The following is a 66,715-nucleotide window of genomic DNA, read 5'->3' on the forward strand; positions in this document are numbered from 1 at the left end:
ACAAATATTTATCGAGACGCTTCTTGATCATTCCCAGAGACCTGGTTTCTTTTATGGTAGGTATGATTTCAGGACGGTGATTAAGGGCTGCTGTCGGGCAGGCCGGTTTTTGAGCTTCATAATTAGTACGGTTTTTGATTTTCGTGTATTTTGTGTGGCGCAAGTCATAAATGTGCTCTCTCGCAAGATATTGTGCGTAAAGCTGTCTTGTATTCTACATTTTATCCGATGTTTATAACGTAGTTCATTGACAATCTGCGATGAATATCTAGTATACATAATTTTACTGGTTGTTTATAGCGCAGTTACTTGCGAATTAGCTTGACCCAATTCATTCCACAAGTGCGTATTCTAATACAGAGAATAGTGATGTTGTAATCCAACATAACAAAGAAATATTATGAGCCACACGTGCTTATTGGACACAGTTCGAATATGAAGTATAGCACCCTTCTAGTCGAAAAGGAACAACTAGCCTCGCATTTCAAAACAGAGTCAAAGAGCTCACAACCACCGACCATACTTGTCATCGGGTATTTCTGACATTGCCATTACTCATGATAAAGCGAAGGAAAAAAAAAAGACGAAAGTTGGGTGAAATGCGTGTCACTCATATGCTGGCACTGAAAGGTGCGTGGAAAGCTGACAGGTGGCTTGGGTGTTCACAAAATGACCTTTCATTTCTCCATGCAGTGGGACCTTGTATGCGATCGGGCTTGGATGAGAGGCTTGGTGCAATTGGCTACGATGGTTGGAATGCTTGTTGGGACATCGCTTTCTTCCATCGCAGACAGGTCGACTCACTTTTCTAGATTGCTTTTTTTTGTTTATGAGTCTAGACAAAACCGAGTAACTATAGTAGTTTCTTCAAAAGTCATTTAAAAGTATTGCATTGTGGTGGCGAGATTACTTAGTACAGCTGTTTTTTTTTCTTTACAGCATGCCCGCCTTTTATTTGCCTTGACTTCATAGCCCTCATATGAGTGAAGCGTGGGTTTGCGGACAGACGCTTTTTCAGTGCACCGAATGCCATCGCAGTGTAATTTTCTGATGTTGTTCCTTAATCATTTTGTTCATCACCGTTATCAGCGTGACTATGTCTACTGCAGGATAAACATATTTCCGACACAGCCCCAATTGAGCCTGTCTTCTGCCAGCGGCTGCAACCTTATCCCCGCAAACATCTTAACCGCTTCCCCCCACCTAACTTTCTGACGCCGCTTGGTAGGCTTGCCTTCTCTTCGAATCTAGTCCACTAGCCTTGAGGACTATCGATTTTCTTGCCTTCGCGTTACAAGAGCTGCTAATGCCCTTTTGTTCATTTTAATTTAGGCTAGGATATCCATAACTTGCGTTTCTCTGTCACCTGATAGATAATATGAATATGGCCTATTGTTGAACATTTTTTTATGAAACTCTACTTGATGATTTGGTCAATTGAAGTATAAGGCTGTCCTGACTCTATTAGCCATTACCTTAGTAAATACCTCATAGGCAACGGACCGTAAGCTCATTCGTCTGTAATTTTCAGTATCCTCAATTTATCTCATATCCGAGCGCTTGTCCTCATATCCGATCACTGCAGAATCTCGTGGAGGTGTTCACTTCACTTCACTTCACTTCACTTCACTTCACTTCACTTCACTTCACTTCACTTCACTTCACTTCACTTCACTTTATTACCTTAAAGACCCCCACTTAGGGGGTATTACATAAGGAGTGGGTACAGATAAAATCAAACTTTATGTACAAAGATGTTATTCATTAAATATGGCTTTTATAGAATTCAAAAATGAGGATGGACAGGTGGTTGCAGCGACGTCGTGTGGAAGGCCGTTCCAGTCTTTGGCTGAGCGAGGAAAGAATGATGCAGCAAACGTTGTAGGTATGAGTCTGTGGGCGGGAAATTTGCAGAGGATGATCAAGGCGGAGTGAAATGCGTGCTGGAGGGCTAATGTAGGGTGTAATACGCAATGAGCTGTAAAAAAACCTATGAAATAAACACATACTGGCGATACGACGACGACCGGCAAGGTTTATTAGGCTCAACTCCGCTTTTAAAGATGATATGCTGATATCATATGAATAACATGAATGAATGAATCTAGTGGCTCGGTTCCGTAGCGATTCTAGTGATGTTAACAAATAGATTTGGTTCAGGGCTCGAAATGGGGGATGAATATTCTAGTTTTGTTCGAACGAGGGACTTGTAGGCAAGAAGCTTAACGTTTGGCGCTGCATGACGCAAATGACGTTTCAGGAAACCAAGGGTTTTGTTAGCTGATGATAGAATGTTAATGACATGCGCATTCCAGGTTACATCGGTGCTTAGGATTACACCCAAGTATTTATAGCAATTGGTCAATTCTACTGCGACGCCAGAGATTGCGTAAGGGAACAAAAGGGGCTTGCGTTTGCGGGGAAATGAGACGTGTTTGCATTTATTGGGGTTAAGCTCCGCGAGCCACTGGCTGCACCAGTATTCTATAACAGGTGTTCTATGGGATAATGGCGAGTGTAAAGTTCCTGTGCCACTTGTACACTCCCTTTTGCCCCTTCCTCTTCCAGGCTGGGACGCCGGCCTGTGAATATAGCCGGCTGGTGTTTGCCTCAGCTGGTGTTTGCCTCAATGGGCAACCCGCCTCAAAAATGTAAAAAAAGTCTCATGGGGAAGAATAATCAGTCGTCGCACACATACTTCGCAGCAACGGAAGTTACATCAGAAGACCGGGTGTGACAACTTTACTTTTCGACGTATCTTGATTGCCCGCATGTCACCACCTTTAGATGTCTTTAGGGAAACATCAAAGCCACCCGCTAGAGGACCTGAAGAGATGTATGGTTGTGCGCAGACAGGCGAGCAGGGGTCCGCAAACAGAGCCATTAATGAATGACACAAAACTCGGTATAAAAGCATCAACACTTTATTATGCTGACGCATTAGCAACAGATAGCGCAATCAGGTGTCCCTGTGAATTTTTTCAATGGGTCATATCTGCTTGAAAAGCGTGAACTTTATAACGGGAGTAGTGCGCACAAAAAAAAAAAATTCGCTGTGGCTTAGCTTGGTTAAGCCGGGTAATTGCGAAAGCAATATCCGTACCTACGCCATGGTACAGCTGGTAGTGTAGCTGGTGGTGGTGCTTGTGGTTAGGCCTGTGGTGATGCATCGGTTATACAATCCAATCCAAGCCAATTCAAACCAATCCAATCCAATCCAATCAAATTTCATCCAATCCAATCCAATACAATGCAATCCATTCCATTAAAATTCAATCCAATACAATACAATGCAATCGAATCCAATCCAATGTAATCTACTGTAATCCAATGTAATCTAATCTAATCTAATTCAATCCAATCAAATCCAATACGGTTCAGTCCAGTCCAGTCCAATCCAATCTAATGTAATCCAATGTAATCCAATCTAATCCAACTAATGTAATCAAGGTCAAATGAAGGTCAATGGTGGTCACCCCTGAAAGTGCAAGTAGTATTGCTTTCGCAATAAAAAACGAAGGGAAGATAACCGATGGTTACTCAAGGTAATGGAGTACAGTCCAAGAAGACAGTCGAGTGGGCGGTTGCGGAAGGGACAACGCGGAAGGGAAGTCTTTGTATAACAATTGACGGAGTGGGGTTAATGATCATGATGAGTGCCCACGTGTCACTGCTTTTGAGATATACACTGACGCGGAATCGGAAAAACTAGTGAAACCGGCGTCGCCGCAATGGAACACTGCGAAATTACACCTGAACTTTTGATCGAACTAGGACTAAAACACACCTTTCGACTATTACGCAGTGCAAACTGGTTGCACAAAAATTGGAATTTGGAGACCAGCTGAAGTTTTCATGAAACTCCTTAACAAAGACAAGGGTTTCTTTGTGTTGTGCAAGGGCAACATTTACACTGGGCCAGAAGGCGGTTGAGTGCATATACCGAGGATTGATGGGTGGCGACGAAAGTCCTCTGTACAGGTATTACAGGATCACAGCAAAGAAGCTCATAGTGCCGATAATCGAACAGCAACCACTCCGTGTGTTCCGAAGAGTTGCGGCCGTGCTGCACAAGTAAGTTACCAAGGGCTAGACTGCCACCTTAGAGGACCAGGATAGGGCTTCCAGGATAGGGCGAGAGGTCGATGGAGCATTACACAAGAGGATACATTTGAAGCAATCGACGATAAGTTATGAAAAATGGCATAAGTGGACCAAAGTAAGCATAATGACACTGATCGAGGAACCTACAGACAGTGAAATGTTCCCTACCAAGCAAAATATGTAAAATAGAATTATAACAAGCGTGATTAACAAAACAAAACCACTCCTCATTGGTACATCTATTAGATAACATTAGAAAATGCCAATAGATGTCTCATTGTGAAGAAAAAAAAATCTTGGACGACGCTTAACCAATTTTTAAGAGTACAATGTGACAACATAAGAGATACCTCCCACACAAGTAATCCTTCACTTTCACTTTGCACTTTACGACCGCTCCTGAGTGGTGTAGGGCAATAAAGAAAAAGAAAGCTCTTCAGTGGTGTAGAGTTAGCGCGTCCGGCTCGCGGCCCAAAGGGCAGCAGTTCTATTACCTCTCTACTGCTTTTTTTTCTTTTCGGAGAAAGGGCTTGTTTTTCTTCCGACACACTTCCAAAATGCTGGTTGACTGGCGTCATGACCCTCTCGGCCAATGAGAATTTCGCGACACGGACGCCAACACCGACGCCTGCTTTTCTCGAGAATGGGACTTCGAAAAAATTGGCGGGGGCTTAGCTTTGGTTAAGCCTGGTAGGTAGCGAAAGCAGATGTTTTATACTGCATATGCAACGCCTCTAGTGGGAAGAGCGCGGCGTGCCGTGCCAAGCGGCCGCCGTTACCCGTCGAGCCGAGTTGGTAGCCCGTCTCTCGCTGCTTGTATGACGTCACACCATAACGTCACTAGCACCTCTAGCGGGAGGAGCGCGGCGCGCCGTGCCAAGCGGCTGCCGTTACCCGACGAGCCATGTTGGTACCCCGTCTCTCGCTCCTGGTATGACGTCACGCTGGGACGTCACTAGGCAAGGTATGATGTTAGGGGCTATTCTAAAGGTCAAACGTGCCAAGCGGCTGCCGTTACCCGACGAGCCATGTTGGTAGCCCGTCTCTCGCTCCTGGTATGACGTCACGCTGGGACGTCACTAGGCAAGGTATGATGTTAGGGGCTATTCTAAAGGTCAAACGTGCCAAGTGGCTGCCTCTACGCGAAAAGCCGTGATTGGGAGTAGTATTGCTTTCGCAATAAAACTAATGCAGGGAACAAGGCTTGCATTACGAAGTTGAGTCGGAGAACGCACGAGGTGCATTTTTGAAGAAAAACTTTTAGCGCGAAAATGTTTCCTGGCAGTTGGCTGTGCACCTTAGGTCACCTGTTTTTTCTCATTTGGTGCTCTACTTTGCAGTAATGGAGGTGATAGGTCCCCAGAAGAGGACCACCGCAGCAGTGGTTTTGACCCTCGGGTATGCGGTGGGCCTCTTGGTTCTCCCTTTCTTTGCGTGGTTCATCCAGGACTGGAGGAGTCTTCAGGTTTCGCTCAGCTTTCCTTACCTGGTCCTTGTGGTTTGGGCGTGGTAAGGACAAACGTAAATGCGTGAGCACGATTAATCATTCTATTCTCACGAGTGGTGACGACAGTCAGCTAAGCAGGAAGGCAGAAGGAGGCTACCAAAACAATACGCTTCCACTGCAGTCGATGGACTCAGAAAAGCTGCCTTTCGGACGAGCTCCGTTGAAACATGACTCGGAATATTGTGGATAACGGGCCCACAGACCTGATCAAACTTGCCTGGAACGCTCGACGAGTGCTGTAAGGTGGAAACAGAGATAAATTCCAAACTATACGCTGACTTTCACTGATGACTTGCGCTCGAGCACAGTCGAACACACATGAGAACCGCAAAGCTACACGTACTTTGCTCCCATAGCAAAGCAGCTGCGATAAGATTTCCATTCTTTTGCTCCGTGGTAAAACGCTCAAGTGCTCAAGAAAAATGTGATCGAGTCTGTACATTTTCGTGAGAAGTCATTCAGGGAGTCATTGAGAGTCCAGAGAGATGTCCTTCAGTGAGTCGCTTTCATTCGAAGAGTGAGAGTAATTCAGCTCCCTGCGGGCGTTAGTCAGCCCATTAAATAGTTTCCTCTTGAAGCCCTGTCTGCCGTCATCCTGACTGCTTGGCTGCCGTCACGACTGCGGGAAAATATGAAAAAAAATGCGTTCATAAACTATTTTCAATTGAAAAATGTGCTTGTCCACAATTTCTGGGTATGTCTTTTGGACTGCATAGTGCCCGATTGCCAGTAATTGATTTGCGTGCTTCTTTTGCGCTAGCAAGCATCCGTACGGACGGAAATGAATGATCAGTGAGGAATGCTGCGCCAGAAGGAAGCGTTAGTGAGAAGTGAAATAAGGACAGGCAATTGTCGCTGCTCATGCATGTGCTCACCTCGTCGAAAATGGTTCAAATGTGACTGAAGAAGTTGAAGCTCAATAACTCGAAAAGTACAGACAGCGTGATGTGGTTTTCGCAAGAACACAGATAAAATTGTGGGAAATAATAACAACATTTCTTTTTTTTCCAGGATAGTTATATCCACTGCTAAAAAGTGGCAATTTAGCCTTCTACTCGTGTCATTATTTTGTTCAAGGGCTCTACGGTGCTACATTTAGGTGAAAAATGTGAACACAAAATTTGGATATTAAAAAATAAAGCATGTTTTTCTGTGCCCTTTTGCGAAAACTGCATCACGCTTCTGTCTATACTTCGTTTTCTTTTTTCGGGAATTTTGGGTGATCCTGTACAACACGGTGCATCGGAAGAGACTTTCCAGTGTAAAGTCTGTCAGAGTGCAGGCGGTAATTAAAAGCTTCTGGCGAATTGTTAGGTAAACGTCTCATAGATGTTTTTTTATTCTGAGTTCACGTGGTCGTGTATGGAAGACGAAAACTTACTAAAACTTCCTATCTTAGTTCGTTTATTGCAGGGAATGTCTTGCAGTCTTATATACGGGTTCGGGCTTCTTATCGCTAGCCTCGAATGCGATTCTAAGCCCAAAATCGCTGTCAGCGATCTACGTGTACATTGATAACATTAGTGCACCTACAACGATTTCAGACTGAATGATAATTCTGATTGCATATAACGTCAGGTTTCTCGAAATAATGATTACTTGCTTCGGATCGGCAGGTACCTGCCCGAATCTCCTCGATGGCTGATATCTACGGGAAGGATGTCGGCAGCTCGTCAAGTGATATCGAAAGCGTGCAAAGTCAGTGGACTACCCCTGCACGATGTGGACTCAGTAGTAGCGCATCTCCGGGGAAATATTTTAAAGGTAAGGAGCAGACCGTCCACAATACTGAGATATATTGATACCCAGCACCTCCACCAAATGATACGCGGTGGCAAGCCTAGGAAAAGGACGACATGATGACAGATGATAATATGGTTTAATGGCTGTGGGCCTAGCGCGAGCGCTCCGTCCCGCGCCACTGCCCTCTTCTTCATCTTCGTAAGAATATGATCAACATGCACTACAATGTTCGATTTTGAAATCAAATTCGCTTGCGCTTGATGTATCAAAAACAATTAATATGTATCACTTTTCACTTCGAAAATGCGATTCTGCGTAGCCAGACTTATGTTATTGCGCGATGAAATTTCTTTTCTGGTTTTAAGCGATTACGATCCAGAAATAATAATAAAAAACATCGCATCCGCATATGTAGTGGTGGCTAGAAAACGCGAGCGGCTAAGTTAGTAGCGAATGAACGGCAATGTAAGAGATTGCATAAACCCTGAATAAATGGATGTACAAAATTTAAAACTTCGTTCTTCATGACAAAAAGCGGAAATACAAAAATAATTGACGAGAATTAATTTCAAGCAAAGGGTGAAAACAGACAATAAAATGGCATAAATATTTTGTACTCAGGCATTCGCGGCCTTTCACCATACTGTTAGCATTTTTATATGAAAGATAAATTTTATAGCCAACTCTGCGACTTTGCTTATAAGAGAAATAGGTTGTACGCGGTATCTGAAAAATATAAACAAAACAACTTCAGCTGAAAAGAGCCGTGCTATTAAGACCTGAGAAGGGGCACCGTTATGTGCGTGCGAGTAGCGTGCATGGGTTGAGAGTTCTATGCGAATTAAGAGCTCAGAATTTTACATACGGACCAGACAGCAATAAGGACGTAGCAAGCTCCATAAGGGGATATTTTTAGCTCTCGTTTGAATTCCGTACTTCATCAATGTTTCCGCCAGGGGGGATTCGAAGTGGTGACAGGCTATATTGGTTATTGCTTGGCTTGAAGCAAGTCAGAGTACTTTGTACCGTTCAGGAGGAATACTGCGGATCTATGATGCAGCCAAACAGACGGACGATGCGTCAAAATAACTTCGAGCATGTGGGAAGGGTAGCTAAGGGAAATGACAGTATTTATTTATTGGAAATACCTGCAGCGCGTTTAGGCATCATTGCCGGGGGGGGGGGGGGGGGGTGAGGATACATAACAGAAGAATAGGCCAGAAAAAAAGAAAAAAAGGAAAAAAAAAGCAATACAACAAGGCATGACACAGCAAGTACAAAATGAATGAATATGAAGAAAATGAAGAAGTAGGTCAGCAGTAACAATGCACACGAATTCACTGCGGACACATCAATCAATGGATCAATACATCAGTGACTCTATGCAAAACATTAACAAGCCCGATGGCCATGCGACACTAATGAACAGGAAAACTACATGTTCTATACCATATTACAATTGTTGATCACCGTTAACTAAGGTCACAATTTTTCCCGCGAATTATAGCAAGAAGAGGATGCCAAGCATACAGCCAGCTGCCTGGACCTTATCAGAAGCCGAAAGATCTTCCTCTACACTTGCGTGCTGGTGCCAATCTCGTAAGTGACGCGATGCGCCACTACTTTATGACACAGAAGCTTCCTTCTTGTAGAGAGTTTCATTGTTCTTGCGTCTTGTGACACGGGTCTGAGATATGCACCACCACCTGTGGAAGTGTTTCTTGTTTAGTACTCCGAAAATGAATGTTACGTCAGGCTGGTTCTCTCATGATCTGACGAAAAAAATAGACAATGGCTTAGCATGGCTAAGCGCGGAATTTTGTGTAATAGCCCTTGCTACGCTGGGCACTTTATGTTTTTACGTGCTAAAGGCATTTGACCTAAAGGCATTTGCCACAAAGGCTTCCACCTAAAGGCCTTCATTCTAAATGCTTTTACAGGAAGGCATTTACCGCGAAGGCCTTCACCATAAAGGCCTTTATCGTAAAGCCCTTACCCCGGGCCTTTGATATGCCTGCGACATGCTAACTAAAGGCCTTTGATCTAAAGACTTACAGGCCTTTACCCTAAGGGAATTTGGGTTGAAGGTCTTCACCCTGAAAGCATTTATCTTGAAGGCTTTCACCAAGATGTACCCTTCACCCAGGTGAAGGTGTACACCTAGCAGGCTTTCCGCAACCCGGTGGGCAGCAGGGCCACCTGCCACAAAGCAGGCTTCAGGGGCGTACGCATGTCCGAAATCTGAAAATGCACCTAGTAGTGCTGCCGCATTGAAAAAGAAGAGGAGCTGGAAGAAACAGCCCATGAAGCGTCACTATTAAAAAGTGGCAGCACTGTTGTATGTCGCTTTTCTTTTCTGCGCCCTGGTTTTCAAGCGCTGTTCGCCATTTCCAAACGGGTGGATTAAAGGGACACTGAGGAGAAATTGAAGTTGGCTTGTATCGACAGAATACCAGCTCCTGATAACAAAAACGCCACTGACAACAAAGCTCTTGTAACGTAGAAAAGAGCAAGAACCAAGGTACAGGTATCGCCGCCACAGGCCAAACTCGCAAGTACAAGCGTGATGACGTCATAAGACAAAACAGTGTTGCTAGAACCGATGGTTCTAGCAACACTAGGACACGAGAAGCCACGAATCACTGAGGCGCAGCCAATGCATGCGCAAATCTCCTTGGCGTCGCCAGATGACACCACGTACCCGGCAGCTACGCGCGCGCCTGCAGCATCGGGACCAATCAGCGCCTGCTCACCGGCGGTAGGCGGGCTCCCGGTATTCCACTAACGGTAACAAGGTACACGGTATGCGAAATGTGTCTATTTGCGAGAACTTCGTTGACGACTTCGAGAGCGGGATCCTTCGTAACGCTGGCAAAACGCCGCTGCAAACGTAAACGAAGCGACGGTAGCGACGGCCGAAATAGCCGATAGATGCCTTCAATGTGCGGCCGGCGGTAGCTTTCTTTTCGGCTGCTGCTAGGCCGCACTGCTGGCCGCCAGAAATCACAGAGTCTGCGTTACGCTGTGTGCACGTCATGTTTCACGTCACTTAGTCCTGTGTCGTCATAAGAGAATCCCAATTTTGAATCAGAGCGGCGGGAAAAACTTTTTCAACTTCGAATCCAAATTTCTTAGAAATAAATGCATCTTTCGCTGCTGGCCACGTGGCAACAAAGCCATGAAATGCCGAACTATCGGATTTTGCTTAAAAAATATTTATAGAGCTCTCCTCACTGTCCCTTTAATAGGACAAAGAAAAAGGCGTCACCAAATGCAGCCCCCTGTCGCATGCACTAGAGGCCCATGATAGCAAATTCAAAAGCTTTTCTTGCGCAGTACCGCCGGCGGCATGGTCTTCTACGGCCTGCAGCTGTCTGTGACGTACTTGGGCGGTGACCCGTACCTGACCTTCGTGATCGCTGCGGTCGCCCATTTTCCTGTGGCGATCATCGGTTACGCGGTTACCCGCTGGTGCCGGAGGCGGCCAACTGTGTTCTTCACGTACGCTGCCACCGGTGCATGCGCGCTAGGCGCCTCCCTCCTGTCACCAGGTACCATCACGTGACGCTGCTTAGTTAGTAACCTGGAAAATGATTGTCAGTTATTTCTGTTCACCCCGAGTGCATTTGCCACTTGCTGCGCCTGTTCACTGCTTTTACAGCGTCTAACAGCAGCTAGGTTGCAATAGCCAGCACAGCGGCAGGACTAATCCTTACGGGAGATGGCGCTGGTGTTCCAACAGGGCGGCACGCTGGTTTAAGAGGGCGACCCAAAGTTCCATTATCTTGCTGTCGGCAACCTGTACGGCAGATTGAGCGCTGCCTTAAATAGCCGCTGGAGGGGTCGTATTGAGGCAACATATGTGCACTGTGCGAATCAGGGGCATGCTTTAAAACCTCGTCCTCCAATTGAGGAACTAGCAATCAGGCAGAAAGGGGCAAGTTAGAAAATTAAGGGCGCAGGACGAATGGTGGACTAACTAATCTCCTGTGCCCTTTCAATTTTGTATTGCTCCTATCTGTCTGGTTTGCCCTGTCCAGCATGCCTGACCTATTGGTCCATCATTCCTACTTGCGGCTACGATAGAGTGCATGCGTCTTCCACAAAGAGAGTAGGAGTAGGTAGTAGACATGAAGGTAAAAAGCGCTGAGGACACGGTAATGGGGAGGGAGACAAAGGCACCGCTGCCAAAATACACGTAATTTAACTCCACAGTGAACACAGTACTGCTAACAGATCAATATCGCCGCCTCTGTTTTTACTTTTCCGGTTCTCTGCGGTGTTTCCCGTCATGTATGTTGCATAAAGTGGCCCAATTAGCCTGTTTATGAAATGGTCGTTAAGTTCTGTGTAGGGTGGTGCATCGTCAAAACTTGCGCAGCATGGGTGGTCGCACGCCAGGCGTGCGTAATCACTGGCAAGATGCTGGCGGCCGTCTCGCTGACGACGGGGTGGATCTTCGCAGCAGAGGTCTTCCCGACGCTGTACCGAACTGTGGGTGTCAGCTCCTGCTTCATCGGCACCCGTGTTGGAACGTCGGCAGTCCCATTTTTACTGGAGCTGGTATGCAGAAACGGCCAAATCATAAGCCTTTTTCGTCGCGGAGCCGTCATATTTGAGGGGCGTGCTTGTCTGCGCAGACTTCTGTGTCCATAATAATGCTGCTTTAGTGTACAGTTTAGAACGCGGAGGGCGCACTCCACGCATCAGGTAAACTCCACAGGAGACGCGGAAGGCCGTAACAAGAATATTTTCGAGTGGAGCTAAGAAAATCACACCATAAGGAAGAATTTGACTAGGCCTTTAGAAATGTTTACACTGCGAAACACGTTGATTACTTAGAACATAATGGACACGAAAGCTGTTTAGTAGCGTAATAGCTTGACAGCGAAAGCAACAAGAATGTGCCGGTCCGTAAAAAATTTCTGCTTTAGAAAAGGCGATCCTTATGGGAAGAAAGGTGGCTACCATGGTACTCCATTTTAAACTCCTGTCATGTAAGATAACAGCAAAGGGCAATTATATAATGTTATCAATGAATCAGAACCTAGCTAGTCTACGATGGGTTACAAATAACCGGAGAGGTCTCATTAACTGACATTACCTGCGCTTCGTATTTTATAGCCGCTGTTCTTTATTTGGGTGCCTTCGAACAGGGTCCTTAAATTGAGGGCAACGCAGCTGGCTGTGGAAATGAAAATGATAGGTGTAACGTTAAGAAACAGGAAGAGGGCAGAGTGGGTGAGGGAACAAGCGCGGATTAGTGACATCCTAGTCAAAATCAAAAGGAAGAAGTGGTCTTCGGCAGGGAATGTAATGCGAAGGAAAGATAACTAATGGTCGCTAAGGGTAACGGAGTGGATACCGAGAGAACGCAAGCGTAGCAGGGGGCGCCAGAAAGTTAGGCGGGCGGATGAGATCAAGAAGTTTGCGGAGATAAGGTGGGTGTGGCTGGCGCAGAATAGGGTTAATCAGAGAGATATAGGAGAAGCCTTTGTCCTGCAGCGTGCATAGTCAGGCTGATGATGATGATGAGAGCAGTAGGCTAATGCGCGCAGTATAAGGGGATGATTTGCGGCGCATTGAAGAATGCCTGTCTTGCAGAAAGCCTACCTTTCTGATTCGGTGAGCATGGGCAGCTTGGCCGGCATGGCGATCCTGGCAGCTGTGCTGGTTCTGCTACTGCCTGAAACGCACAAAGCAACCCTGCCAGACACGATACCCGAATCCAAGGATCTGGGGAATTCGAGGTGAGCAACGTAGTTATCAAGAAACACACGCGAGATCAACACGAATAAAATAGAATTCAGTTCCACATTCGGTACAATCTGCACACCGCTTACTCCCATGCCCACATAACCGTTATGACCTAGGTGGAACTGGTTAAGATGTGGAGCAAGTATTCTTGCACAGCTATCTTTGTAACGGAGTAAACGCGGCGGACTCTCGTTTATTCGAAATGAATAAATGAAAATTGACCCCTCGGTTAGATTAACATGCGGAGTACGGAAAGCTGGAAGAGTCTGTTATGAATTGCCGCGCTGAAAAACAGCGCGAAAAACGAGAGAAGATCCAAGGCAAACATAGCGCTGAATAACTGATTTCTTTATTGAGAAGGCACTGTATTTATAAGCGAGACACAACTGTGCATACGCAGCAAATCCCGGAAGTTAAATTAATAAAAAATATAAGCCCTCTGTTTGTCGAGGCTGCATACGTTAAAGGGGTGGAGACACCAAATTTGTGGTTCGCGCGTTCTTAGTTTCAAACGTTTCTTATGGCTCCAGGAAGCATGATACACACTCAAAGATTCATATATTCACAGTGAATAATTTATTATCGCATTTTTAGGTGAACGATTTTCGGTTTCGGTTTCGGAACGCCGAGTTGTACAGTGACCTCACAGAGGGGGAAGATCAATGCTTCGCTTGGTCACGTGGGCCCACAAAAGTTGTGACGCACCTACTGCTGCATCGTCTGCTTTCCCACACACTTGCTGACCAGCGCATGAAAACAAACAACTGCACGTCTAGTCCCAGCAGCTCGGATTCTGACAGATCTGATTCCAATGAGTGAGGACATCTACTTTTTTTTTATTCGCACGCTAATATCGCCTTCGCGGGTTCGCGTGAGGATGCGAAACACTTCGCAAAATGCCACTAAGCATCGCTGCGCCGCTCTACCGAAGCTGCGCCCACAACCGGTGTCACACTTCGCTGCCGTGCAGCACTACCTGAGCGCTGCTTGGGATGGTGTACAAATGTCACAAAGACAAGATCGCCTTGTTATCAGAACTGCCAGCTATACTCGAGCAGCGACAAAGCATGTCTGCTTATGTTGGGAGCTTTCGGCAACGGCACCGCTCGCGGGCGCTCCGGGCGACGAGCTCTGCTGCTGCCTGGCTGCCGTGGTCGTCGCTAGGCCTATAGCCTGTTTAGCAAGCGGCCGGTGCTTCGGAAGTCGCCTGCGCTATAATAAAAGGCCTATTTTTCACAAATAGCTTTAGTGTCAACAGCATCATCTCACAATAAAATAATAGTATGGTCAATCTCCTCGACGCCTTCGGCAGCGGAGCTAGCGGGCGCCAGGCGAGCCGGACCCCAACGTCGCGCCACCGGCAGCTGCTAGGCGCGGTTGTGAGAAATTTGCTCATATCACAGTTGTTACCTCTACTAGCAGCTCAGTATTGGTCAGCGATCCTCAAAAATGACACTTTTTTCACATTTCTTGTCCCATGGTTTATTATTTACGTCAAGAACACTCTTTAGCTCGCTTTTATGACGTCGGCAGACGGTATCCAGGCTGACCTACCGGCCGGCAGACTCGGCGTACTTCACGTCCGCACAAGAAAATACAAAACAGCCATGCTACCAGAAAGGATGCTTTCTAGATTCGAGATACGACAACATGACTGTGCTAAAAGTGGATCTTTCGGCAGCGACACTGCCTGCGGCAACGCCGGCCGACGACCTGCGCGCTGGTCCCAGACTGCCCTAGTCGTCGCTAGGCCTAGCTGCTTTCGCATATCGGCTCCACAGCTGAGGGCGCTTCGGGACTGGCCAGCGCTCAGAAACGTGCTCCGCTCGGCACCCCTTTACTGTGAACTCGTCCCATAATAAAAGATATGTTCGATTTCCACGACGTCTTCAGCAACAGAGCTAGCAGATGGCAGGCGAACCGCCCCAGGTAGCAGCAGCACAAAACCGGCTGATGAAATTTGCTTGCATCGCAGTCATCACTTCTACCAGGAACTCGGTATTTGCCAACGATAGTCAGAAACGATGCATTTTTGATATTCATATATCCCAGGGTTTGCTATGAACGTGAACAAACAATACTATCGCGTTCTTCAGATGCCGGCGTTCGTCATGAAGACTGGCGCAGACCGCCCGGCTCCAAGGAGTGCGCCCTATGTCATCATGACGCTGCCGCTCTCCGCGCTCGCATTGGCTGCCGCTTCCCGTCGTTGTTGCCGCGAGCGGCCCGCCGTTGACATCTAGCAGGCCGGACGCAGGCAACGAGCTGCAATCGGACGTTGCGACGCTGTTCGCAACGGCGCGCCGCAAACCGAGCGAGTGGCGGTTAGCAGCAAACGCGGCTCGCTGGTGCGTCGACTGCGCTCACGCGGCTGTGCCCCGCACATCGTACGTCACTGTATTTTGGTATGACGTCACTAAAACTTTAATTTTTCTACACCCCTTGCGACGTCATGGTTGATGGCGCTAGCGATGGGTCTAGATCGTGAGAGTGAGCATTTAGGTAATCTTTGGAACCGAATTAAAATATTTTTTAAACGTTTGTTGCGTCCAACACCTGGCTGTGAGTGCCCTTGCATACATAGGAATCCCATAGCAGGCTTTTTATAGCTTCAAAATTTGGTGTCTCCACCCTTTTAACCTTTTTATTTTAATTTTTTAACTTCCGGGATTTAATGCTTAGGCACGGTTTTATCCTGCTTATAAATGCAGTGCGTTCTGAATAAAGAATTCAATTGTTAGTAAGCGCTGCGTTTGTCTCGCCGCTTTTCGTCCGTCGTCTTTGGCGCTGTTTTTAAATATGCCGGTTAACATTAAGGTTATTAAAAAGGGTCGCGGCAATTCAAATTCCGCGCAGTTTGAAGGTTTCGGTCATTAGCTGGGAATTAACAAGTTTGGTTGTACTTCATAAAACAGAACGTCATCGACACCATGGTGACGGCATACTCATTCCTCAACTGGCCCTTTTTTAAAATCTACAATAAGACAAGATTACGAATACAAGTGCAATGTTTAGGTCACTATGTGGGCAACAAATGCAATTCCGTGTGCTGCGAGGGTTCAACTTGATTATTGTTGTGGGTACTCTTATTCTTATAGTATAGAAGTTCGGGCACAACCTATTAATACACTCTCGCGCTTCCTGCAAATGTATTGCTTGAGATTCTCGTTCAGACCGCAAGCCTTACGATATTTTCACAGGCAACAGCGGAAGCAGGGGACTTCAAACAGAACGGAAACAGACCCGGAACGGCACCTTCCCTTGACTGACGTCACACCTGTCGATGGCGACATGAGGCTCCGTATCACATGACTGCTGCCACTAACTTGCAGAGGATGCTGTCGGCTTGCATTACTAGATGGTTATATCACCTGAAAGCATTTGAACATGGATTTGCTGAATGTGTTCAGTAAATTACGGGTCGTTCGCGACATGGCCAAAAAGGCAATGAGGACAGTGTAAACACAGACACGCTTAAATTGCGCCGCGCGACGTGTTTTGACAGTTGCAGAAGTAATTTTCACAGAATATAAGTTTGGGGCCATAATGAGCTAATTTAAAGGTGTTATTAATCATTGGCGGCCAATAAATGTTAACGGCGAAAACAACAAGGAAAGGCGAAAAATATCGGCTGGTGAAGTGAAAACTGTCTAGAATGCCATGAAAATGATTGCAGAATAAGAATGTCGCAACAAAAAACTAAAAATGTACTGATCTGGATTGTGCAGCTTGTCGTCGAATAAATATTCCGGGTAAGAAGATGTACCCAAAAAACCTTATTAATGCTATGACTATTTGGCCCTTTGAAGAAGGAGGGATACGTTACGACTGTCGTCATTTTCTTGATCCCAGAAAATCGGGCAGCATTTCCTTTCAAACGCAAAAAGACCATAGCCTAACTTCAGTGTTATCAATGCAAGGCCAAATGCGTACCGAACGGTAACCGCACTGGTATTAATGACATTTTCGGGCTGACAACTTTGAAGATTGCAACTATAGGGCGGATTGTTCATCAAGCCTGCAGAGAACGCCCTGTACACTGCCTCTTTAACGCAAGTCTTCAATAAAATGGAGAAATGGAGGAAACGTGTCGTGATCATAAAGAAAATGAGGCACCTGAGGATGCCTTTATACGGGGCAACAGCGTAAGCCGGTTGAGATAAGATAAAAACTTGTAAACGTTGCCCCTATTAACGGCCACCTGGAAGGCTGTTGACTTGACACTAATACGAAGCCCGCGCACGAGTTCTGATATGGTTTTTTTCAGCTGTAGAAGCTTAAGGAAAGCACAGAGGCTTGCACGAAAGCTGGATGACGTGGTGTGTTGGCGTCACAACTCGGCAAAGCTGACTCTGGACACAGGTGCAGAGCTTGACAGGGATTCGGCTGACTGTAAAAACAGGTTTGTAACGTGCGGAATGGCTGAGCTGGACGGAGTAAAAATTGACCAAAATTTAGACACTGCAACGGCGAAGATGCGACCTTAATTGAATCACGTAGACTTTGCCCTCTGTATGGGATCAATACACTGTATTACAAGACACCAGAGCCTTAAGTGAAGTTGCAGAAGAGTTTCTGAGCTGGAAAGCACTGTCATCAGGTCACGTGCAGCGGTTTGTTCGTAACGGAGAATATTTTCAACAAACACTACTGCCAATGACAGTACAAGCACACAGTTGCACACAGTAGCACAGCGTACAGTATTGTTGTATGCGGCTGGACATGGAGCCATGCCAAGTTGACATGGGAGCCCAACGCAGACTTTTCCCTCTGTATGTGATCAATACACTGTACTACAAGACACAGGAGTCTTAAGTGAAGTTGCAGTTCTGAGCTGGAGAGCACTGTCATTAGGTCACGCGTGGCTGTTTGTTCTTAACGGCGAATGTGTTCTACAAACACTACTGCCAATGGGAGTACAAGCACACAGTAGCACACAATAGCACAGCGTACAGTATTTTTGTATCCGGCTGGACATGGAGCCATGCCAAGTTGAACGCAGACTGACGGCTTTGCCTGGACTGAGAGGAGAGCAACTCTGCTACGTTTCTTTCGTACTTGAAAAAGACGTTTTGGAGCCGCTGCTCCTCCTGACCTTGTTTTCGTATACCACCGCCTTCGAGTGGAAGACCGGCAGAGTCTGACCTGAGAGAAGGGAAGCCAGATTGAGAGAGAGTGTAGGTTGACCTCCCCGGGTTGCCCGTTTCCTGATTCTCCTTAAGTGATACAAAGGGCCCGTAAGAGATCTCGGTTCGGAGAGTGTTTTCCGCACATCTAGGTCGCTAGCCGGTGAGGAAAAAGACGCCGCAGGGTGGTGGAACTAATGATCTTCCATGTCACGATACGACTAAATCTTTCTAATGCGACACGGGCTTGTTTTCCTGAAGGAAGTGCAATAATCGTTCTGTTATGACGCAGCAGAGCGAGGGGCAGATCAAGATAACAACGAGAGAGCGTGAATTTAACGCAAAAGCAGTTCCGATGTTAAGAATACAAACAAATTGCAGCCTGCTTGGACGGAGATTGCTGGTTTGCGCTGAGAGGCGGAGTGGTGTAAAGGGCCTATTCTTCCGCATATAGTGGTTTCGAGCCGAGATTTAGGATAAACACTCTGGGATGGCGGCTGAAACCTGTGGGTAGCTCCAGACTGCCCGGCTGTTACCGGCGCAGCCTTCGGATCTGGTGTGTGCACAACAACATGGACGTGACAAGTGTGATCGGGGAGGACGGAAAGTTTCAGCGGAATGTTTACCTATTCTTCCTCTTCCGAGAAGTACCGAGTGGCCTTCATCTCGTCATTTACAGCTTCTTCCTCCCGGCTCTTGAGCACTGGTGTGCTAGGCCTGAAGACATCGCAGCGGCGATCGTAACCGCCCAACAGTGGAAAGATCTTGTGCTGCCCAATTCAGCGTTGGACGCAGATTCTTCGGCGTTTCGCTTTAGTCAGTGTCACGCCCCTGTTCCCGAGGTGACCGGAAGTGGCACGTTCGCTTTCGGGAACGTGACGGTGCCCTGCAAACAATGGGAATACGGCCACAGCTACTACAGGAATTCTCTGGTGCAGGAAGTGAGTATAAAGTCATCCTGCGGTTCTTTTTCATGAATCGATGGATGTTTTACTTACTGGTGTGTTTATTACTAGCCGCAACTGGTTGTACTCCTATGCAGTATTTGCTACCTCAGCAGACACTTCGTACACTTTCTGGAACTTCCATAAAGATGTAACCTAACAACACTATAGGGCTCCGAGCTGCTGACCGATTCTGCTTAACCCTTGGTTTGGTTTGGTTTATGGGGTTTAACGTCCCAAAGCAAATCAGGCTATGAGAGACGCCGTAGTGAAGGGCTCCGGAAATTTCGACCACCTGGAGTTCTTTAACGTGCACTGACAGCGCACAGTGCGCGGGCCTCTAGAATTTTGCCTCCAAAGAAATTGAACCGCCGCGGCCGGGATCGAACCCAAGTCTTTCGGGTCAGCAGCCGAGCACCATAACCACTGAGCCATCGCGGCGGCTGTTTAACTCTTCCATTCGCCATGCAAAACATTTCTCTGGCAGTTAGATCAACGGGCCTAGTCTTGCGGTGGATGGGGGCCCGTTGCCAGGACTATGCCTGCAATTTTTTTGAATTACGAATGACTGTTAGAAATATATCGATTTTTCTCTGGCTGCAAGGCTGTCCTAAGGAAAATGTTAATTACAATAATTGCTTCAGCAGTAATTCCACAGAGCGCCATCTCTACGCTGAATGTGTCCAGCTAAACATTTGTGGAAGATACAAGCTTTCAAGTTCCGCCAGCGTCATATGAAAAGAAACGAGTGAAATAAACAAATTCAAAAATTAAAAGAGAGTAACCAGGCATTAAAAGGGAAAAGAAACACTGCTTGTAAAATTAAGACTCTCGTTGTATCCGTGCAATGCGCACGTTTTCAAAAACATGCTTTTACCTGCCTTAACCAGATCTGGCCTGCGACCTCAACATGTATTGCAGATTGTTTTGACCATCTGCGCTTCTTAGCATGCAGCAAACACATGAACGTACGTACACATGCCATTGAACATTTCGTGTCGAACGAAACTTACCTGGCATTCGCAGACAGCGGACCCTAGACTTTTTGCTGGGGAGTAGAGCACCACAGCCAGAAAGCCACCATTGTGCATGGGACTTTCAGGTGTAGAGGACTGATCCATAAGAAAGAAGATGACACAAATTCAAGGTTTAGAGCAACATAAATAAGAACAACAATAATAACTGCAGTAATAATATGATATCAGCAGTGTAGTAAAGGTTGTCCGACGAGACACTACTTCGAAATCTTTTGTCAGAACGGCCTGCGATCATTAGAGTTCCCAAAAACACACATGAGCGCCGAATCGTTCAAACGGTTATCAAGGCCTTCTCCCTTAAGTGTCAGACGCTGGATGTTGCGGACCCAAAGGTTCGTCTTACAAGTATAACAACACTGTGCGCAAATTACCATTCAATATCTTGCATACGACATTGTGGACTTTGTTTATGCACGATTCCTTGCCCACTAGGCCTAATTGCATCGTCGCGTACTCGTCAGAACACCTTGAGTTGCCACTGTACTGGGTAAACGGTACTGTACTGGTGCTGCCATTCAGCATGAGTAAGAACTACAGTGCGTAACACTTCGTAATCATGCACAATGATGAGAAAAACAGGATACATCTAAGCACCATGTGCGTACCTCATAGCTGGTTAAAATGAACTGGTCAAAAGATACTTTAAGACAGATTGAGGCAATTTATACTCATCCATCGTATTTATTTTCGCGTGGGCTTCAGCCGTTGTCTTGTACCAGCATACAGCGGGGAAGGAATACAAGCAGAGGCGGAAGGTTCCTGAGTAACGTTGGGTTCACTTGCTGAAACTGAAAAGGGTGGAGTGGTGACAAGAGGGTTGTGTGCTGATGCCGTGACATTTGAATCCCGTACGCAGTGGGACCTCGTATGCGATCGGGCTTGGATGCGAAGCCTGGTGCAAACTGTCACGATGGTTGGAATGCTTATTGGGACATTGGTGTCTTCCATCGCAGACAGGTCAGACCTGCTTTGTTGGAGTTGGCGTTTGTTAAGTTCATAGCTGCAGGCAGAGCCTAGTACCTGCAACGCATGTTAAAAAGTTGCTTAAAGGTATTTAATTTTGCTGATGAAAAGTTTTCGTGCCAATGGTTACAAATCAGTTTATTTCCTTCACTTTTCGTGATTGCACACCTCTGTGTTAGATACGCACGTGGATGCAAAACGGCTGTTAATGTGAAAGTATTAGGAGGGCCGTGGAGGCGAGAACAGTTGGGTGTCGACACCTGTGTGAAGCCTCCAAGTGCCAGCAGTGGCAGGTGGAGAAAGAGAGAGAGAGAACCTCCTCTCCACTTGAGTGAGAGTGCAGGGAGAAGATGGATTAAAAATGATTGAGCAGAAATGTGAATGACTAAATAGGACCCAGCAAATATGAATAACAAAAGCAATTAGGAATAAAAATTGTGTAAAACTAGAATGAAAACTGGAATAGAATCTGAGTTGGAATACATTGACTAGCGAAAGAAAAAGTCAATCATATTATCTCCGCATGAATCCAATTGATCGCCGCGAAATTTTTTTGTCGAACCAGATGTGGCTTTTACATGATTCTTTGTCGAATATTTCATGACTGAACACAAGAAAAGAAAATTTTTTTGCTTTCATTTTATCAAGGCCATCTGAGACAAACAATTTATCTGCAGTGCTGGTCAATTAAAATGGTTGATCATGAAGCTATTGAAACTGAATAATGCACAGGCCTCTAACCACGCCGACTTGAAAACTAGAAATCGTCAAATTTTTTTTGTGCATCCTGTTCTTTACCGAAAGGCAATTTGGTCCTCTTTGATCACGACAAAAAATGACCACGTATCATAATAAGCTGAGCCCTTGAGGCCGTCGACCAGCGTGGCATCATAACTGCAGACACCAAAGGGAACGCTAAAACAGCTTTTCAACAGCCATGCAACTTCATGGCATCATCGACTTTTAGAATAGGGTGACCCTATCGCTTAGGGGAATAGGGCAATAACGGGGCGTCAGCGCGCATGCGTAGAACGCTAGCCTAAATTGCGTAAGCATTCTGCGCATTCGTACTTCCATAACGAAAAAAACTTATTAGATGAAATCCAGACATACTGATATAATTGGTCCTTGCACCTGGATACTGGGGATACGTGATCTCTGATTTCCTGCCACGGACCTTTGAGGTTATCCGACACTGCCATCCACTCTAAAACAGTGGTCAGGGTGTCCTTGGTTTAGCCGTGAGGAGCTTGGATCCAGTGAAGGCTTTGTTATTTTGTGAAGGATTTGCGAATTTTGCAACCCAATAATTTTCCAACCCATCAGTTCGTCTTTTCTTGCCCGACAAAGATCAACACAACAAAGAGGAGGCATACAATCAAATTTTGCTAACGGCAAAAACTGAATGCATTTGTCGTCAGTATCCATTTAAACATATGTGCATACGTTCGGGTGTTCATACCACCGCAGGTTGGGGCGCCGACCTGTGCTGATAGCTGGCTTTATGACAAGCCTTGTCGGCAGCTTGTGCGTGGCGGTGTCCCCGTGGTTCTTGTTACTGCTGGTCTCCAGAGGACTTCTGGGCGTGGGTCTCGGTCTGGGCCAGTCTGCATCCTTCTGCCTCTGTGAGTTCCCCCGTGCGACAACTCTGGACGAGCCATTAGCTTGCACGCGCTTCACTAGACAATGCGCATTACATGTACTGCTCAAATATACTTGAAAACGCAAACTTTACGAAGAGAATAGTAATATGTAGTAGCACTGAACATACGAGGCAGAAACATGTAAACACATTTAAAAAACAAAACTGCTGCTCGAGGAGGCATCATGCACGAAAAATATGTGGATGCATGAAACATTTCCAGCAATAATGCAAATAGTAAGCGAGATTATACAATCTGGTGCTTTGCAAAGGAAGTAAAATGAATATATCATGGAGAAAACAGCAAAGAAAGGTGCGAATTGTGTTCAGGAAGAAGAACTTCTCCGTTAGCGTGGCGGAATACTGGGGTTACGTGCTGAGCAAGTCACCCATTAGCTGGTTTCTGCTCATTCTTTACCCTTCGCTCTGCAGTGATGGAGGTGATTGGCCCCCAGAAGAGAACCACCGCTGCCCTGGTTCTGACGCTGGGCTTCGCTGTGGGCATCATGATGCTCCCTGGCTTTGCGTGGCTCCTCCAGGACTGGAGGACACTGCAAGGAGTGCTCAGCGTTCCTCTCCTGGTCCTTGTAGTTTGGGCGTGGTAAAGTCAAACTGAAATGCATTAGTGCATTGTATGGCTGCAGAGTCAAGAGTGGCGAGGGCAATCAAGTAAGGCAAGAACTCAGAAGGAGGTTTCCAAAGCAAGACGCACACTTGGTAGTCGACGGAATCGCAATGCCTATCTGCAGGCCGAGCTCATGTAGCGTGACGCAGATCATCCTGAATAACTGGCACACGGGTGTAGACCCTCGCGAAGAAGTCTCAAAAGGAGCGGAATACAGTAGCGTCTAACAGCCAGGGAAATGGTTCACGTGGCGGACAGAAGAATGATAATGCCATCCGCAGGAGGCGAGAAAGAATTTACACCGCTCAAAAAGTGAACAGACAAAAACTGGTACAGTATATGCCGTGATGTTCAGGATGCATGGCCTATTCCATGAGATTCAACACCTCTGTGACAGGTGTTTCAGAATGCCGGCATAGTGGAACAAAACTACAAATTTCAATTTACGACCGCGCGCTGACGTGTCCTCTACAACGTGCATTTCAACACAACATCGTTATTAAGAATTTATGTGTGCTCTCTAGGAAATAAAACTATTCTCGGCCGCATGCATGGAAGCAGTTATGGCCAGAAAGAAATGCCAACGATTATTTTTCTGTACGTTCTATTCAGTTACAATCACCCGCCGGGCAGGTTGTGGGTTAAAGAATAAATTTATTTTCACAGACCTATACAGCGTTTTCGAAAGGGTACATGGGAAAAAACCTGCATAACTATACCTTGCATAGGCCAACACATCCAATGTACAGGAGCAGTTGTGACTCCGTGAATGAAAAGCGGTGAAGCAAGACAATCTATCATAAGGATAAGCCACTCCTACTAAAAAAAGCAAAATTAAGCCATGAATGCAGAACACAAAGAAAAAATACAAAAAATGTATAAGTACACATATTGTTAAAACAAGTGGAAAAAGGACTCGCATAGCTTAGGATCGAATTTTAACGGGAACATCCCGAAAAATAACCGTATAAAATAAAAGAAAATATTGAAAACCGAAATGCGCATCTCATTACAGTGCATCATTTGCCATTGATAATTGATAATAATTCATGTTATACATCATTACAAGGGTGATTTATTTATTCGGCTGTTCGCAATAAATGAAGAGGAAAACAGAGTTACAGACAACAAAAGCGTAGGTATAGTATGAAGTCATTTAATAGACAAATGAAATGTCTGCAATGCTTTGCTGCAGTTGTTTAAAGCCTAATATTGACAGTAAGCTTATGTTAATTTAATATTGATAGAAGTTTATGACCAAGACTGCAATTTGCAGTTAATACAGAAGCTGGGGATGATCCTTTATTCGGTACAACTCGTGCATACTGAACGACCTATTGACCTAAGAGACGAGGCACCCCTCAAGAAATCTTGAAAGAAGCCTGTCGAAATTTACAAGAGCACAATATTCTTGAATCGTACATATGGTGAAGTGCGATGGCACTGCTACTTTCAGCCAACGACGAAGCTTAGAGAGAATCAAGAAGGAAGAAAATTAAAGTATAATGTTTACACCACCCGGTGCTAGAAAAAAATTCTGGCTGTATGTTTTTACTTACGCTGTGCGCGGTTTTCCACAGGCTCTTTCATATGCATGTGTTATGTGGATAGTCATCGGTACTGAAGAGAAAGGATCATCCCCAACCAACTCAGATCGAAAAAACAGTCCCTAAGAATGAAGAAAATTAAGTGTGGGTCACTATCATTGCTCACAAACTCCCTGTTCTCTGATATTCGAGCTCGGAGCTAAAGCAGACCTAGTAGCAGAAAAAGGCACACGACTGCTACCCGTCGACTGTGTATGAAGTTTTTAAAGAAGGCATGCGATACAAAAGCACGATGCTGCCAGGAAGTATCCCACGTGAACAGTCCTTCAAAAGTTTAATAATTATTAACCATATCTGATGAAGGTGTAAGGAAGACAGTTGAGATAATTTATCACGGGATATGACTCGCCTCTAAGAATACAGCCGAAGATTACAGATGATTTCCTTTTCGTCAACCTCCTGGACAGCTGCGTTGCCAAAATAAATTCAACTTCAACTTCACGATTCGTAACGTTCGGATGCACTCTGATTGGGTGGGCTAACAATCGATGTGCACGTTATTAACTGACATGTGCGTGCCATGTACATGTTTAAACAATAAAGTATGGCCTTCAGCAATGTCGCCTACTAATAACTTGTTGATTAAAAATTGTGCCTCGCATTCACAGGTACCTGCCCGAGTCTCCTCGTTGGCTCATAGCCACTGGAAGGATGTCTGCTGCCCGTAAGGTGATACTGAAAGCGTGCGCGGACAACGGACTACCGCTAGACGACCCGGATTTAGTACTAGCGCAGCTCCGGAAAAAGATCTTGCAGGTATGCTGCAGCTTTCCCCTTACACTTGCATATATAGCATGCTCATGCAGCAATGCTTAATTTTGGAATCAAGGTGGCTTTCGTGCTAACTGAACTAAGTTTAGTAAGACTGAAAGTTCCATACCAGGTATATTGGACGACTAGTATTCATTGCATTGATTTAATTTAGAACTTGGTTTTGACTACGTGAGATAAACGTTATTTTTGATGTTTGTTTTACGATTCGGGAAAACAACCACATCGCTGTTCCCAAAATTATGCTGTGGCTAAGGTAATGATGAATAAATTAGAATATAAGGGAATGACTAGGCACGTGAATAAATTCTTTTGAATAACACAGATTTTTTTCTGCATGATATACAAGGGAAATATAAATTTGCAATGGGAGCATTACAGCGCTAAATTAAAGAATGCTGGTAAAAAGTATACGCGAATCTTTGTTCTAGAACATGTCCAATTTCTTCAATTTTTGGTCTTGTGATTGTACGTGTTACCTTAGTAGTTACCTTGTTTTTCTGATTCATCTAGATGTATGCAAAGTGTTTTTATTTTCGTTTTATTATTTTGCATGAGTCACTGCCTACTGCCTTGTTGCACGGTTCCGGGCGCCGCTAGGGTGTCAGAAAGAACGTTTTCCTTGCAACCTATCAGAATTACTCCGTGAAATGCAGTAAATTGAATTGAACAAAGCAGCAATGAATTTTGTGTAGCCCTGCCGACGTGTTGGCATTCACGGCGCAGGTGGTGCAGGATAGTTGCTTTCTTTCAGGATAGGCCCCTCTTATCGAGTGGAGGGTTGAGCCGGTCGAAGCGAAGTGTTGTGTCGCAGCCTACTTTGCAAAAATATCACCCCTTGGGACTGTCAATGATGGTACGTGTGACTGAGCTTCGTAAGCAAGAGAATCCGCTACCATGTTACGAGCGACTCCAATTTGAACGCCGACGCACAGAAAGCAACCCGTGAATCGTTTATGTTTGAGTTTCCTTAACCAGAATAACGACTGAGAGCTGAATTTGTCGAAGGGAGTACGACGTTGGCGACCATCTAGAGCTTACTTTCAATCTGTTAGAATCATTACACTTTCAGGGTCATACGGCGGAAGCCGTCTAAGAGCCTCGGCAAAGGCCACAGATTCTGCCACTGCAGACTACACCACTCGGTGAAGTCTACTTTCCCAAGATATCGCAAAACTATATTAATCATAAATGCGGAATGGCATGGTTACTCATGTTTGCTCGCTGATCCATCAGTGTATGCTTACAGACGGGTTCCATAATCATCGTTGAGGTGCTAAAACCCCACGTGGCTTGTCTCCACCACGGGAGGGAACTGTTTTGAGCGTAGCTCTGGGATAATTTGACGGAATTTTTAATTTTCTCACCACCTTGGAAGATCCTGCTCACACTTGTTCATAACAGGAGACCACCTTAGGGCGCTTATGGTGCGAATGATAGTATAGAAATGACTACCGTGCAGAGTAATTCCAGATCACACTCATTTTAACAGCATCCTATGCGAGGACTGCCGTCGTAACAGAAACAAAAGGCTTTATTCAGGACCTTGCGAGAAATGCCTTGGTTCGGGACACCCATTTGCTATCTAAGACCCTTTCTGCGGGTGATTTTGGGGCAACATAATTGTAGATTGGGAAGAGCCATAAATGGCAATGCGTAGAGAATTGCGCTGGTCCTGGTGTCTGAGTGCACCCCAAATAATGCTTCAAAATTTTTTTATGTCCTGAACTCCTATGTCATCGGTGCGCACCTTTACTGAGCGCCTCAATTTTGCTCACGACTCTTAGCAAGAAGAAGAAGCCAAGAAAAGGGCCAACTGTTTGGACCTGGTCCGTAGCCGAAAGGTTTTCCTCTACACTTGCGTGCTGGTCTACGCCTCGTAAGTGATGCAGTATAATGCTAGATGTTGCGCTTCCTGGTGTGCGCTATGCATGGCTTCATGTCCTTTTGCGCACATGGGGTTTCATGACGCATGCGCGGCTTTAGGCAGCTACGGTTTCTCCTGCTGTGCTAAGCGTGTCCTCTCAGTTCGGTCAAGGATTACAAGCTGCTCTTCGGCGTGGAGCCCATGAACAACTGGTCGCAGAAATTCGACAACTACATAACTCTGCCACCAACAAAGGACATGCCATTATCTACAAATGGTTACCAGGGTACAGCGGCTTAGCAGGCAATCACAGCGCGGATGAGGTCGCACGAACTGCTCACCACGATGGTGATTTTGTGTCGATCCCCCTTTAGAGATCAGCCGCAGCGGGCAGGCTTCGCGCACTTGCGCGGGACATCACGCTTGCCGCGTGGAATTCCGAACAATTCTATAATTCACGTCTAAAATCCTTGGACCCAGATCTGAAGTTCCGGCTTCCATCAGGGCTACCACGACGTGAAGAAACTTTGCTGTGTCGCCTCTGCCTTGGTGTGGCTTTCACCAACCATTACTCTTTCTTAATTAGTATGGCTGATAGCGCTGCATGTGCCATCTGCGGGTATGATGAAACTATAACCCACATTCTTTGTGACTGCCCTGCCTACAGCACCGAAAGGCAATCCCTCAGCCGTGCGCTGGACCGCCTAGATCCACGCCCACTGAAGGAAAGGAAGATTCTCGGCCACTGGCCGCGGCGATCGTCGGCGGTGAAAGCCTCCAAGGCACTGCTAACTTTCTTGCGGACTTCTGGCCTGCACGATAGGTTGTGACTTCACCGAACGCTGACTTTTTAGTGTGTCTTCAATTTTCTGTTACTCTCTTTTCTCTTTCATTTTTTATCCCCCCACCCCCTTCCCCTCGTGTAGGGTAGCAAACCGATTATTCTTTCGGTTAACCTCCCTGCCTTTCCTCTTCTATCTCCTCCTCCTTCTCAGTTCGGTCTACAACAATGTATAGGTGAACGTTTTTCTCAGGAGCTGTTGGTCCACAGTGTAGCTTTGGAAATGCTTTATAAATAACTCTTGCTCCCCTGCTGCGGCGTTAGGAAGGAAGACATGAAGAAATAGAACGCTACTACCACGTTCCGCAAGTCTTGGCTTCTGTTGGCATGTTTCTTGGTTCTTGGCATGTTTCGACCTCATCGCCTTCAGCTGACATATGAGAACGGGCTCACTGCGTAGTAGTGAAGTAGGGGCACTCGACGCCATAAGCGCTGTGAGGAGTGGTGCGGTCTATTCGGGCTTGCCTTGCAGCACACTGCAGCAATATGCTGCCTTAGAAAGGTCGCTTCCTGCGCTTTCTTTCACTGTCTATTACGTACCGCCTTTGTCAAAAGCAACCGGGCACAGGTGGTTTGTTTCTCAGCCGTGTAGCGAAGCACTTACGGCAGCCATTGAGCTATGAGTCTGTGTAGAGTAAGGCGAACCCTTGTCCTCAAGTTCTGACATCTTTCGGTCCTGAGGGGTGCCATAAAGGCTCCGTTATACGGTTGAGAAGCAAAAACCTGCTGCTCGGTTACTTTTGACAAAGGGGGTACATATCGGTTGAGCTTACTAAGAGCTTACTGATTGATCGTTGCGTTCATAATAAATGACACTTTATACAACAGTCTGCCTTCAATAGATTAGGAGCCTCATGCTTTGTCAACCTGAACTTTATTTAAAGAGATACTTGAAGAAAAATGGGAGGCTTGACGAGGTTTTTGTTTTGAAACTCGAGCTTTTTGGAGGAGCTGAGGAGCGACAGTTACAATTAAACAGCCCCAATTCATACCGTAGCACTTGTTTCGTGGACAGCACTATAGTCGGATATAACTAAAAAACTAAGGGCCAGATGCCTCTCAAAGAAGGCCCGCCAACGAATGAATTTGGCGATTGTCATGACGTCGTGGTCAATCCCATTAGGCTACGGTTAATCTCATTTAATCTTCAGTCGCCTACAGTGTCACGTTAGCAGGTCCGAGGGTATTAAAGGTGCAGTGAAGAGGAATCTGAACTCGTCTTTCTGCCGCGGGAACTCAATCTACACGTTCCGAGCATTCTTAGAAACTTCAACTTATTGCCCTGTGTGGCCGATTTCCCTAATTAAATCGGATTAACGTCCGGACCCCGCCTTTTTTTTTTAAATTCTCCTCGTACGGTGGGCGGAGTTGACCAACGCGTGGAGTGCCTTTCAGCCAGCTCCGTGGAGGCTTGCCGCTCTGGTATCAAACAAACGAGGGGGGTTGCGATGCAAAGACGCCCTGCGGCTGGCCAATGCATTCGTAACCAGTCGAATCCTGTATTCGGCACCGTACCTCCACCTGCGCAAATGCGATGAGAACGCTTTCGAAGTGATTTTCCGAAAACTCTATAAGAGAGCTCTCGACCTCCCAATTGCAACATCCAACCAACGTCTCCTCGGCCTGGGGATGACGAACACCTTTGGGGAGCTGCGCGAGGCTCATCTCAGCAATCAATACTTGCGGTTAAGCAAAACACGTGCGGGTAGCCACCTACTGACCCGCCTCCACATCAATTACACAACCCAAGAGGAGAAGCGGGTATCCATGCCCGAGGCCTGGCGCTTCGCACTAAAAGTTCGCCCCCTCCACAATAACATGACAAAAGATGCCCATGATGGCCGCCGCCTCGCGCGAGCGGAGGCCATTTCCAAGCAGTATGGTGCTCGACCAGGGGTATTTTACATGGACGCGGCAGGTCCACACCATGGAGGTTGGTACACGGCTGCCGTTGTCCACCAAAACAACCCAGTTCAGGGCCTCACCTTCCGTGCCCCCAACATTACATTCGCGGAGAAAGTTGCTATCGCAATTGCAGCTGCGGATACAGCGTCCCGAGTCATTATCACCGACTCAAGAGAAGCTTGCCGCAATTTTGAACAGGGCCAAATTCCAGATCGTGCTTTCCAAATTTTACACACATGTGAGTACCGGGATTTCCCAACCCGGCGCACCATCATCTGGGCCCCAGCACATGCGGGGATAGAGGGAAATAAGGTAGCGGACACTACCGCCCGCGCGCTTAACCACCGGGCATCGCCTCTCTCGCCGCCTGATCCGGCTACTGATTTTAATCCGGCTATTACTTTTCGGGAGATCTCTCTCCTGTATCAAAACGCTCACGGCCGATACCCACCCCCCTGTAAAGGCCTCAATAAGTCAGAGGAGCGTTGGCTACTTCGCCTCTACACCAACACGGTACTGTGCCCGGCAGTGCTCAAACATTTCAATTCGGCCTTTTCGGGCGAGTGTCCACACTGTGGGGAAGTGTTTACGGACACGTATCACATGGTGTGGGCATGCCCTGCCAATCCTGCTTTCCCACCCCACCCCCACCCCACCCGAGAGGACTGGGAGGCTGCCCTGCTCGGCTGCTCAACTCTCCAGGACCAACGAGCCCTGGTGAGAAGAGCCCGGGCCGCCGCGGAGGCCACAGGGGTCCCGGACTAGGGATCCCTCCTAGTGATTGTGAGGGCCGGGCCCTTCAGGCACGGTCCAAGCAATACCTCTGTATATAGTACAAATAAATATTTTACACCACCACCACTGCCATCGGTGGAGTAATACGTAGTAATACGCGAAAGCAAATAGTCCGCGCGTATTTTTATTTCTGCGAGCTTGTTTTGCGGCTATATTATCTGCGAAAGAAACTATTTATTCACGGAAACCTAAAAAACAAAATAAAGAGAAAGCAAAGCCTCCACGGAGCTGGCTGAAAGGCACTCCATGCGTTGGTTGACTCCGCCCACCGTACGGGCAGAATTAAAAAAAAAAAAAAGGTGGGAGCCGGTCGTTAATCCGATTTAATTAGGGAAATGGGCTACACAGGGTAATAAGTCGAAGTTTCTAAGAATGCTCGGAACGTGTAGATCGAGTTCCCGCGGCAAAAAGACGAGTTAAGATTCCTCTTCAGTGCACCTTTAACCACGGAGTCATGAGAATCGGTTGACGCCATTGGCTGCAGGCCTCTTTGAGGGGCATTTTCCGCTTTGTTCTTCAGTTGTATCCGACTTTAACATCAGACAGCATTCACGACGGGCCTGCGAGTATAAATTCAAAACCTTTCCTGCTAGGGCCGCCGGCGGCATGATCTTCTACGGCCTGCAGCTGTCGGTGACCAACTTGGGCGGCGACCCGTACCTGACCTTCGTGATTGCCGCCGCAGCCGAGTTCCCCGTGGCGGTCATCTGCTACGCAGCTGTTCGCTGGTGCCGAAGGAGGCCCATCGTGGTGTTGGTGTACGCAGTCACCGGCGCATGCGCACTCGGCGTATCCCTCCTGCCGCCAGGTACAGCCTCCCCTACTAAGTCGGCGGGTTTGGTGGAGGAGGATTTGATTGTAAGCAGAAAAAGGTGGGTAAAAGAATGAGGAGGACTTAGCCGCGATGCTTACCTTCCTCCATAGATGGAATAACCTCCCCGAACACATTGTCATTGAGGCTAATCCTTCCAGATTCAGACAGCTCCTAATCGACCATCTCAACGCAAGATAATTTTCCTGCACCCTACGTCAGCTTCCAAGCTCTGCAAACAGACCAGCCTGTTCTACTTCCAAAGTTGTAATCTTATTTTGTTTATATTTCTGGCACAGACTTGATTATTTGAACTTGTTACTCTTGACTTTTTTCTTCTTGCTATACCTGTTTTTTTATACCTATATTTTATTCTATATTTCTATGTTCTCTATTTTACATTATTCTATTCTATGTTCTATATTTTCTATATTTTCCTGTATTTCTATATTTATTCTATATTTATATTCATGTATGATTGCTGAACAGCCCTGTACCACCTCCCACCCTTATCTAATGTCCCTAACGGGACCTTTAAGGGTTAGTAAATGATGATGATGCCCGGACGATTAATATGGAGGAAAAAAAATCTGAAACAACTCCCACATGCGGCCACAAGCGAGGCCTCTCCCCTTTAACTTTCCGCTCCTTGGGCACGCCAATGTCGACTCCAAGCGAAGGCTGCGCCCTTGTCCTGGCCAGTAAAACGCACCACAGGCTCTCACGTGAAGCCGACTTTCTCCCTTTTATTTTTTTACTAGGATTCAAAATTACCGCACGACTTTCCCTCCTGTCTTTTTCTTTAGATTATTTTATAGATTTAGATTTTCTTAAGGCGTCTTTGATACTATTTAATGAGGTATATCTTTTCAATTTTGTGGTGGTGAAGAAATTGAAATTGTTCACGAACACACCATACTAGGTGTAACTTTTTTTTCCCACCTTACATGGGATTCGCATGTTGAGAAGATAATAAAAAACCTCTCGTTGGTAACAGGTGAAATTGCTCGTTGCCGCGCGTTCCTTCCTGGTAGAATAAAGCTACAAATATATAATGCATTATTTGTCTCGCAAATAAGCTATTGCTCATTAGTCTGGTTGACAACAACTAAGGCCAACCTAGAAAAAATTTATCTTCTGCAAAAGAAAGCTATACGTCACATTGCAAATCTTGATTACCTAAGCCACATACGGCAAGCTTTTGAAACATTCAGTGTGTAAAAAATTCAAAGTATGTATGAATTCCGAATATTGCTTTCATTTCATCTGTCGTCATCCTTTAGGTCTATGATAGAAGGCAGTGCGCTATTGAAACAGAACGATCACACAGTTAATACTCTCAACACAGACACCTGGTTTGTTCCCCATTTTCGCACTGACTATAAGTTCCAAGCATTACAGCACAATCTTCCAGTAATTTTAAATAGATATAAAGACATAAATAACCCTACTAAGAAAGCATTGCGTGAATTATTTCTTCAAAAATAATTCCTGACGTATAATTCGCGCCCAAGTACAGCTGCTCCCTTGTATCTTATGCAAAGATGTTTTCTGTATTTCCCTATTGTAATTTATTGATGATTTTGTGCTTTCTGGATGTCCTGTTTTTGTGAAACCTGTAACCTGACTATGTGTTCGTTTTTATTTTTTTGTGTGTATGTCAATGTTCTGAACAAAGTCTGCTCCTATGCCTTGTAACGGCTGCCTGGGCCTCGTCAAGCTGTATACCTACAGCTTTTAGTCCAGGCAGCCGCCAGAATTTTCTGGAAAATAAATGAAATTGAAATTGAAATTGAAATTCGCGCAGTGTGGGTGGTCCCTCGCCAGGCGTGCGCAATCACGGGCAAGATGTTGGGATCCGCCTCGCTTTCGATGGGATGGATCTTCGCAGCGGAGGTGTTCCCAACGCTCTACCGGTCCGTTGGTGTCAGCGCCTGCTTCGTCGGTACCCGTGTTGGATCATCGGCGGTCCCCTTCTTGCTGGAGATGGTATGGAGAAAAATTGGCGGGATCGTGAGCGTGCCACCGGTCGAGCCTATAATGCATGTTGGATGCTGGTGTCGAGCAGTTCCTGACTTCGTTCGAGATTCCACTGAGTGGAGAATGTGGCGTGGAATTGAGACATAAGCCATTGCGCAGTTACAAGTATTCTTGTCACTTATGCTCTCTTCGTCGCAGTGGCGGAATATTTGAGGGGCCCTACTCTTCCGTGTTGCTACTAAGCTTCTTGGTCCGATCAACGTGAAAGCTTGTGCAAAATTTGAGTGTAAATATTTGTAGTGTCGTATACCACATTCGTTTTTAACAAGAGTTCTTTAGAGATTGTAGTCAGAAAATCGCTCAAACACTTCATGCGTAGTACACAAGGAGGCCGCCAGCTTTCGCAATCTTCGTCTTCTCTATGCTGCTGCCAGAACTGAGCCTCGAGTTAGTACGGGTGAGCACGGGACAGTGCCAGGTCCAGGGACATGGATCATGTGATTGCCGTTGGCGCATCTTCTAGGGCACCCCTTTCTCTAGTACACACGTTCCTAATGGCTTAAGTCTGCCTGAACAGGATTATGTTTTGCTAGCAACAGACCGCTGTAGTTTCGATGCATGACGGGAGCGAATGAAACCAGTTCGGAAAGTGAGCTAATGGTTGCCGTAGAAGAGTTTTGCAAAGAAATAGACAATGTCCTGTCTTGCAGAAAGCCTACCTTTCTGACTCGGTCACCATGGGCACCTTGGCCGGCATTGCATTCCTGGCGGCTGTGCTGGTTCTGCTGCTGCCTGAAACGTACAGGGTGACGCTGCCGGACACGATACGCGAATCCAAGCAGCTGGGGAATTCGAGGTGAGCGTGCCACTGAACAGAGAGCATTAATCTGTGATAACCTCGAAGCAAATAAATTTGGGCACTCACGGTGCTACGATAAAATTCCAGGAGAGTCCGGCACCTAGTTAGATTCTTAGGTCTCTATAGCTTCACTTCTGCAAGCAATGGCCATAGAAGCTCATTCAGGGCACCTTTCCCGTCAGGAGTAAATAAAACGTTTGTAAAGATACGATGAAATGAGTAGAGACGCAAAACAATGATAAGAACGCTTTTCCCCATCTCTCTGAAAAAATTAAGCGATTTTGGTGCCCGTATCGGACTCCCTACAGAAAGTTTCGATAACACGAGAGCCATAATTTTATTTGTTTCTGTATAGATTATATTCTGTCAATATGGTGCTTATGGTTTCGATATGGGCTGTATGAAAGCGCATATAGAAATTTATGGACACCATATGACGTCGTGCACATAATATGAAAGTAATATAGAAGTTATATGAAAAGTTCATGGACTCCGTACAGAAAACATGATTTTCCATATATTTTTTTATACCTCATAGACTCCATATTTTCATTATTCCTTAAGAGATATTCATATTCAACGTTTCTTTAGGGTTTGCATGAAAGCCACTGCGCCCTTCTCACACACGCAACATTGCTACTGAGAAACCTGCCCAAGAATGTCACCTCTTGGATCCTCATGTCTCTTTCCGTACAAATATGCATGAATCAAATTAAGATATTTGGCACATCCCAAAGATAGCTAACTTCCTTACACACGTGACGCTTGTAAATATTGCACACAACGATGCCATTCTTAGTTTTCATAGTGACGAACTTTACCGTAGAGGGACCTTGCTGCGCTGTTATAAGAAAAAATACTTCATCATTTAAAATGTCGGAGTCACCATGCCGGCGATGTACTCAAAGCTTCTCCACTGTTTTGAAGCCATCAGTAGGACTGCCAGTGTTGATATAAGTGGACGTCTCAGAACATCACATGGCACGGCGCTCCAGCAGTTTTGAGATGTTTAAGAATTTCGCTTTTTTTTCGCTGTGTCAGAGCGCTTGGACAGTGGTATGCCAGAAGAAGCGTGCGTCCTGTCAACTTATTTCTTTGTGTCTTGCAGCTGCTCAGCCTGCGTTTTTCTCGCTAAATATTTATTGACTTGAGCGTTCACGTTTTCACGGCGTTGTCGGACATATTGCTCTAAATGGACAAAGTGTATACTGGGACGAGCAAAAGGATTAGAAAATAGAATGTTTCTTCCCATGGCTCGAAGGATACAAACAGAATACATGGCTTATGCTTCTTTTGTAGGCGAAAGGTGAAAGAAAGTCCTCCAAAGCATGCTGGGATGGACCGTGAGCACCAACTTCCATTGACTGCCGGGCCCCCTGCCGACAGCGACTTGAAGCTCTGTGTGGCCTGACTGCGGCAACATCACCAGATGCTGAAGCGACCACTCTGTCTCACATGACAACTACTGTTGTTGGCGGCACTTGAACATGCACGTTTTGGCAGTGTGCCAGAGCGGTTGAACCATGCCAGGGTTAAAAATGTGAAAATTCACGTAAAAAAAGATTAGCATTATTTGGTTATATACGTCATATGATAGCCAGCGTCCTGAAAAGCCTTCAAGTTCAAAGCTCCCAGTCACCAGCGTCGGTTGCCTCCTCTCATGCTCGGGGCATTTAGTGGAATGTGACGCTCCAGAAAGAATTTTCAGGACGTCTCTGCTCCTTTGCCAGTGCAGAATTATGCCATATTTAAGAAAAACAGATTCCTCTAAGATCAGGACAATCGTAGCCGTCTACAAATGAGTGCTTTCTGGCACCCGAGAACTTCGGATAGCACGAATAATAAAGATTACAAGAAAAATTTAGTGAACGACTCGTGCTCTGGGTAACTGAAACTGCTTGTTTTCTTTCTTCCTCTACGTTTTCAAGTAAAGTAAATTGTCCTACCCTTTACTCGCGTAAAGGTGAATAAGTGAAGGAAAGAAAATATGCGGTGATAACTTCATTGGTAAGCGAATGATCAGCGCCAGCTGATCCACACCTCGCTTTTCGTATTGTTAATGAAGGCGAAATTCCAGAGGTCCGTGTACTGTGCGATGTCAGTGCACGTTAAAGATCCCCAGGTGGTCGAAATTTCCGGAGCCCTTCACTAAGGCGTCCCTCATAGCCTGAGTTGCTTTGGGACGTTAAACCCCAATACACCAACACCTTTTCCTATTGTTAGATATGCTTTAAAGGCTTCTGCTACGCATGAGTATGTGTGGATTGTGCTTCCATTTTGCGAGGGCTAAAACAAGTGCTTTAGAGTGACAGAAATGTGTTGGCGCGGATTTGAGCAAGTTGTTTTGCAGCGCGTTCACAGGCAGCGTCCGTGAGATTTCGTTCTCCGTAGATTCCTGGCGAATTTGTGGTTTCGGCCTCCCTCACACGAAAAGCGTTGTGTGCTCGAGCCGACTAATGGGCCACGTCGCCACAGGCGGCTTTATCATAAGTGCAGCGGCCGCTACTGTGCGTGCGCACAGGGTGCCAAGCCATCCAATCTTTTCAGGATGTTTTCTTTCGCGGCACTTCAAGGCGCATTCGCGGTGCCTTATTACGGTCCTGCGCCCCACCTGGTGACGGCGATGTTAGCGCGGGCTCCGAGGTACCGTGTTTACGGGATCGGAGACGCTCAGTTCTCGCCGCCATTACCAAAGCCATCGCCGCCGATGCTGACGCAGCTGAGCACAGTGGTGGGAAAACATCGCTTTAACAGCTAGCGCTGTGAAATCACTGAAAATGTATTAGACGGGTATATGGGCTGCCTACTACGAAATAACGTTTTGGTAAAGGCTGAAAATGAAACATTTTACTTGCATATTCAAGACCAGGGTGTCCACATTGCTAAGGAGAGGACTGAGTCGGGCTGGTTGGTTCATGTTGAATGGTACGACGAAACAGCGCTGACGAACGGGACGGATCATCACCAGATCACCACCACATTGCTTTCAGCACATGTCTTTGTGATACCAAACGTGATGCAGTGTCACGTTCGATTCACTTGTGCGAAAAGACATTATATGTTTAACTCTCTCCGTCGACCTCTCAGTGGCTCTGAAGTTTAGACGTTCGAACACAAATCGTGCTAAAATCAGAGAAAGAAAAGTCTTAATAAATCACAAATTCAAGCAGTAAGAACCACACATACCAGATTGTGACAAGCACTCTGACCATGAGCTTACCATAGTATTGAAATGTGCCGTAATACTGAAATAAAAATGCACAGGCGATCACGCAATGTGATGCGACAGATCTGCGGTGGCAGTGTTGGTTGCGCACTTAGCTTCCAGAATGATCTTCTTCACGTTACGCCTTTGATTGGTATTTCGTCGTTGCTTTTAATGTGAAAGCATTATTTGGCTGATCGGCAACGAAAACCGGCGTTGCTGTCCAGACGACACGCTCCGAAAACCCCCATGACGTCATCAGTACAGCTGCTATAGCAAGAGAGTCAACAGAGGGTTTAATGTATACACCGACGCCGAATAGCCTTTAAGTCCAATGCCTCTAGGGTAAATGCATTTAAGTCAGGCGCCTTTAATTCAAAGGTAGTTAGGGTGTAAGCCTTTAGGGTAAACACCTTTGACGTAAAGGCCTTCACCCTTGATGCCTTATCGGCTGCTGACCCGAAAGACGTGGGTTTCGTCCCGCCCGCGGCAGTCGAATTTCGATGGGGGCGCAATTCTAGAGGGCCTTGTAGTGTGCGATATCAGTGCACGTTAAAGAACCCCAGGCGGTCGAAATTTCCGGAACCCTTCACTACGGCGTCCCTCATAGCCTGAGTCGCTAAAATAAACTAAGCCTTAATGCCTTTGCCCTAAAAGCCTTTCACCTAACGGCCTTTACCGTTAAGGTGTTGAACCTGCAGGTCTTTGACCAAAAGACCTTCACTCTGAATGTTTTTGAGGAAAAGGTCTACAACTGAAGGCTTTTCCGTAAAGATCTTTAACCTAAAGGCTCTTGAGGCATTAGTACTGGTTACTAACTTGTACTGACTAGTGAACAAATATACTTTAGTAGCCCACAATCAGACAAATGCTTCTGCATTCGCAACACCTAACCACTTGTGTGTGCTCTCCGTAATTTTTCTTTTCAGTGTTGCCTGGGCTTCTCGTGAGTGTAGGCGTGTGGAGGGGGATTGTGAGTGAATGAGTGGGGGTAGGGATTTCTGGAGGATGGAGGTGGGTGATTGCAGTTGGGTGATGCTTCTGCAGGGTGAAGGTGGGTTTTTTGGTGTAGGGTGAGATTTTTGAGGGAGGTAATGGGTAGAGAGGAAAGTTGGGTAAGAAGCGGACGGAGTCATTTTGAGATTTTGTGAAGATGAAGGTAGTAGTGCTTACGCATTGAAAAGTTAAAAAAAAATGACACTCATAGTGAGCTGTATTAAATACCTAAAGCCAGAGTCGATATATAATCCATATATTTTGCAGACATTACGATGCAAGCTATGACCTACGAAACCCTTAGCGTCGTGAGGAGTGTGCGAAACTCGGTGCCAGCTGAATTAAAACTTTTTATTTGTGCTTCTACTTCACTCGACCATTTTGCACTCGTTTCTCGGAAAACGGGACCCTGGTGGATGTTTTCTCAGAGAAGCTCTCCGAGCGGGATGTCCACCGTCCGCTAGGCGTCGCTGTCCATTGAGACGTGACGTCATTGCCAGATTCTGCTTCCGATCTTGACTGGTAGGGTGTTGTTGACCAAGGCTCCAAAGAGAACACATCGCTGGGTGTCTTAAAAAAAAAGACAAAACAAGGAAATGCAGGCATCAAGTTGGAACCGTTTCAAATGCAAAGTTGGGGGCACAAAAACATGTACTGCAGCTAAATGAATTATGTTATCACTGCAAGTACCGACGCTAGCCGATTGAGCCCGTGCCTTTTAAGAATCAAAACTACCTCATCGCTGCAAGCAGGGAAATTGGCAGCGACCTCCGAAAGACCCTCATCTTACAGTAGCATCCCACTAAGTTTCTTTAGAGGAGCTACAAAATGATTGTGAAACACCGAGCTGCCGTGGTGGCTCAGTGGTTATGGCGCTCGGCTGCTGACCCGAAAGACGTGGGTTCGGTTCTCGTTGTGGCGATCGAATTTCGACGGAGGTGAAGTTCTGGACGCCCGTATACTGTGCGATGTCAGTGCACGTTAAAGAACTCCACGTGGTGAAAACATCCGGAGCCCTTCACTACGGCGTCTCTTATAGACTGGGTCGCTTTGGGACGTTAGACCCCTAAGAAACAAAAAAAAAAACACAATTTCGAAACACGCAAACTGAAATAACCACAGTTGATTAGGAGGCAATGTAGGCCTCTGCCAGCACTTACAACTGGAGACTCGAATGGATGAGATTGCCAAGTCTCTGCGGACAGGCGTTCTGTGGGCTCATCTCTGAGCACGGGAGGCGGTGGCATTACAGGAGGCGCGCCCCCATCGTCCCTGGCAGGCTTGTAGACCGGAGGTTCCGGCACCAAAGATCGCCGTGGCAACATCCGGGTGTCGCGAAGGATGCTGACCGACGCAGGGTCTTCAAGTCGCGTGCTTATCAGGAGGCTAGGAGAAACCAGTCGCAGGAATTGCGGCTCGACCGGTTGCTCAAGGTCGGTATCCTGCGCAAGTAGGCGGTACATCATCATCACCGCGAACAGGTAGCTGGGCTCGCATTATGCTATCTACAACGGAGAGAGAACTGTTCAATTATTGTTCCAAATTTCTTTAATGCAGCTTCCTGGCAAGATTGCGCCACCAAGTTGCGGTTCTTGTCTGGAGTCGCCCGACTGCTTCACGTCTTTGTACAGCACACCTTGAGGGTGATGGGAGGAACACTGCGTCCCCGTATTCGTCGGCTACTGAGCCGGAGTACACGGGTTCGCACCCGGACACTGCGGCCGATTTTCTATGGAGGCGCTGTGCGATGTCAGTGCACGTTAAAGATCCCCAGGTGGTCGAAATTGCGGAGACCTCCACTACGGCACCTCTGTCTTCTTTCACTCCCAAGTTTTCCATTCTTCCGTCAGGCGGTTGAGGTGTTCACCCAGAAGTAAGCCAAGTTAATGCTCTATTTCCTTTTCATGAAACTTTTTTCACGGGCCTATGGTAATAAAAAAAAGTCCAGGGGGCACTTTGGCACACTAAACTGCTTCAAGGCGGAAGCCTTTCCTGGAGCACTGTTAGGCATTGACTGAGAGACTGTTTGTTATTGACTAGTGTTTTATTTGGCTGTGTACTTTAACTGCGCATTAAAACTACACACTTTCAGAGGTGCGTTTCACTTCTCCCCTAGTGCGTCTCTCTATCTGCTTCTTCGACTTCGGCTGTATCCACGACTTCCGCAAAGTTTAGGTCGGGGGAGATTTCCGTAGATGGCTCATGCCCGGTGAATTCTTTATGTTTGATCGGGTCTACGTCGACTACTACCGCCTTGTGGTCACTGAAGTGGAGTGATATGTAGTCTAGATCTTTAACGCTGGGGTGGGTTCTGAAGACCAAATCCAAGCAGCTTCCGTACTTGGTGGTAGCTTTGTCCCGTGGAGTAGACAGGTGCAGACCCAGAGATTTCTGCATTCCATCTAGGAAGTCTTGATGCGTTCTGGCATCCTGGTTGAAGTCTCCTACCACTATCATTGGGCCAAACTTGAACCAGCTTGGTAGCACTCGTCCCATCAATTCATGGCCAGCCCGTTGGGATATGTGAGGTGACAAGTAGACGCACACCACGTTGAGTCCACTTTCGAGCTTGACACCGCACACTTCCCCCCCATCAAAGTGAAAGTCGTCAAACTGTAGCGGTGTTAGGTTGACGTCTGGGTGCGCGTAAATGGCAACTCCCGCTGCTTGGTTGGAAGCACGACTTGCTCCTGTAACGTAGTGAAAGCCTTTGATCTCAACTGGTGCCACCAAGGGATTCATCCATGTTTCAGTTAGACAGAGAACCTTGCACCGAGCCAAGACATGGTCATGTGCGACGTCTTGACCGTGTAGCGACCGTGAACGTACATTCACACAAGCTAGTGGAAGCTGTGATGCTTCCATGATCGCATTGCACCGCTGGGTGATTGTAGTCAAGCGATGCTCGTTTAGACGCCTGAACTCGTCCATGAGGCTGCGGTTTGGGTTGCTAGTCAAGCCGTGGCGGAACTTGGCCGTGCTCGTCGGCAAATTTGTTTTTGAGGAAAGGAAATGAATCTGTCTCGCATATCTCGGTGACACCTGAACCTCACCGGAAGAAGGGAGGGACATGAGAGTGAACGAAGATACCGTATTCAGTACACGCGGCTTTGAAAATGGTTTTTTGAGGAAAGGAAATGTATCTGTCTCTCATATCTCGGTGTACACCTAAACCTCGCCGTAACGGGAAGGGAGAAAGACGGGAGTGAACGAAGACACCGCAATCACTAGACGCGCCTTTGTTCATTCCAAATCATCGAGCTGGCGTGGCGAAGTGGTAGCGTGCTCGTCTCGCACTCCGGAGACCGGGGTTCGATTCTCAACCTCTGAAAATTTCCTACTTTGTTTTATTTGTTTATCTGGTCTGACTAGAAAGGCTAATTGGTTAAGTAAGTCCCACTAACTTGGAGCATCACTATACGATCCCTTTAATTGGTTGCATGGTTAGTAGCCAAAGTACAATTGCCCCCGATTGAAATTCGCGCACTGTGACGTGACGACCGTTTCGACCAACTGAAAAGCGTGACATTTTCTGTCGACAACTTCTGCTTACAACGATGAGGCATTAAAGGCTTCCGCCTTAATAATTGGTTATAGGGAAAGAAAGATGCAGTAACTGACTCACCTCTCACTGGACACATTAGTCGAGTAGGGGAAGAGGTCATTAAGAAAGCGAAAGAAACCAGAGCAAGATGGGCTGCACTGAAGGGCTCCGGATTAATTTTGAAGATCAGTAGCACGTTCTGCTGGGCGAGTTGATTCATCTTGGTAATGTAAAGGCTTTTAGCGCAAAACGACTAAGAAAGGACAGGGATAGAACACAGACACAGTCTGTGTTCTAGAACACAGTCTGTGTTCTATCCCCGTCCTTTCTTAGTCGTTTTGCGCTAAAAGCCTTTACATTACTAATTTTGAAGAGCTTCACCATGCGCTTACATCGCACAACACATGCGCGCCTTTGTCATAAGTAGCTGACAGCTTAGCATTTTCGTCATTTGTCTTCCTTGTTTTAATCCCCTTTCATTTTTGTTCCTTTTCCCTTTGTAGTCGAGTAATTTATTAATTTTATTTGCTGAATTTGAATATTTGCTTTTTATAATTTGAAAATATTTAGACAAGATCTCATGATTTTTTTCGGCGTGCTGCACTACTGCTGTAAAGAGAGCTATGTATAACCACTTCCTGATGCTCTTCGTGTTGGTGGCAGCATGTTGGGGTTAAGCGAACTTCTAAAACATTCTCATCTGAAACCCTGCTGCGTCCATTGCAACTTTGTTTCTAGGGAAAGAATTTTAGCCTACGGCTACTCTCAATTTAGCTAACATTTTGGGAAATTATTTGTCTAATATGTTACTACTGCGTCACAGTGCCCCATTTCAGCAAACTTGTATTAATTTTCGCCCTCTAAACTTCGCGCGTTGCAACTGCGAAGCTGCGCAGTTTGCGAAAATCCACGACGCCATGCTTCCAAATCTTTCGGGAATCCATTTCTGCTTCAATTTTGTATGGCAACTCCGCTGGCTGACAGCTTTAAGTTGGGCCCTTCGTCTTCGTGTAAGACCCTGTTAAAGTAGTTACTTGCGCCGGAAACAGATATCTAAAAGTCAAGTGAAAACCGACCACTACCCAGATATGCGCCTTCCAGATCGCCCCCCCCCCCCCCCCCCCCCCCTACAGTCCGGTGAAAACAAAGGCCGGAAAAGAAGGGCGCCACTGATAAATTATAGCTTCTCGTTGTAGCAGCACATGCGGGCTCTTACTTTTGACTACTGTGCTTTTTGACAGGCAAACCTAGACGTGTGTTCATAACGCGACTGCGTGCACTATGCGAACAAATACGGTATTTCAGCGCTTACATTGACTTTGATCGTCAAAATGAGTTGATGCGTGCGCATTTCAAGTTAGCGAACTTTTACATTAGAGGGCATTTCCTCAGGGTACTGTGGAGTTTCTTCATGTGGTTCTTGCATTGTAGCGGCTTGTCACGGATTGATAAAACGTTCACCCTCGCCACTTTCCCGAGGAACTAAAGTGCACACGTCATCCCAGGTCGTTCAAGCTTGAAATATTAGGAACGTGGCGAGGCGCATTACCAAGCGTTTAACATGCTACGCGGGGCATTTTCTAAGCCGCCAGCGCTAGCCCTACAGTCTTGCGTGAAACAAGAAAACAAAGGATGACGAAAAGGAGCAGTGAGAAGGGGGTATGAGGAACGGGGACGTTGTCCCTATAGGTATGGCGAAAACCGGTGCACTACTTGGAGGGTACGAGCCTTCACATTTACTCAGGCCCACTCTATCTTTACGCTCCACCTGTTCCCTTTCTAGGGCTCAGTGTTTGCAGCTCTCTTCAGGCGGATGTCCTCCGATTCTGTTGAGAGGTGGAAGTGCGCCAATGCCTTCTTCTCTGTAGCAAGTCCTAAGTGGCGAAATACTCCTAGTGTCGCAGAGGTAATCTGTTACTTTCTGTTTTCGTTCGGCTTGTCAGAGCATCGGAATAGAGAAGGAGTCTCCATCAGTGTGGAGAGGAGGGATACGTATCTAAACTCAACGATCCTATCCTGCTCCTACCGTTTGGGGCATATTCACGCGTCTTGCAAGCGTTGCTCAGTGTCTATAGATATCCACGACTTCTTCTGTATACAGGTGCACTCGAGAGTTCGGCAAACACACTGCACCGAAGCGGATACTCCTTTCCCTGGGCAACAACAACGAAAGGACGGGGTCGGGGCGTTTGCCCTCTCTGTTGCGTCGGCTGACCTTTTCCACAGGTAGACGACGGGTAAACACAGGCGAAAGGAATCGCGCAAATGACAAACAAAATTGAGTGCTTCTCCGAACGATGGAGTCGCTAGGTTTCCCTACGCGTGTTAAGATGCTCTTCGAGGAAAAAAAAAAAAAAGACATCATTCAGATCACACTTGGATGACGCGTAGAGCGTGAATGTCGTCATCCGTACCGATTCCGGGTGTCGATAGGATTGGCGCAGGGAACGTGCAGATTATTAGAGGCATTGTAGCAGTGTTAGGAAACTTTTTGTTAGTCTGCATGGCGGCCGCAGCTATGCTACTTGTATCCAAAAGCGGCCTTGTTCATGGAGGTGTGCGAAAAGTAGATTCCAGCTCCTGCCATTTGTTTTGTGCATATAATCAATCAGGGTTATCGTTAACTCATGCGACTGGCGCATACTTCCACAGCATCTCTTTGAGACTGAAATGACAATAGCGCTACAGCGAGACATACACAAGAAAGACTGACGGGATTCGAACTGTGGTCCTCTTGCACGTGCAGCGGATGCTCGACCGCGTGGCTCCGATCCTGGCACCCTGGCGCCGAGCGAGCCGCCATTGGAAACTGAAGCTGGCAACGTTTAACACTAGAAGCTTACCCTCTCAGGCTAGCCTAGCAGTCCTCTTTGAGGAACTAGAGGGTATTAAATAGGTTTTCATAGGGGCTTAATGAGGTTAGGATTAGGTGCGGAAATCTCTAAAGTTTGTCCAAGTTTCGCATCGAGTAGTTAAGACTGCCATAAAAAAAAAAAAAAAAAAACGAGTGGGGGAGGTTCTTGACGATAGCATACAAGTTAATGGCAAAAAATGCAAGCCTGCCGACTGGAGATATGCGGATATATTCATTGTTACAATGCAATCTGACGATATATGAAAAAAATTGGTTTCATAATGCAATGTTTGGCTACAATTCCGCAGCACACGAGAGCACGGGCGAATCGCCATTCTTTCTTCTCTACGGCCGAGACCCGGACCAGCCTAGTGAAGTGCCAGAGGGCCCCCGTCGTGTCCCATACGCTTCACTGGACGACTATAAGGTTGAGCTAGAATCGCGCTTGCAAGTGGCGAGGGACATCGCAAAGGAGGCCTTAAAGAAAGCGGTGAGGCGCAGGAAGGAGGTGCACGATCGCGGTGCTAGAGACGCGCCGTTTGATGTGGGGGACAGCGTGTACATCGAAAACTGCCAAAGACAGATCGGGTTGGCTCGTAAGTTCCAGACGAGGTGGAGAGGACCGTGCGAGGTTGTCGAGAAGCTTTCTCCGGTAAACTTCAGGGTCCGAGACGTGAACCGCCGCTTGATAAGGATACACGCAAATCGCCTCAAGTCGGCACCGGTTCAGTATTCACGAAATGAGGAGGGGGAAAGCGCAGATTTTGATGGGGACCGAAGTGAAGCGGAGCGCGCAGATTGTTCGCAAGAAACGCCCTCTCCTGCATTTGTTCGGCAAGCGCCAGAGGTTACGGCAGGAATGCCACCGGATTTACTTCATGCATTGCTGGAGGAAGGAGCGCGCGAGGTTGCCGCGCATATAACGCCAAGAACAACTACCGGTTAAAAAATGCACTTGACCAGAATTTCTGGCTATATTTTGCTGTTGCGGCACGCTTGCTGCGGGTTTGGCATGCTCCCTTTTTTTTATTTACGAGATTCGCTGGCGCATGTCGTTTTTTTATTGTCTTGACAAATTAGTTCTCTGCTATGCTCATTGTTTTTGTTTCTACATTTTTGTAGGTTGTTTTTTGTATGGTGTGCCACTAGCAAAATCGTAGGATTGTTCTGGGTACCTGGAATAGGAATCGATCAGTTCGTTTATTTATTGAGTGATTACTGTTATTATTAAATTGGCGCCTGAATAAGGGCTCCTGCCTACTTTTCACACACGCGATACGGCGTATGCTGTACGGACGCAAGAAAATGATCTCCATCAAATAGCATTGGTCATCTTAGCTTGCTGTTTTATTTATTACTTGGCAGCGCACTGTTTTTCTCATCATCGGAACAAACTGCTCCGCCGAGGCCCCGCTGGCATTTACCGAGAGAATCAACACCACCACTTCTACGCTTTCACGGCCGCACAACCTGCGGAATCTCGTTACCTATGCAGCAGTTCTCGCGAGTGAAACGCGATCCTGCGAGAAGCCATAGCGAGGAGAGCAATATACGAGGCGAACAACGTGAATGTTTTATCGTGCGTTTAGCATGCAGAAGCGAAGTGCGTTAAGAGATATATGTAGAGAAACGAGAAATAAAACGGCTAGAAACAAGTGTTTTGGTCTTATCAAAATAAGAAGCAGCCAAAAACGATGCCTTCCTTTCTGCTCGGGGCGTCCATGGTCCACGGTAACGCGGGAGAAATTTCATCAACCACCGTGGTGTTGCCGGATAGCGTCGATACGAGATGGTCTGTTCCGCTGCGCGCAGGAGGCGGCGAGAATGCTTTATTCATTCAAGCTGCTGTTCTCTGAAGCACAACTGTACGCGGAATAGGGCTTCTGACGGTCTTTCGTCCATGCGTGTGGTATATGAATGGAAACAGAATTTTTTTCTCTGCCGCCGGGTCCAATTTTTTTACGGAGGAGGGAGGAAGGAGTGGCACGAAAAACAACATTCTGAATAATGGGCCCGTATGCGAGCGCTTGGTTTCCCATATGTGGCGAAAATTGGGGTCTAGAAGACTAAAGTGAAGACAATGATGTCAGCAGAACCAGAACAGTGTAACATTTCCTTCTCCGGTTTGTTTATATTTCATTTCTAGCAATACGAGAAACGGGTTCAGTTGATTATGCGTTGTGGCCTGAATGCATCTAATACAGACCGAATGTACGAAGGCATACTGAATTATGCAACGAGCCGTAACCGCAATTGACAGCTGAGTTATTATTTTACAAAGGGATATTTAAAGGCTAATAGTATATGGGCGCAGCCACTGGAAATGCGCCTGCATGCCAAATTTTTTCCTTCTAGGCCCCTGTGCCTAGCTGCCTTCTTATGAACGTATACTCATCTGTAGTAAACGTTAATGATGGCTTGCTAATTTAACTTTCTCTGTTGCTGGCGATAAAGTATGACTCCTTCTTTGTCTGTCTTTAGACAGTACACAGGTTCTTTCAAAAAAGGGTGTGCAGTTTTGGAATCTTCTACCTACAGCGATCAGCAAGTGTTCGTGATACGCTTATCTGTTGCGAGGCGATGCAGTGCTCGCGCCCCCTTTGTTTTGGTCAATGACAGGACTGCACCACAAAAGTGAAACAGCAAAAAAAAAAGAAATATGAAGCAGCAAGCAACCTCCACCTAACAAACGTTTGTGTGTATCGCACACCGCAATATGCGTCGTCACTCGCACGTTTGCCACTGTTGCTTACCTTCCTAGGCATTGGTTAACAGAATTACTTTCCACGTGCCAAACAGGCCAGATCAGGAGTCCTTGAAGCTCTTATAAGAGAAAACTAGAAAGCAACCAAGACGACAGGACCAATATACTTTGGTCATTTCTTAAGCAATCAAACTGCGCACCTTAATGAAGTAAGTCGAAAATCGGCATAGCCGGCTGGCTGTATTCTAGGCTCTAAAAAAATTGAAGACAGTTGTATATCTAAACAACAATTGTAAGCGTAAGGCTGGAGATGGTTCGTGCGGAGTGCCGTACATGTTATTCCAACGAGCGGTTGTTTACTGCATCCCTTTATCTTCTAATTCCAGGTTCGTGGGGTGAGCTGGCCGCTGCCTTAACTAAAGGTTGCGTCAGCACTTCAACACCTGGAAACTAATGAACGCGCCACGAACAGTTCAAGACAGCTGCAGAAGAATTAGAAAGTGTGCGCCACGATTTGAAAGAATGCATGAAGAGGGTGGAAAGGATGAAGAAGCTGTGAAATATCGGAGGCACACTTAATCGCCAGCAACAGAGAAAGTTGTATTAGCCGGCCGGCAGCAGCGATGATTCCTGGTGAAGTTAGGATCATACGAAAACGGCTAGGCGCAGGTGAATAGAAGGGAAAAAAATGCCACACATGCGCGTTTCCAATGCTAGCACTTAAGTTCCATTTGCCATCTCTTTTTGTAGAATAAAAATGCAGATGAGAATTGCGTTACGTATCGCAGTGCTATTCCTTACCTCTTTGTCCATTCGATTTTTAGTGAGCGCATTCATGTTGCAATTGCATTCTATTAAGCGTTTATAGGGCGGGTGTTTAATGGCTAGTGCTCCCATCCACAAATGTAATATTTCCGCAATTATATATTTCAGGCATTCTTAGTAAACAGACAAGAGTGGACAGTGAGCCACGGGTTGGTATGGACGAGTCATAAAATTTAAGAAAAGAAAGAAAACCTGCACCTTAATCAGGGTCGAAGATATGACGATGCGCTGTGCATGATAATCACCATGTGTAAGTAAATATCAAGACAAAGGCGTCTGCTCTGGTGCTGCAAGTCGGCGCATAATTTACCTTAACAATGCCTGTGGCCGTAATTCCCAGCAGCAAATCCCTCTTTGCCTTCGGATTTGTGTGTCTTATTGAAGCCACTATTTCAGCAGACCATTAAATCTCAATAAAACACATAAAGACAGGCAATGCATTCAGTCGGTGACTAACACCTGCTTGTTTCACAACGCAGATCCGGTTTCAAACCTTTTCTTTCCTGTTTACCAGCTATTATAATTGTTATGAACAGTCTTCTTAACCAGAAAGTGGTTTCTACATATTTCTACGCTGTTTTCAAAATTCACCACCAGGGTTCAGAACTGCGTTCTTTCGCGCCTTTTTTATGTATCTGAGCAACATCCACCTCACTTTTTTGCCACTCACGTGTATGACGAGACGTGAGTGACAAGTATATCGTGACAGAGAAAGTTTCTCTTCATTAGTAACTCCTGCAAGTCGATTACTGTTTTCCTGCTGTAGCAAACTCGAAACACGGTGTGACGTGCAACTCGCATCATTGCTCTACATATAATTAACAAGAGCACAACGATTATTTGTGCCCTCTATACAGAAAAGCCGTCGTTCTGGAACGACAAAGCCATTCATGACGGCCGGTGCCCACGTGTCCGATCTCGCCGACAGTATCTCCCGCGAACCTGAGCTCCGATAAGCGAATGAACGCTGTCACGCATTCAGGCAGTTGCGGTTCACTGGACCGTGCTCGTCGGGGAACTTTCAGCCGAGAGGTGGAAGGAGAAAAAAAGGTAGACAAAGAAAGGTAAAGCCACTCCCCTAGCTACACCATGGGGCCATGATGAAGGCCGACTGCAAGCATAAGTGGCTTCCCGTTCATCCCGGAAGCTTCTGTCAAGTGTGCATCATGCCACGTCAGTCTGGTTGATTGCATTAGCTGTGGTTGCATGTATTCTTCGTTTACTTTTGGCTGCGGACGCTTCCGATATTTGTCTGCTCTTGGCATCGCGTAATGTCAAGTGATGTAGAAGGACTTGGCATTGTTGGTAACCTCGGAAGCCAAATGGGTCGCACTCACTGCGGGAGATTGTTCTAGTATCAGGCGATACTAGAACAGAAATGCTAGAAATGCTAGAAACAGAAAGTGCTAGAAATGAAATTGCCGAAGTGGAAAATTAAAGACGTAATAAAATTAGAAGATCTGTATTGCGCTGTCATTTTTTCTCTTAATGAGAGCATGAGAAGTCTCCTCGGGCAACAAATGCGGCGTCGGTCACATAAAGTTCAGGACCGGTAGTGACGTCATCAAACCGGAACTGACAACTCCGCTGCATCCTTGTCGTCACTTCTAGACACCTTCAGGGAAACATCTAACCACCAGCTAGAAGACGCGAGGAGATGTATAATTGCATGTAGACATAGTGTAATGGTAAGCAGACACAACTGTGAAAGAATGACACAAACGATGTAAAGGCATCAACAGCTCCTAATTCTACAGCACTTCCAACGCATAATCTAATTAGGTGTTCTTGTGAGGTTTTGCTCCCGCACATGTTCTGATTTGTAAACATTTTTGATATCAAGTACTGCCCATCGTATGCCTCATCTTCGGAACTCGTCTGTACGTGCAACATATTGTAGCGCTGGCTACACTGCACAAATGGGAAAATGGTGCGCTTTTTGATACGTGGTTCACCAAGTAACAGAGGAAAGAGCTTCTATGTTCTGCGACAAGCTACTATGGAATATTTTGTGGCCAAAGCTGTTGGTTTACATACAGTGCATATGCTATATTGGCTCACAGCTGACGTGACCCATGATCGTTTATTGAAAGCTGAGCATGCAAAACATTGCGTCATAAACTCGTTATTAACTATATGCACTGTTCGGGATGGCGCCGGTGGGTGGCGGGAACCAAGGGAATACATTACGCCTTAAGGAAATATTGTCACCGATATGTTAGCTATATGTCACGCATAATATTTTTTTCCCATTGATTTTGTCTTACCTTATGTGGAAGATAGACCTCTGCTGTCATCGGCAACAGAGTAATGCAGAGAAAGAAAGTATTTCTTTTCGTTTGAGCGCGATGTTCTATGTATCTGCGGTAAGTGCTAACTTCTCCGAGGAGAGCAACCTCTGTAATCGACAGCGACTTCCTATATGCTGCGCCAACAAGCAACGATAACTGACCCTTTCAGGTGACGGAGAGACGTGCCTTTCGCCAATGTGCCTCTTGGCCAGACAAGCGGAGGCCACGATGACAGACGCGGCAGCCAGGAACATCGCTGTCAGGGCACCCAGGAGGGCGGGAGAGTACGACGTGCCTGCAATGGCGAGGTGGACGCACTGGTTATCGCGTACGCCTTGGCGCCAAAACAGTAGCGTTTTGAGAATGGTTCAACAGATTGACTTCTTGGACAGACTGGTGCATGCTTGACGGTGCATTACAGCGCAGGCAAGACAAGGATGAAACAGTAGAAAGGACAGCGCATTTATACACTTTTTTATAGGTTTGAGGCGTGCCTACGCTAGCGTCACTTCAAAGCCATTCGTTTGTCTCTCTTGAAATCAATTTTCTAAGCAGCGAAAAATTCTCTCACTTTTTCAATAGAACCAAACCGCGTTCTATTTTCTCAAAGACTTTAAGGCAATGAGCCATGGCCCGAGCAGAAGCCTTGCGGAACCTGTGTCAGGTTTGCAACTGAATTTTTCCAAGCATGCGCAGTGCTTTGGCAGCAGCTTCTTTCATCTTATGAAGCGACAAGCGCGAATACCTAATGACATGAACTTCGGCGTGGGGCAAGCTGTAGGCTGTATTCTTTTTTTCACGGACGTATTAACTAGGAGTGAGAAGGGAGTCAACTGACCTCTAGCTGACTCACTTTTAAGGGTAGGGTATGTTCCCCAAGTCTTGAGATTGATTTCGATTACTAAATATACAGAATGCTTACTTTTGGCAACGAAAGCATATTCCGACCGCAAAACATGGTAACCGATGCAGTTAGCAATGAGAGGACGCTTTTAGAAGCTGCAATGGAGGTCTTAAGCGAATAGAGTAGGTTGAAGCCTCGTTAAAAAACTTCGTTAACTGCTTGAACTGAGCATTTTTGAAGAGAGAATTTGCTTGCGCGTAAACAACCACAATATTTCATATTTTTATTGCCCACAGCTAGGGCACAATACCCTGCCCCTAAAAGTGAGTGCGTTAGAGGTCAGCTACGCCTTTTTTGTTCCCATACACAGTAATTAGTGTTTAGAGTGTAGCGAACACCCTCCCTGGTAGCTATGCCAATAGGATGTTGATCTCCAGGGCGTGTGATCGAATGCGGTCAGGGTGGCCAGATATCGGTGACGGAGAAACGCAGAAGACGTCCGTGCTCTGTGGGGTTTAAGAGAGTTTTGGTACCACCGTTCGGTAAGTGTGCCCAATAAGGTAGCTGCTAATGTACGGCAAAGGAGCTAGGCATGACCGGCAACTGTAACAGGTGCAATGAGCAACAGTATTTGACGTCCGCCTTCGAGACTGTGCTAAAACGCTCTATTAGTGCACGTTAAAAGGCCTCGGTGCTCCTAACTGAACCGGAGCCGTTCATTACGGCGCCTATCATAGTCCATACGAAGCGTTTTGGACACTGCTTGGAAGTTTGATTAACTTTGTCTGAGCATTACAGTCTCGTTCCGCTATATCGTGTCTCTTGTCCACGACCCTTGTATGCGATTTAGGTAGAGCAGATAATGTACGAGCTCCGACATTGTTGAATTCGATTGCAATAATTACAGAAGATCAATGCCAACGTGTAGGGCTCATCGCATTACTCGTTTGACGTCGGCGTGTATATCGTGCGACAGCCACCAAGCTCAGCCCTTTGTCTGCGCCACTAGCTCTCATCACGGTCATACATGCTGGAGAACACCGACCATGGGGCGGCTGCAGGGAGTAGACCGTGCTGGTGAAGATTGGAAGGCGGTTTCCGTCCAGATCCATGACCACCACTGCGCCCCGGTCGATGCGCTCCTGGAGGTCTCTTCTTGCCGCCAGGAGAGCGGGCTTATCCAGTTCCAGTGTAGGCGTCTTCACTGGGACCATGTCTGCGTCCACGAGAATGCTCCCTGCGAGAAAAATGGGAGGGAGTTAATGACGGCAAAGGCGGAGAGGTCGGCCTGAGGGACCATGACCCTAAACTAATAAATCTCCTCTTGGTGAAGGGGAAAAAGAATGAAAAATAGGAAAAGTGCAGATGGAAGGTAGTGATGTCTTAATGCGTTGAGTTGAGTTGCATGGATATTCCGGACAGTGCACATACCAACGCACATATAGGCGTGCCCACACCTCTCAAGCGAGATGCGCTACAACAAAAAATAATGGATAAAAAAAGGAGTGCTACGAGGAGAATGCTTCCCGTCTCGAACATCAAACAAACCGTTAGACCTCAAGGTGAACAGGTCGACGAACTTTTACAAAGATAACCGCCCAAAGGATTGTGTACTGTAAACGAGGAGTGCTGGGAGCAAGAACTCCATGGTTCACGGGCAGGTTAATGGTAATACTTTGCAAGAGGGCTTAATCTACAAGGACCTTCTGGGCCGTGCAGTTACTGCTGTCCAGTATGTGTTATCTGCGATCATGGGATTCACGTAAGCCTGCGGCATGAAAGCCTAGTGAACATGGCAAAAGGGGCTGTTGTAGAAGTCTAATATATTTATCACGCAGGCTTCATCTGCTCTGTGGGTAAATAAAACTCTAGGGATTACCAAAGTGCACTTTAATCACACCAGGCATCCTTAAAAATGTTTGTTCAGAGTTGCTTCGCATACCCCTTGTGATACGTTGCCGTATAGGTTGCAGTATACGTTGCAGTAAACAGACGAAGAAGAAAAGAAGGACACTCACAAGCAGGCGTACACCATCAATCTCTTATTCTTGTACACAGGCGAAAAAGTCCTCCGCCTAGAAGAACACACTGAAAAGCAGCGTAAGTGCTCAAAAACAAAATATGTACTCAGCTATTTTGGCTTCGTGTCTAGGATCCGTGGACACGTCCTTCAACTAAGCTTCCTCTAAAAGGAAGCACACACCGGAACTCCTAACTTACCGGGCCTGACTCGAACGTTTCGGATTCCAGGAAGCGGAACTCTGAGCAGGACGCTCAGCTGCCGCCGGATGTGCTCCCGGAACTGCCATTCGCGGCCGCGGACACAGCTGTTGTAGCTGGCGTCTAGTCCCAGCCGCACGCGGACGCCATTGACGCTCGGGTACGCTTCCGGTGACTGCACGGTGGGGGACACTTCCGGTTTCTTTCTTCCGGTTCCCTAGAAGTTAAGGGTGCGGTACAGACTGTTTGAAGGAACGTGCTGGCTTATTCCCCCCCCCCCCCCCCCCCCCCTTCCCCTGAGGTATGGGATAGCTACTTTAGGGGTTCTACGTTTCATGGAATTTGAAGACAGTTTTACAGCAGAAAGTAGGTAACTTCGTATGGCAGCTGGGTGTAAGTAGACGTGAAAATAATATACTAGGGAATAGTGTGCAGAGGAATTAATGACACGCGGCTAATGGAAATGCACTATGATTTTTTTTAAAGCTTACAGGGAAGCCGATACTGACATTTGAAAGCTCCAAAGCTGGAGGATGTGGTTTGTTCTCTCGACTACTGGTGATTTGCTGCTCCTTTTTAAAGTGTTTGTTTTCTCTTTCTAAATTCCGCCCAGTAATATCAGGCTCTTCCCTGTTTTGCATCCGTGTGGAAAGTCCTGCTTGTGGATAAGCGCCAATCTCCAAGGGCACGAGCCCTGCGAATATTGCACGAGCCGCACTAAAGGGCTCACAGTCAACTCAGATAAAAGGAAATGGTACCGACGAGTATTTCGTTAATATTACAAATGCACCTTTTTCATTAAACTTAGTCCAAAAGATATGCGCTGTAAAGGCGCCTCATTCTACGCAAAGAAAAGCGAAGCATAAAAGAAAGCGCAATGCCGAAACACAGTGTGTCTCAAATGTCGAATTGTCAATTATCAATTATCGAATTATCAGCGCCATTTGTTTGACGTGAGATGCGAACAAGAAATTTCGAAGCAGAAGGAAGCATGCGTGTATGTTAGAAAGCTAGAAACTCGAATTGCACCCTACTGTGCGCCACAAAAATGCCAATCCTTATGTCTAAATGATAGACTAAATCGGCACTACAATGTAATAAAATATTAATTCAGATCGACGGAAAAAGAACCCGAGAAAAAACACCACACAGGACGGGTGCTCTCCTGCCCTGTTTTGTGTTTGCTCGTGTCTTGGTGTCTAATTTGCCCAGACGAAAGGCCTGATTGAAGGAATTAAATTATGTGGCCTGAAGCCAAGAACTTTGCTAGTTTGGTGGTTGCTATAAAAACTTGATTACGCAGTTTTAATTCTGTAGTGTGCTGCACAACTGGCTGCCGCAAGCATAACATGAAATAATATTTCGTCTTTAACTTCACAAAAATCTTAAAACAATATTTGAACTAACTGGTGAATCTTGGGCTTTTATTGGGTCTCATTTTACTTGAGGGGATGTTTGTAGCGCGACAAAAAACAGACAAGGGACAGAAGACGAACGTTTGTCTTCTGTCCCTTGTCTTTTTTGGCGCGCTACAAACATCCCCTCAAGCAAAATGAACCAAATCGCCCAGCAAAAAGTTTTATTGGTCTCATTTTAACTGGCTGTGTTCTCTCAGTGTTTGTAAGGGCTCTGCTTTGGGCTGCAGGAGTTGACGACAGCGAACCTCATCTCCACAACCAGTAGAAGCAAAGCAAAAATACCACTACCTATTCTACTCTGTTTCGACATGTGTTTTCTAATGGAAAGGAGGGCGGTCTATGTGGTGAATGCTACGGAGTGGAAACCGAGGAATTGAAAATTTTGGAAAACTATTCCTGTTTTTTGGAGGAGGCCTAAGTAAGGAACGTTCATGGTTTGCTCCCCTGTGAAAAGCGGCGCAGTTGCCAAGAAGAAAACAACCATGAAAGGCACAAGAATATTCGACTTAATCACGCTAAGCACAAGGGTGACTTCAGTGCTTACCTCGTGCTCCTGTTCAGGATTTAGTGGGCTAGTTGGTACAGAAGTTGGTGTTTGCAATGAGTATGAAGAATTTTCTGCGTCGACGGGCGACACGTTGACTCCTATGTCTGTGGCATGTGAGACGTCTGGTGTCGACGTTGGGAAAAGAGAAACTGGAGCTTTGGGCCCTTCAGTAGTGTCCAGAAATGGTGGTTTTGTTTTAAATGTGTCATGTAGGTCCTCCGGGGTTGAGGTCGTAAGCAACGGATTCTGCGTAGCTGCAGCATTAGGTGAGTTATCATCTACTAATGTGTTCAGGCCCGAAGCCGGGTTCGGTGTTACAGTGCTGACCCCCCTAGTGTCTTCTGTTCGGTCAAGGCCAGCTGTTGTTCGTTGCTGGTGATTGTCTACTGAATGTGTAACCGAATTTGTACCGCTGTCTATTGTGTTCGACCCGCCCTCCATTCCGTGACCTGCTTGCTCTGAGGGTGTCCATGCTTCCGGGTCAGTTTTTGATAGTTCTGTAACCTGATGATTTGCTTGAGTGGTAAGCTTAGAAGCCTCACTAGACATCCTCTCTTCCGGCATTATTCTACTAGTTGTTGGTGTAGCGGGCATTGTACCGGTCGTCATTTCGGTGGCTCCTTCCATAGCCGGAGATGTAGGTTGCTCCTTAATTGTCTGTGTGTAAGTGTGCATGTCACCGGTGACACCATCTTCCGGCGTCTGCTGCACGGGTATCCGACTGGAATCTCTAGGTTCCAGGGTTGACTGTGAATCAGTGATCACATCCACGGTAAGGCCCACCGTAGGCAATGCGGATGATTCATATGTCGACTGAGGAACGGTAACTGCGTCTTTTGGTGATAACGTGAAAGGCCCACCAGCTTTAGGCGGAGTTGTCTGAGAGAGCTCTCCAAATCTTGAAGTTAGCCGTGAATCGGTGGTCATTTCAATGGTTTGTGCCCCAGTGAGTGACACTGTTGGCTGATATGTTCGATAAGTACTGCTAAGTAAGTCCACTACTGTTGATGTGGAAACCTGGCTTTGCTCACCAGGTGTCGCCTGAGTAAAGTCTTCCGGTTCTATAGTGTTTACAGGGCTAGCAGTTCTAACGGCAAGCTCTTGGGTCGTGATTATGACAGGTTCATGCGGAAGCGCTGGAGTTGGAGTCACATGGTCATTTTTGTGCGTGAAAGATTCTGAAGCACTGTCCGTGCTGTAAGCGGTCGAAGTCATTGAAGACTCGTAATCTGTCAAGGTGGAGTAATTAATAACGAGTTGCCTTGTGTTTAGTGTTTTTTCTTGGCCATCGATGATGTCGCTGTCTTCGTTGCGAGCACGCCTGAATAAAACTGACCCGTTTGTTGGGAAAAACAGTGCTTCTCTCGAAGTTGTTAGTTCTGTGGGAGTTACAGCCAGATTCCATCTTCTGGCTGCTGAAACGCCGGCGGGCTCTCTAGAATCTTGGTACGTGTCTGCCGAAATGTCATCAACATTTGTATTGCTTGAAGCTTGCGTCGAAGGGTCATTAGTTTTTGTAGCAGTTGAATTCGTCGAATCTCTGGTTTCGTTGGTGATATCATTTGTGAGGACAGCAGTTTCAAACTCGTTTTCGGGGATGTGGCTTTGATGTTTTGTGTTTCCTTCAGCGGCTAGCCTCTCGAAAAAAAATTTCTGAGTCGATGCGTGGGCGCCATGGAATGTCAGTTCTTGTCCAAACTGGGAGTCTAGAGAGACCGATCTAGCATTCCAAAAACTTTCCACGTCCGGCGAGTTTGTCAGACTCATCCGTTTCACAGGGTTTTGTTCAGCTGTTGTTGTGTGGCTGCCTATCTTTGGCGTGGGAGTATCTTGAGAACTGGAGGGCGTGGATGGTGAACTGTCGTTGCCCTCTTTCTTTTGAGAATGTGGGACGTCACGCTTCTGCCTTCGAACAGTCGTTAGCGGGGAACTCCATGGGTACACTTGGCCTTGAACTTTCTGCGTTCTTTCTTCAAGCATTTCAAATCCGTTGTCTTGATATTCTTCGACTGCACTTGCACTGGCGACGACTGTACAGCTCGAAAACAATTTCGTGAACTCCAGGCGGTCGCCTAAGCTTATCATGTCTTTGGGACACAACCACGAACTGGCTGGCTTGCAAAGCAGCTCACGTCCGACCTGGAAAAAAAGAAAATAACAAAAAAAGTAAGTGCGCACAAGTTTTTCTCTTCGATGATGATAAAATTGTGTTCCATTTAACATAAGCGCCAAATCTGTAGTTGCCATCATTTATCATAAGTTTAAGAAGGTAGCGCGGCAGAGTGAAGTTTTAATTCGTCATTAACTCAGCTCTACAAATATTGTTTCGTTCGTAAGAATGGGCGGAGTCAGTTCCCTTTAAGCTAATTTAACAAGAGGGGCGGGTACAGAAAACTTTGAAGGTAAAGCATTCAGTTCGTATAGAAGTTATTTTGCCTTTTATTTCAGATGGTTTGCGTGCAAGGCGTTGTCACTTGTTTGGCCCAGAGGAGACGAAAAGTTGTGAAGTTTTTTTACGACCCTCGATCGCTTGAGTCCGCAGTATTCTTTTCGTACCCGCTTCGAGCACAGTTGTATAATTCTCAAAACAAACACCCCGTGGTTAGAGCCCTAAGGGACAGAAGGCGCAACGTTTCTATCATGAACGTGATCTTTTACTTCCGTTCCTTTTAAGTGGCGACGCAAAAAGGTGCCGAAAATGACTGACTTTTCTAGTTACTCACAATGCAAGAATTATATCACAGCGTTCGCTGTAAAAAAAGAAATATTGAAGGCATTACTGAGGCAAAAAGTAACTCACGTTGGTGGTGTAGCTGGAAGGCGGAAAAGGCACCCCACCAAGAAGTGTCAGGGGCAGCAGGGTCCTGGTTCGTAAATAAATATTTTTGTTAACTTTCGAAAATAGGATCGCAATATACACAGGAGCAGGAAAAACCTAACGACACCGTAAAGGGGCCCACACTTTACTATGTCCTGTGCCTTAGGGAGGTCATTTCAGGTGTAGATCGTCAGTGTCTGGGAAACCAATGTTTGCGCATTGTGAATGCGAGTTCCTTTTCACGGCACTCAAATTAAGCGGTTAAATGTCACCGCGAGGTTTCCTTATACCTGATATTTTAATCAGCGTTTTCTTTCGCCGCTTTGGGTGGGTGGCGATGCTGTCGTTTTACGCTTGGCTTTGGGGGTTGCTTGTACGTATATATGTCTAGTTTTGTATGTCTAGTTTTACATGTCTGCGGCGACTTCACCTCGTTCGCGAATGACTGCGACCACACGTGCGTAGACGTTAGTGGCCACATGGGATCGAAATAACTCCGCAGTCCTTCACTCCTGCTCTCTTCCAGCCAACAGAGTTGTTATGGCGCGTCGTAAATGCATTAACCTCCAACTTACTCAAATTAAACGCCCTCATTCAGCACTGGTATCTTAGAGTCAACAGGTGCTGTGGACTCAGCTTGGAAGAATGGCACAATTTTAGGCTAGTTGGTTCGCCACAATAGCATTTCACTCACTTCACCTATTTAACGTCCGGGCCAGATCGTTCAATCTGGCCTAGACAAATGAAATCAGACTTGAAGCGTCTTGATCACAAAGCTCCGTATTTTTGGTTGTTATGACTTGCGCAGCCATTTTCCAATTCAACGTGGCCCACGAGAGGAAGGCTGAGCAAGATACGACGAGCGGTCATTAAGCGTACCAACAAATATAAACTTTGTTTTTTTTTCGCTCCTGTTTTGCTGGTGTTGTGCTGCACTCCCTTGGGTACATTGAATACATCGAAATTAAAAGGATAGAAAAACAAAACAAAGTATACCTTGTGGTACTCACCAAGTGAGCGAACCCATTTCAGTGTTTATCTCGCACTGCCGTCGCTCCGTTCTTCGAGTAACACGCGGTTGCGAAGGAAAAAGAAAAAAGAGACGCGAACAGTCGGCAGACGTCACACTCAATCGATCCAGCTTCGTGCTGGGTGTCGCGCCTTCTCCCGGTATTGGTCGATGCTGGCTTCTCACCCACGCTTGTGATTGAGGCTCACCTTCGCCCAACCTGCGCGGTCGAATGAAGAGGCAAGAAACGAAGCGAAAACACAGCGACCACGAGCCACAGGCGCGATGGCGGAAGGCGGTGCGGTTGTCAACAGCAACCGGGCCGCGGAGCCGTCGATGAACTGCCTTCTCACCTTGCGTTGTGGTCTTTTCACGTTTGTTCTTTTGTGGAGAGAGCGCAGAACTGCAGGTGCTTGCATTGCGTGGTGTGGTGATCGGCACTTTGGCCTTTCAACTAATCTCGTTAAACGGATACTGGAGACAAAATTAAGCTGGCCTGTTTCGAGTGGCTGACGCGTTATAACTGCACAGAGCTGTTTTTGCTCAAAAGGGAGATTTTATGAAAGAAAGATCAGGAAGTGAAAAACGGGCATCATTGCTGCAGGTCGCTTTCACATACAGAATACTTTGATGACGATATTTTTTTGCTAGAGGAGAGACTGCACCGCTATCGACTTCCAGCAAAAAATCACGGAGTCCAGATTTCGGATATCATCGACTTAACGAGTTTTAATCATGCGCCGGGAAAAATATTTCATGTTTGTTAAACTCTAAAATTTCTCAGCAATAAATTCTCTAGGTGCGTGCTGACGACGCTTTCTTTAAGAAAACAGAAGTGGATACGAGTACTATAGCTTTGCAACCAAATCGAATGGGAATAGTGGAGCTAAACACATAAGAAATTACGAATCTAAGATTTCCAAATGTAGTATTTTCTCACAGGAAATTAGGTGTCGTTAATTGGACTCGTAGATAAAGAAATTAAAATTATTTGGAATATTTTCTCCTTGCGTAACTATTCGAAAAAAAAAAGGAACAGAAAAGAAACAATGCTGGAAACTTCGAAGCAGAAGTGGTAGCGCTGCGGGGTGGTGCGGCGCTTCATAACTGATGAAGTTAGAGCTATAGCGGTCAAAAGAGGCAACACTGATCTCCATTATTTAGGTGCAACACAAAGTGAACATAATAAATCAGTGACAGACAAGTTATATAGGCAAATTATCCGTTGCTACTTTGACGAGAGAAAATAAACTAATAGCACATCTCAATTCATAAGAGGAGAGTGAATTAGGTATTAGGCAATGACTTCGAGAACTGTAATGAAGACAGAGTTCGCTGAGCCTGCACGAGCGCCGCCTGGACGCCCAGTCTCGGAAGTCTTGCATGAGCATTACGAACGCCGCCACACGGGAGGACTATGCTGCCGCGCTGAACGAGCGTGCGTACCATCAACATTGCATGCAGAAGCTCTGCCCAGTGCCCCTAACAATGGACAAAGTTTTAGGTCCCTTAGCCTGCCTTAGGCAACACAGACTTGCAATGAACTTCCTATTCACATATTTAAAAGACATTGGGCATCTCGATAAGCTTTAAATTCACTTGCACGTTACCTTCATGCATTCTTCATGCAGTGAACTTTGTCAGCCCATTTGTCGGACTATGCACTCCACCATTCCATAGGTGGTGGTGAAAACTTTTAATTACTGAAATAGAGTTTGGGAGCCACAGAGTGGCCCCGCTACATGGTCGGCGTCCCTAGTCCGGGACACCGCATGACAATGCCCCGTCTCACGCCCGTTTCACCAGAGCCCTTTGGGACTCAAGCGAGGAGCAGTTGAGGAGGGCAGTCTCCCATGCCTCTCTGGAAGGGGTAGGGGAAGGGGGGAGGTGGGGATTTTGAGTACATGCCCACACCACGTGGAAGATATCACAGGTCTCCCCACAGTGCGGGCATCGCCCATCCGTGTTAGGATCGTAATGCTTTAAGATTGCAGGACAGAGTAGAGTACCTGTCTGCAGGCGCCTTAATGTTCGCTCCTCCGTCTTACTCAGCCCCTTTGCAGGGGCCGGGAAAAGGCGGTGGTTGTCGCTATAATGTGTTATAATTTCCTTGAATCGCAGCAGCGGCTGGTTAGTCTCCGAGCCAGAAGAGCTGGGATGAGGAGCCCGGTGAGTAAGCGCTCGGGCAGCCACGTCAGCGGCCTCATTACATCAATACTCGCCGTTGCATCCTTAGTACTCATTTCATGGCCGCATTTTATCTTCGTTTTTTTTTTTACTTCTTCCACACTGCTCTCCTTCTGTCTTCATTTCCAAAATTCCCCTCCCTACGCAGATTAGCATGCCAGCGATTTTGAAACGCCGGCTAAATTCTTTGTATTTCATTAAAGAGTCTCTCTCTCTCTCTCTCTCCTGTTTCGAAAACGCTCGTCAAAGGAAACTACCGCGGGCCTTATTCGAGCTTCGTGCCGACTGTTTGAAAAGTTTCGGAAATCTATAGAACGCATTCGATTCAATTCGATCAGGTTTTAAACCAAGTATTCGATTCGTCAAACGAATCGAATTCGCTTCGCTATTTGAAAATTTCGAATATTCGGACACTCGTAATAAATATGCCTTTCGGTGAGAAGTGAGATGCCAACGACACAAGATAGAGCCGTAGAATAGATTTTTACCGAGAACAAAATTTTAACGAATTTCTATTCAGCGACTTTTTGCGCATAGGGACATCATGCTACCCGCGTATGATCTTACGCATATATGAAAATTGTATGCAACCGTACTTACGGGATATGCAAAACATAAGGAAGCCTACAGAGGCACACAGATTTCTGCATATTTTCTATACTATATGGACTCCATATTCCTGTAATTCCATATGCGTGGTTCCTGCGGAAGGATTCTGCAGGGGCGCAAAAAATGTGGCTAGAATCCGCCTACTGGGCTGCCGCTAAGCTAGAAAGCTTTGATTAGAGCTTGCCTATGTGATATCCACAACTTGTTTTCTTGATCGTACTAGTTACGAAATACCGAATCGAAATTCAGGCCTGTCTTTCAGCGAGCCTCTAGTACCGCGCGAACGAAAGCGCCCTCTCTGGGGAAGTTCAGCATAGCCGGTGGCTATGTTCAGCTCTTCTTCCCGACCACATCCATATTTGCGCAGCGCTGAGGACTTCATTGCAGTGTAAAAAATGACGTGTTACACTCACGTAGCCTTCACAGAAATTTTAATAGACTCTCCAAAGACTATCTACAGATTATACGGACTGTCTCAAGAAATATTTGCTGTGCAGGCATCGAGTTCTCGATGAATCAGAGCGCTGGATTTCAATAAATTGTTTGGTTTGGTTTGGTTTGGTTTGGTTTATGGGGTTTAACGTCCCAAAGCGACTCAGGCTATGAGAGACGCCGTAGTGGAGGGCTCCGGAAATTTCGACCACCTGGGGTTCCTTAACGTGCACTGACATCGCACAGTACACGGGCCTCTAGAATTTCTCCTCGAAAGAAATTCAACCGCCGCGGCCAGGATCGAAACCGCGTCTTTCGGGTCAGCAGCTGAGCACCATAACCACTGAGCCACCGCGTAGGCCATTTCAATAAATGGGGATGGATTCATGAGGCGTTTCTAAAGCGATAATTGTGGGCTTCTGGCAAAAATGTAGCTAGGAGCACCCATGGGTGCCTTGAGATCTAAGCCTTCCTAATAGAGCCCATGCTTCGGCCACACTGGTCGCAACTACTTGCCAAGAAGGTTAAGGATTTTGGATTGGATTGTAAAACGTTTATTGCCAACAGTCTGAAGGGCATATAGGCCCCCCGCCTAAACGACGGCCAGAAGGTCTTGGCTCCTGGCGGCGTCTTCGGCCAGTTGGACGACTTTTGTTTGAGTCTCCGGATCGGAGCTGAGTAGGAGAGCCTCCCATTGTTCAAGTGACTTTATTTTTTGTCCCTCCAGGGGGGCAAAAGGGCATTTCCAGAGAATATGGTTGAGATCCGCTTTGGCCTTACATTGCTTACACTCGTTTGAATATTGTCCCGGATAATAACGACTACACATAACCGGGTTCGGAAACGTATAAGTTTGGAGACGGCGCCAAGAGGTGGCCTGACTCTTTGTCAATGATTTATCAGCAGCGGGGTACTTTGTTCGATTGAGCCTATAATGTTGTGTGATTTCTCTGTAACCTACAAGACGATCCCTGTCTGCGAAGCCCTCGGTATGGCCACTGGCTCGGAAAGCAAGACCTCGAGCCTGTTCGTGAGCTGCTTCATTTCCAGCCAGGGATGCGTGTGCAGGTGTCCAGACTATGCGAATTTTGCGGTCGTCCCTTGCAGTCCGCAGGATTCCGTTCGTCAGAGGGGAGACCCTCCCCTTGGCAAAGTTCATCACTGCTACCTTTGAGTCACTGACTATCATTGACGCATCCGTGCCCACTATTGCAAGTGCGATGGCGGCTTCTTCTGCAATTTCGGGACTGTCCGTCGTGATCGAAGCGCCGGCTCGGAGATATGTCTCGGCGCTAGCTACCACTATCACCATTCTCCCCCTCCCGCAATTAGCTGCGTCCACGTAGGCCACGTCTTCTATCGGATAGTTTTTGAAACATTTGCCGAGGGCTTCAGCCCGTTTCTCTCTGCGATCCTTGTGGTGGACGGGATGCATGTTTTTCGGTAGTGGTGGGATCATCAGCCTATCGCGCACGCTCTTAAGCATGTCCACTTTCGGACCTCGCTGACTCTCGTAATTTATTCCTAGTTTCGCGAGGATTTGCCTGCCTGTAACGCTTCCCGACAGCCTTTCGTACTGCGAGACTGTCACGCCTTCCACAATTTCACCCAATGTGTTGTGAAGACCTAGTTCTAAAAGTTTTGCGGTGGGGGTCCGAATTGGTAAACCCAGCGCCTGCTTGACACTTCTGCGAATGATCCCTTCCAGCTTGGACTTCTCCGCTGCCTTGAGATTAAGGAAATGAGCTACGTAAGCAATCTTACTTATTACAAAGGCTTGAACTAATCTGATTAGATTCGTTTCTTTCATGCCATAGCGCCTATTTGCGATTCTGCGGATGAGCCGCATAGTCTGTTGCGCGCATACCTCCAACTTCTTTATTGCTTCTCCATTGAAACCGTTGTTTTGAATGTACAGCCCTAAGACTCTAATCCTGTCCACCGTCGGGATATCGAGTCCCTGAGCCTTAAGAGATATCCGCGGGGGATCCGACCGTGATTTCCTCTTTGGTTGGTAAAAAAGCACTTCCGATTTTTGCGGGGAGCACCTAAGCCCCCTATCATTTACATACTTTTCAACTTCTCCTATGGCCATTTGGAGAGTCTCCTCTATTTGACCGTCAGTTCCTTTGCCAATCCACATAGTAATGTCATCCGCATACATGCAATGACTGAGACCTTCAATCGCTGCTAGTTTGCTAGGAAGCCCGATCATGGCCACGTTGAAAAGAAGCGGGGACAGTACAGATCCCTGCGGGGTCCCCTTGCTACCTAGCTCTATGTAGTCTGATTTACTTTCCCCGAAGTTAATTTGGGCCACTCTGTCGGAAAGGAAATTTTTAACATAGTTGTAGGTTTTCGGGCCTACTCCCAGGAGGCTGAGATTATCCAGGATCGCCTTGTGCGTGACGTTATCGAAAGCCTTCGCCAGGTCAAGACTCAGAATGACCTTCGCGTCCCGCGTTTGTGAGTCCAGAATTTCATGTTTTAGTTGCAGCATCACGTCCTGCGTTGAGAGATGAGACCTGAATCCCACCATGGAGATAGGATAAAGATGGTGGTCTTCCATGTAGTTGTTGAGACGTGTCTGCACTACATGCTCCATCAATTTCCCTGCACAGGAGGTTAGGGATATAGGCCTTAGATTCTCGATCGACAAAGGTTTCCCTGGTTTAGGAATAAGTACCACCTTAGCCGACTTCCACTGCTTAGGAATCTCACCCGCCTCCCAACATTTCTGCATGTAGGCAGTGAGTGCTGTTATAGAGTTGTCGTCGAGATTTCTGAGCAATTTGTTGCTTACCCCATCCGGTCCGGGCGCTGAATTAGTATTTAATCTAGCAAGCTCTGCTCGCACTTCGGATTCAGTAATGGGTTCGTCCAAGCGATCGTTGGGTATCCCACAGTAACCATGCAGAGGTACCTTCTCGGTGTCCCCTATGTACTTAGATCGAATCTCATCGAGCAGCTCTTGCTCTGTACCCTCATGTTTATGCTGGATCTTTTGGAGGTTTTGCCTCTGGGCCGTTTTACATCCGTCAGGGTCTAGGAGGTATCTGAGTAAACTCCATGTGCGAGCCAGACTTATATTCCCGTCCATTTTGTCGCATAGCGATTCCCAGTTTTGCCTAGAAAGTTTGAGCGCATATTCCTCTATCTCTTTGTTGTGCCTTGCTATCCTTCTGCGAAGGTTACGATTCCACTTTTGACTTTTAAGTCGCTTTTCCATACTGGTTTTGGCTTGCCACATATGGAGGAGGCGGGTGTCCATTGTTTCTAGGCCTGAGTCTTCCGCCACAGTCTGGGTCGCTTTACGAGCGTCCAATTG

The 66,715-nt window shown here is 46.5% G+C and overlaps 3 protein-coding genes across 6 annotated transcripts; 2 read left to right on the forward strand and 1 right to left on the reverse strand.

Moving 5' to 3' along the window:
* The first annotated feature begins 5,446 nt into the window (after positions 1-5,446).
* On the forward strand, positions 5,447-16,661 carry LOC149348206 (organic cation/carnitine transporter 2-like). Its single transcript, XM_089541703.1, has 7 exons — positions 5,447-5,613; positions 7,228-7,375; positions 8,862-8,953; positions 10,691-10,905; positions 11,736-11,917; positions 12,959-13,104; positions 16,312-16,661. The coding sequence occupies exons 1-7, from the start codon at positions 5,447-5,449 to the stop codon at positions 16,421-16,423; spliced, it is 1,062 nt and encodes a 353-aa protein (XP_089397829.1). The 3' UTR covers positions 16,424-16,661.
* Positions 16,662-18,300: 1,639 nt separating this feature from the next.
* LOC149348207 (organic cation transporter protein-like) lies at positions 18,301-36,706 on the forward strand. 4 transcript variants are annotated; one of them, XM_089587998.1, is made up of 10 exons: positions 18,302-19,178; positions 21,075-21,175; positions 22,652-22,806; positions 23,256-23,424; positions 25,664-25,811; positions 27,614-27,705; positions 31,828-32,042; positions 33,937-34,034; positions 34,736-34,881; positions 36,184-36,703. In XM_089587998.1, the coding sequence occupies exons 1-10, from the start codon at positions 18,810-18,812 to the stop codon at positions 36,293-36,295; spliced, it is 1,605 nt and encodes a 534-aa protein (XP_089444124.1). In that variant the 5' UTR covers positions 18,302-18,809; the 3' UTR covers positions 36,296-36,703. The 4 variants fall into 4 exon arrangements, with proteins under 4 accessions (XP_089444126.1, XP_089444124.1, XP_089444125.1 ...); XM_089587997.1 differs by having other exon boundaries at positions 18,303-19,178; positions 33,853-34,034; positions 36,184-36,701; XM_089588000.1 differs by lacking the exon at positions 34,736-34,881 and having other exon boundaries at positions 18,301-19,178; positions 36,184-36,706.
* Positions 36,707-39,337: 2,631 nt separating this feature from the next.
* Positions 39,338-54,595, reverse strand: LOC149348208 (uncharacterized). The gene is made up of 5 exons (XM_089585766.1): positions 54,368-54,595; positions 53,193-53,384; positions 51,465-51,598; positions 40,246-40,527; positions 39,338-39,655 (listed from the first exon to the last, which is right to left on the reverse strand). Exons 2-5 carry the CDS (start codon positions 53,359-53,361, stop codon positions 39,449-39,451), a joined length of 792 nt encoding a protein of 263 aa, XP_089441892.1. The 5' UTR covers positions 53,362-53,384; positions 54,368-54,595; the 3' UTR covers positions 39,338-39,448.
* Between the last annotated feature and the right edge of the window lie 12,120 nt (positions 54,596-66,715).

This window comes from Amblyomma mixtum, chromosome 4, assembly GCF_055824585.1.
Source record: "Amblyomma mixtum isolate Tamu chromosome 4, ASM5582458v1, whole genome shotgun sequence".
Lineage (NCBI taxonomy): Eukaryota > Metazoa > Arthropoda > Arachnida > Ixodida > Ixodidae > Amblyomma > Amblyomma mixtum.

Excerpts from the sequence above, each read along its gene's own strand:
- LOC149348208 (XM_089585766.1), bottom strand. The coding sequence starts at position 53,361 with ATGGTCCCAGTGAAGACGCCTACACTGGAACTGGATAAGCCCGCTCTC. Across the intron at positions 51,599-53,192 it reads CTCCCTGCAGCCGCCCCATG|GCACGTCGTACTCTCCCGCC; the intron begins GTCGGTGTTCTC and ends TCGCCATTGCAG. Across the intron at positions 40,528-51,464 it reads TCTCTCCGTCACCTGAAAGG|GATACCGACCTTGAGCAACC; the intron begins GTCAGTTATCGT and ends CTACTTGCGCAG.
- LOC149348206 (XM_089541703.1), top strand. The coding sequence starts at position 5,447 with ATGGAGGTGATAGGTCCCCAGAAGAGGACCACCGCAGCAGTGGTTTTG. Across the intron at positions 5,614-7,227 it reads GTCCTTGTGGTTTGGGCGTG|GTACCTGCCCGAATCTCCTC; the intron begins GTAAGGACAAAC and ends TCGGATCGGCAG. Across the intron at positions 8,954-10,690 it reads TGCGTGCTGGTGCCAATCTC|TACCGCCGGCGGCATGGTCT; the intron begins GTAAGTGACGCG and ends TTTCTTGCGCAG.
- LOC149348207 (XM_089587997.1), top strand. The coding sequence starts at position 18,810 with ATGGACGTGACAAGTGTGATCGGGGAGGACGGAAAGTTTCAGCGGAAT. Across the intron at positions 23,425-25,663 it reads GTCCTTGTAGTTTGGGCGTG|GTACCTGCCCGAGTCTCCTC; the intron begins GTAAAGTCAAAC and ends TCGCATTCACAG. Across the intron at positions 32,043-33,852 it reads CGTATCCCTCCTGCCGCCAG|TGTGGGTGGTCCCTCGCCAG; the intron begins GTACAGCCTCCC and ends AAATTCGCGCAG.